At 42.1% G+C, this 66469-nt stretch overlaps 2 protein-coding genes across 4 annotated transcripts; both read right to left on the bottom strand.

The window, feature by feature from the left end:
- Positions 1 to 5875: 5875 nt before the first annotated feature.
- C1QTNF3 (C1q and TNF related 3) lies at positions 5876 to 35572 on the bottom strand. Of its 3 annotated transcripts, none has more exons than XM_082620325.1 (6): positions 35107 to 35572; positions 24639 to 24750; positions 22386 to 22540; positions 17839 to 17968; positions 10058 to 10157; positions 5876 to 8295 (listed from the first exon to the last, which is right to left on the bottom strand). In XM_082620325.1, exons 1-6 carry the CDS (start codon positions 35368 to 35370, stop codon positions 8136 to 8138), a joined length of 921 nt encoding a protein of 306 aa, XP_082476451.1. In that variant the 5' UTR covers positions 35371 to 35572; the 3' UTR covers positions 5876 to 8135. The 3 variants fall into 3 exon arrangements, with proteins under 3 accessions (XP_082476451.1, XP_082476450.1, XP_082476452.1); XM_082620324.1 differs by having other exon boundaries at positions 35068 to 35571; XM_082620326.1 differs by having other exon boundaries at positions 35287 to 35565.
- An 8071-nt stretch (positions 35573 to 43643) lies between these two features.
- LOC309804917 (large ribosomal subunit protein eL13-like) lies at positions 43644 to 44340 on the bottom strand. The gene has a single exon (XM_082622613.1). The coding sequence runs from the start codon at positions 44293 to 44295 to the stop codon at positions 43660 to 43662; it is 636 nt and encodes a 211-aa protein (XP_082478739.1). The 5' UTR covers positions 44296 to 44340; the 3' UTR covers positions 43644 to 43659.
- Between the last annotated feature and the right edge of the window lie 22129 nt (positions 44341 to 66469).

Genomic DNA, 66469 nt, shown 5'->3' with positions numbered 1-66469 from the left:
CACATTTTTAAAAAGTACAATAAAATAATTCCAAATAGGCCTACTCCTTTCAGTTAGGGGTGCTCCAGGAACTAAGGAGAGACTTTTATAGAGTAAAGGCACGGCAAGGAAATTATTCATTGGCTATACGTTAAAGCCTAGTTGGCTGTTTGGGTTTGGTTCTTACCTTTGATTTCCGAAATTTGAGGCATTTACAGGGTTAGAATTGGCCTGCTTACAGAGACTGCCCAGGGCATTAGAGCCACATCAGTCTAATGGCTTCCTTGTTTAATTAATTTAACACCTTTTTGTCCCCCTCTATCCCATGTTCCTACCTTTGCTCAAGCATAAATTTCCTTACCCCCATCCTCTTGTTTTATTTTTATTTTGAGAAACTTAAAGAAAGAGAAAATTACAAAAAATGCTATAGCAGACATCCAGATGCAGGCCCTAATATTTTTTCACAGTGGCTCCCAGTCTATTTTTCTAAAAAATAAACAGTACAGATACAGCTGGTGCTAACACCCAGGATCAGATTCACATGAATCAGATATCTTAGCAGCATCAAGCTTTACTCATAAGGTCAAAGATGCAGATCATGGAGATGATAAATGGAATATCTCCTGCCTTACCGGTAGACAAAGGATGTCACAGTCATCAATGATTACAGCCACTGCCAGAGCTGGTGGCCCTGAGGGAACTCAGGAAGAGAAGAATACCTGCCATCTAGCAGCCATCAGGCTGCAGCCACTCTCTATGGTGAGCCCCAAGGAAACTCAGGATGTAAAAACAGGATACTGGCCCCAGATAGCTGAGGTGCATTTCAAAGGCATGATTTCAGTGAGCCCAGACTCTTGCATCTTCCCATACATAGAAAGCGCTAAATTCCTTAACTCCAGATATCTGGTTTTCTTTAATTAACAGTAATCTTTTGATGTTCCGACTACCTGCCCCTTGTTGCAAAGCTCCTATATATCCTAGCTCTCCCCTCACCTCCTCAGAACTCCTGAGCAGTTCTCTCAGGGTTACTTGAGATACTGCCTCCCAGGCTTGAAGTCCTAAAAATTCCTGCCAAATGAAACATAACTCTCAACTTTGAGGTTGTGAATACTTTTTTAGTCAGCAGAGACATGATCAGACAAAGCAGAGGTCTGGAAAATCTCACTTGACACCACAGGACCTTCCTTCCTTCATTGGACACATACCCCCTGTTACAAGCTGAATTGCATCCCTTTAACATTCATATATTCAAGTCCTAATCCTAGTACTCAGAATGTGGCTGTATTTGTGTTGCAGCAAAAATAGAAATGAAGTTTTCCTTTTCCTGAGAGCAAGGAAAACAAAGGGAGCAGTGAACACGCTAGAGAAGAAATGTAACCTGGCCTGAAAGAGTTAATCACTCCTAGTTTTATTTTAACTGTCACTGGTCTGTAGTATCTGTAACTAGATTTGTACTTCACAAAATTAACCTCACTCCCTGACACTATGTAAATTACATTCTGCACCTATCACCCCTAACTGTGTGAGTTACATCCTGTGCCTATCACTCCCTAACCTTATTACATCCCAGGGCTTACATTCCCTATGCCCCCTTGTAACAAATCACCCCCTGTAGCTTTTGCATTTCAGAGAGAAGGTTGCTGGCTGATAAAGCAGAGACAAACGAAGCCAATTACTGGAATGCCGGACCCCAATTACTGGGCTGCCTGATGTCAGCTATGACTGTTTTGAAATAATGCAAAGGAAAAAAAGAATGCAAGACCTTCACTACTTCGATCCTTATCACATACCCCCTGGACTGCAAGCCCCATGTATAAAATCTTCTTCGATTCCCCAAAGAGGGGGGAACAGTTCTTGAGGCTCTAGCCTGCTGTGTCTTCCCTTCTGCCTGACAGAAAAATAAAGCTCTCTCTCTCATCCTTCAAAATCTCTGTCTCTGTATTTCTGTTTGGCATCGGTGCACAGAGAAGCCGAGATTTCGGCAACATTTGGAGATAGGGCCTGTAGAGGTAATATGGGTGGGTCCTAATCCGGCATGACTGGTGTCCTTATAAGAAAAGATTAGGACATGGAACACAGACCAAGGGACAATCTTGTGAGGAAAGAGCAGAAGGCAGCCATCTGCAAGCCAAAAAGAGAAACTTCAAAAGAAACCCCCTCCCCTCCCAAATAGCTGGAATACTTCTCCCACTCATTAGCCTATGAAATTACCCACCCTTATAAAAACTGATAACCCCATACACTGGTGCCTTTCTCACCTTCTGAGATGGCTCACACTCTGTGGAGTGTGTTTCTCTCTAAATAAATCCACTTCTTACCTATCATTTTGTCTCTCACTGAATTCTTTCTGCAATGAGACATCAAGAGCCCGAGCTTCATTAAGTCCTGAAACCAGGTGTGTGATCTCAGTCAGAAGACTGCAGGTTTTGGCAGGGTTCTAGTCCCAGCTGCACGGGTTCAGGTCCCAATCAGGGTTTTGGCTAGGCCATGCCATGCGAGATGTTATGCAAGATAAATGGCCTTTTTACTTTACATCCTCACCTCCTCCCCCTTTCTGTTCTATAAAAGAAACTGGCATCCACACCCTGATAAGATGGTTTTTCCGGGACCCTAGTCCATCATCTTCTTGGTTGGCTTTCCAAATAAAGTCTCTATTCCTTGCCTCAACACCTCATCTCTGATTTATTGGCCTGTCGTGTGGCGAGCAGAGAGAGCTTGGACTTGGTAATACTGCCATTTTGGTGCAACAGACACAGTTAGAGGTAAGAGGAGTGACATCCAGAACTTTAGTAGACAGAATAGATCTCATTTCCTTAGGAAATCAGAGAATATGTCTGAAGCCAGTTGTTTCCAAACCATTCCCTGTATGGGGAAAACCCTTCAAGGCAATCCCGAAGACCTGGAAATAGGAAGCTGACCACATACCTAGCAGTTAGAATTATCAAAAGGACCAGCATATGAATCTATAGGTAGAAGGTATGAGAAACGATAAGAAAACAGAATTTTCATTCAGTTTGTCAGAACAAATACTTAAAGTTTCCCAAAGGGTGAGATGTCAGGAGTCTGCTCACTGGCTCTAGGCAGGCTTGGCTGGTCAGTCTCTGGTAATCTCCTTGCTCTGGTGTGATGTACCCATGGTTTTGAACTAACTGTTTAATTTTTACCTCCTGTGTTAGAAATGTTTCTCTTTCTTTACTCTTAGAAGCTAAGAGTGAAACCGAGTGGGGCCCTATGGGGCTCCCAGGCATAGAAGCCTTTTTGTCCCCCATTTCTTGTAAGCAAGACTCCAGCCTCCATGACCTTCTTTGAGTTCCAAAGGGCAGATTCGAACAGTTGCTAATCAAGGGAGGCACAGCCAGGAAACCACCTGAGGTGAGATTAAAGGGAGCAGAAAAGCTCATCTAGTTTAGGAGACCCACCACCTGAGACCCTGTACACACCCTAATCTTGTCAGCAACCCCACCCTTTTGAAATTCTGCGGAAGAAAGAAGAATGTAAGACTGTTTCTGGGTTGATCCTTATCACATACCCCTGACTAGGAGCCCCAACTATAAGACCTCTCCCTATTCCCAAGGGAGTGCGGCACAGATCTTGAGGCATTAGCCTACTGTGTTCCCTCTTTGTCTGGCAAAGAAACAAAGCCACTCTTTCTTTTCCTCCATAACTCTGTCTCCATATTTCTGTTCGACATCGTTGCACAGAGAGCCAAGATTTTGGCATCAGGAGTAGTTCCCTATATATAATTCCATAAGGGCTCAATCCTAGCCCGCTTCTAGGGGTCACCAGCATACAGAGAGCAATTGGCAAGACCTTGTCCCATTTTAGATGTGTTTTCTGGCATAGCTTTTTTAGGGGAACCACTAACAAAGCTAACCACCTGACCTGGCCAGGCAAGATAGTAGCCACTTGCATGAGTTATCTTAAAAAAGGAGGTCCTGGTAAGGAATGTGGAACTAATAAGCTACCACCAACCAGAAGAATTTGGGAAAGTTCAAAAGGAGAGAGGAGTCGCCAGTCCATATGTCCTACCAACCTCCCAGAATCCTTCTTGCTGGAATCCATCTTGGCTGAGTGATGTATGCGCCACCAGAAAGGACCCTGAGTCAGAATGATTGGTCAGAGACAACCTGGAAACTAATCCCATTACCATAAAACCCGAGACTGAGAGCCTCTTGGCAGAGCAGTTCTCCTGGGTTCCCATACCCTGTTGCTCTCCACCCGGGCACCCCTTCCCAATAAAGTCTCTTGCTTTGTCAGCACGTGTCTCCTCGGACAATTCATTTCTGAGTGTTAGACAAGATCCCACTCCTGGGCCCTGGAAGGGGTCCCCCTTCCTGCAAAAAATGACCACTCTGGCAGGATCTCTTCTTCTCTATGACTGACATCCTGACCACTCGGAGTACTCAGGGAGCAGTTTGCCTGCTGACGGACCAGACTCAGAGGCCGCAACCAGGACCATTTTATCCTTGGTCTCCTCCTGACTCAGACGACTGGCCAGAGAGCCCTGACAAGGAACTCTGGGTAAGGAGCTTTATTGACCTCTTTCCCCTTCCCTCTCCCTTTCCTCTTTTCAACCCCTCCTATCCTACCCTTTTTTCTTCTGTCCTGGTCCTGGACGCAGGAGTCTGGTTGAAGGACCTCAGCCTGACCTGAGGGTTGGAGCCTGATCACCTCTGGTGGGCAGAGAACTCGAATTCTGGTCTGGTATCTGGTTTCTAGTTTCTGATAGAGCTGAGTTCCCATCTTCCCTTCCTAGAAGACTGGGGAAAAGTCCCGTAACACCTGGGCATCTTCAGGTGACAGGTGCCTTTGATGTGCACCTTAGCTATCTAGGGCCAGGATCCTGGTTTTCTCCATCCTGAGTCCCCTCACAGCTGCAGTAGCTGATGGCCTGATGGCTGCAATATCCTTTGTTTACTGATGTGGCAAATGATATTCTGATATTCTTCATCCACACATCCATGCACTTTCCCGTTTTTACTTATCTTCCTTCACTGAGTTGAAAACTCATGGAAGGTAAGACTTGTACTTTAAATGCTGAGTCACTCCTGGAATGCCACAGTACCTTTGCACAGAGTAGATGTTTATCAATTCCAGCCAGGCCCTTTGTAGTTTACATTTGATCATTCTATCCTCTGTTTAACTATTATTGACTTCAGCTTTTACTCAGAATGTGTTCAACAAAATTCCTTCAGTATAATTTATTCGTTGTCCAAGGTTCAAATGTAGCCTTTTCTACCCTGGAGAATCACCCAACCTAATCATTATATGAAGGTACTCTACCCTGTACTGCATTTCTGCAGCAAGCATACACCCATGTGTTTCATTTGTAGAGTTTGCCTTCATTTGGGGTTTGGAATTTTAAAGTTGGTTACTTAGATGAGATATTTAAATTTCCCATGACACCTACCTACTATCACCTTTTCAGAGCCTCAGTTTTAGGAAGACTCATAAAAGCAGTCTTCCAGGTATAACTCTGGTCATTGGTGAAATTATGAAACTATGATAATTACCTTGGCCTTCTCCCACCATCCATACTACCCACTCTTCTTCACACTTGGGACTTATTTGCCAGCCCAAAGTGCTTTCTACCTGCCTGCAACCAGATCTTGGGTGTCTCTACCAAGGTGAACACTGGAATTTAGGCATCAACATAGAAAGACTTCAAGTGTGTGATGAAGGTCCCTTCCCCTCAGGGATACTGATTTCATCACAGGACCCTCTAAACATCAGAGTCTTAAAGACCCAGAGGGTTGAAGTTAGAACAATAGAATAACTGAAAAGTAGCGTTTTTTGTAGACAGTGACCCTGTTCTGTGCCCACACCATCGATTGTATGGCTGTTTACATCATCTGCATGAAAATATTTTAACTTTGTGTTAACAAACCGTAGTGACTTATAATTGTATGACTATTCAACTTTATTAAAAACATTCTAAAAACGTTTAACAAAAGTGGGTTTATTTCCATATAATGCTTATTACAGTTTTCTTGCTTCAGTTTTATCTAAAGCCAGGCCAATATCTTACTCTAAGTCACTTTATTAGTAATGCATGCTCTTTAGATCTGAAGTCCTTTTGGGCAACATGCAATATTCAATTATCTATTGACAATGCACTTCTAGGAAAGTTATGACATTTGGTAAGAGTAAACTTCAACCCCATGACCTTATACCGAGGTGGGGTGGGGGAGGGAGAATATACACAAAACCACAAAAACATTACCAGTCAAGCACATTATATATAGCTAACATCCATTCACTTTAAAATAGCATTGTATATGGATTCAGGAAGAGTTTCAAAATACTTGTAGATCAAAAGGAAAGGGTCAAAGACTGGCATGCATGTGGAACACATGATTAGCTAAAAGGGCAGCTCTAATTCATTATCTCTGCTTCTAGCTATAGGGGGTAATCAATACAAGATACAAGTAAACTCATAGTTAAAAAGCCTTTGTGGAAATTCAAATTGTAACAGAAAATAAATTAAGGGCTCATTACTTCTAAGGGAATTCATTATGTAATATTTGTTAGATGGACATCTCTGTAGTGTATTTTAAATATGATTCAACATCAAGGTAAACGCATATTCCAATGATTCTTTGCTTAAAGTAAACCAATTTGGGGTACTGTCATCAGAACTTGTGGCACATTCTCATGAGTATCTTTTTGGTGGCAAATTTAATCCTTTGAGAATTGATTTTTGGGGAGGTATAGGCAAAAGTCAAGTGGCACAGCTGCTCTGTGAATATTGATTAAATATGGTAATCAAAGAAGTCACATAATTTTTTTTTAAATATACAGATTTTTTTTTTATTTTTTGGCTGCGCTATGCAGCTTGCAGGATCTTAGTTCCGTGACCAGGGATTGAATCCGGGCCATGGCAGTGAAAGCACCGAGTCCTAACCACTGGACCGCCAGGCAATTCCCATATAATTTTTTATTTTTAAAAACGATTAAACAATTTTATTATATGTCTCCTAAGTGAAATACCCTTATATTTTGTATACATTAGTTTGGCTGTATATGTTTGGGTTTACAGCTCCTTAAACATGCCATGTCAGTGTGTATATAGTATACTAGGGTAATTTCTAAGCTGATAGAAAAGTGGGTGATTATATCCGTACTGTATGGACCTACACTCACTGCAGGCCAAAGTCAACAAAGCTCTGCTGTAATGTAAGAGATGCAAAGGAAAAGAGTCAATCTGATAATCCAGATCTGGTAAGCCCAATTCTGGATCACAGGAAAATTCTATTTCCAAAAATATAAGCCATTAGAAGTCAAGATTTAATTATAGCACTATCCTTATAAAAAAAGGAGGAGTCAATTATTTTTGAGCATTGTGAATACTTCTGCTATCTTAAAGCTATCTGGAATTACTAAAAAATACCTATACTTTATCCATGAATATTGACCCACTGGATCAAAGTGTTACTTCCCAGTCTAGACTTTACAGATATTTCTGGTACCTTGATCCAGGCAAGTGCCCCCTATTCTTTCCTTGGCCCCATCATAATCACTGCATCCTGTTCTCTGAAACATTGTAAAGAATGAGGAACCCAGGGCATCCCTGGTGGTGCAGTGGTTGAGAGTCCACCTGCCGTTGCAGGGGACACAGGTTCGTGTCCCAGTCCGGGAAGATCCCACATGCCGTGGAGTGGCTGGGCCCGTGAGCCATGGCCACTGAGCCTGCACTTCCGGAGCCTGTGCTCCGCAACAGGAGAGGCCACAGCAGTGAGAGGCCCGTGTACCGCAAAAAAAAAAAAAAAAAAAAAAGAACGAGGAACCCAGACCTTCAGGGGTTCCTGAATGTTGCTATTAGAGCCTCCAATACTCTTTGCAAATGACTTCTCTGATGGGAACAATTATTTCCAACCTGTATCAAGAAGGGAACTCTCTTTTAGGTGCCTAGGAAAGAGTGATAAATGTTCCTGGGTATATTAGTCAAGGTCACATGAGAAGACTGTTTTGTGGTTTATTCTTCTGAGCTCCTGAGTCATCCCTCATTACTGATGTACCTGTAGTATGATTAGCAATGTAACCAATAAAATATTTTTTAATACAACATGTAGAACCATCAAATCTAAAGTCCCTCATCATGACAATACCAGCTCAGCTGTAAGTCTTCGCAAAAGTGGAGCTGGTCTATTCATATTTTACTTAGTTTCAAAGAGCAGGAAGCCCGCAAAGGTGGAGAAGCGCTGGTGGTCCCCGTGAAGAGCGCCATTGCCCATTCTCAGCCAAACCTCATCCCCTTTGGCCAGCTTCAGCACTGCATGGTTGCTGGATGTATCTGATTTCCCCTTTGTTTCATAACTAGAAAGAAAAAAAAAAAGGCACCAACTACTTAGTCTTTGCAGTGAACAGCCAGCTCTTTACCAAAATCTGTCCTCTCTTCTCTTCTGGAGTCTCACACAATTACGTATAGTCCTGGGATTAAATTCTCTAAATGACATGTGAACAGAAATGACATGTGCCACTTATATATAGGATTCACCAATACAGCTCTCACAAACAGCCCCCCTGCTCCTTCCTCATTATGACTGTGTGGAATGCTAATGACAATGACCAGCATGACCTTGGAAGCCATCTGTTGAAGCCCGAGTGTTTGAAGACTGTGCCATGAGAAGTAAAGGAATTTCTATCATGTTCAAGCCCTTGGACCAATGTTATAGCAGTTCAGTCCACCTTAACTAATTGAGAATTTGGTTCTAAAGAAAGGTGCTGCCATAACGCAAACTAAAACATGTTGCATTGGCTCATGATCAGGCAGAGAGCAGTGAGGAAACAGATATTGTGGGCTTGAAAGTTGGAGATCCCTGTCATGCTAGAGCAAAACATTTAGGAAAACGTGATGACTTGGAATAGAATGCCTGATGCATACAAATGTCCACAAGCTTGTTGTTCTTTCCTCCTTCTGACTGTGGCAATGACAATGATGTGAGAATTGGGGAGTCAGTTTTATAGATAGCAGAAATGCTTTCACCAGCCCACATCCCTCAAAAATCTGGTGGAGCAACTCTCCTTCCGAACTCCAGACAATTCCCTTCTCCACCCTTTCCACCCCATCCTTCCCCAACCTGAAACCGGCCAAGAAAAATTGAGTTCTAGTGTGTTCGAGCCACAATATTCTGGATCTTTTTGTTGCAGCATTTCACCTACCTAACTCATCTTTTTCTCTTTTGGCTTTTCAAAGCCTCTTATTAGAGGCCAGGGTCCAAAAGAAAAAAATAAGGCAATCCCCACAAGTCATCAAAAATAACCGAGAAAAGATAACAACCACGAAGTTTTTCACAGAGTTTCACGATACCCATTTATTTAATTATGGGAAAGGTGTTGGCCTCTCTTCCCTACATCTTAAGCTTATATCAGAGCAAATTGCAATATTTCTTTTTTAAATGAACTTTTTTCCAAGGTGCCTAAGGGCCAGGTTGCTAAGGTAAACATCAGAGCCACAACACTGCCTAAAGTAGGAAACCAACTCCCAACCCTTGAACTGCCAGCTCCAGGAATGGTAGAGAAGGCCATCAAAAGGGCTAAACTCGGGGGCTTCCCTGGTGGCGCAGTGGTTGAGAGTCTGCCTGCCGATGCAGGGGACGCAGGTTCGTGCCCCGGTCCGGGAGGATCCCACATGCCACGGAGCAGCTGGGCCCGTGAGCCATGGCCGCTGAGCCTGCACGTCTGGAGCCTGTGCTCCACAACGGGAGAGGCCACAACAGTGAGAGGCCCGAAAAGGGCTAAACTCTAGGCAAAGGGGGCGGACAGTAGGAAAGGAGAAGAAAAGACTTAGAGGGAAGGAAAGAAAGAATGAGTTGAGAAGAGAATACAAATGAGTAGTTATGGGGAGTGTTGCTAGTAATTAGTTCAAGGCCTCTTCTCAACCTGCTTATGCTCAAGTTTATCAGAGTCACTGCTTCCCAAACAGTAATGATAATCTGGCCGTATATTGTACATGGGAGGTCTCAACAACAACAAGGTTTATGCCAGTCTCTGTTGATTCCTATATCCCTCCTGGCATTGGCCATCCTTTGAGCGAACAATGGCAGCATGGTTACCTATGATAGAAAAGGCCACTCACCTGTACATGCTGAAGACCGTGTTGCCATTGTGCATGAGGTACACATACACTTCCTCAACGTCCTCGTGCTTCATCATGCTGAAGGTGAAGAAATACACACCTGAAAGAGGCCGATATTTATCCACATTTATATTAACTATTGTACATTGAGGACGGGGAGATAGCAGGGAGATAGGTCACATGACTTCACACTTCTTTTGTTGCTATTCTACATGGTATGTAGGTTCTTCTTGGCCTTTATTTCTATGAGTGTCCCTTTATCTGCTCTCACCTTCAAACTGCTTTACATATTATTGAGACATTCTCAGTGTGTAGACCATGTTGCCCTAACAAGAATACAAAGTCTTTAAAGGCAGGATTTGGTTGTATCTCATGGCCTCTCCTTGCCCCTAACAAAGTGCAAAGTATATAAACCCATCCCTAGGTTTAGATTAACCATCATTCACACCTTCCTCAGCACACATATGGACAAAGTAGAGAGCCCTGCATGGAGGCACCCATGGTCTTCTGTGTCCTAACAAAATGACCCAAGTGCAACATTGTCCTTAGCCAAAGATAAGAAAGTACTGTAGCACAGTGAAATGTTCATCAGTTCTAATAGCTCCAGCAGTTTCTCATGTTATTCATTGTAAGTAGGTGAAATTATGTACAATAAATAGAAAGATTCAACTTTGACTCAGCAGCATGACCTTGCTACTAAAAATATGAATCTTTTTCATTAAAATAACAGCAACATATTTTAAAACATGTTAGTTTTTTTGTAAGAGTCTAGGGCTCCTAATTGAAAGTAACTTAATATACCTGATACACTTTAAATACCAGTGTGGAAAATACCTTCACTGAAAGATTAAGAAGAATCCAACAGCAGAGAGATGAGTGAAAAGGAAAATCTTCCTAACTCTAAACGATCTTGGTTTTGAGAGTGCATTTTGGAAAGATGAATGAATATAAATCATCAAACTCTTATTGATTTCCATGCTACATTTTAAAACTAATGGCCTTGTCTTAATCCATTTGAGCTGCTATAACAAAATACAACAGACTACGTAGTTCATAAATAACAAAAAATTATTTCTCTCAGCTCTGGAGACTGAAATTCCAAGACCAGGTGAGGGCCCTCTTTCAGGTCACAGACTTCTGGTTGTGTCCTCATATGGTAGAATGGGCTAGGGAGCTCTGTGGGACCTCTTCTGTGAGGGCATTAATCCCATTCATGGGAGTTCATGTGATCTAATCACCTAATTCCATCACCTTGGGCATCAGGCTTTCAACATGTGAGTTTTAGGGGGACACAGTCAGACCATAGTAGACTTTGTAAAAGAAAAACCCAGAAACATCTAAAAAAAAAGCAAAAAAACAAAAACAAAAACAAAACACCGCATAGTTCTATGCTGTTTTCCAAAGGTGCAATCAAGTAAAATAGAAGCTCTAAGGCTACCATGTTGATCCATCTGCCTCTGAGTCAAGTTGAACCAAATAAAGATGTATGATTATGCTTAATTTAGTGCCAAGCTGGCATGTTCAATGTGCTGAGAATAAAAGATATGATATAAAAATAAGTCATGTTCATTCATATACCTAAAGATTGGTCCACAGATGAAAAGTAAAGGCAGATAGAAATTAGAGACTCAAAAAAGTAATTTATATGTGTGCAGTTTTTCACATTTTACAAAACTTCTTACTACATGCACACACAACAATTTTCAATGCCTCAAGAAGATAAAGTGGGAATCAAAACGACAGAAAAAGGGACTTCCCTGGTGGTGCAGTGGTGAAGAATCAGCCTGCTAATGCAGGGGACACAGGTTTGAGCCCTGGTCCAGGAAGATCCCACATGCCACAGAGCAACTAAGCCACAACTACTGAAGCCCGCCCGCCTAGAGCCCGTGGTCCGCAACAAGAGTAGCCACTGCAATGAGAAGCCCACATGCTGCAACTAGAGAAAGCCTGTGTACAGCAACGAAGACCCAATGCAGCCAAAAATAAAATATAATAATAATAATAATAAAATGACAGAAAAAGATAGTACTTTTCCTGGAAAAAATGATGTCTATTATAAAAAATAGATGCAGAAGCATTTTAGAAAGACTAAGAAACCAAATGGTGAATAAATGAAATGACTATAGAGTTGGAAATATAATATAAAAGTGAATCTATATTATATCCACAGGTGGGTTTGCTCTGCGAGGGAAGGTACTAAAACCAGAGATAATACATTTGAACTCTGTTTTTCAGGTCTTTGTGCTACATAACTGTAAAATTCAGCCTTCTCTGTCCCATCACTCCCAGAGTTAAGAAGTATGAAAAGGGGGCTTCCCAGGTGGCGCAGTGGTTGAGAGTCTGCCTGCCGATGCAGGGGACACGGGTTCGTGCCCTGGTCCAGGAAGATCCTACATGCCGCGGAGCGGCTGGGCCCGTGAGCCATGGCTGCGAAGGTTGAGCATCCAGAGCCTGTGCTCCGTGACGGGAGAGGCCATGGCAGTGAGAGGCCCGCATACCGCAAAAAAAAAAAAAAAAAAAAAAAAGTATGAAAAGTTCATTTTATAATCTATTGGATGAGGTTTAAACAGTAAAGTGGGAGTCAAATGATGGTTGTTATTGTCTGAATTATGTCCAGCCCAAGAGAATTCTAAAAAACAACTAAATCCTTGAGCTTCAATTATAAAGCCATTAAAAGCAATGGAAGCATTCATTGGGCATATCTACGCACCTATGTAATTTGTGGCACAGACAGTGTGTAACAAAATAGTTATAGGAAAATTATAACATAAGCCTTCAGAGCAGAAAGTCACATAAGAAGATTTAAAGCTGATTGAAGCATGATGAAAGATTGCTTCTATCACTTCATATGCCAGTTCATTTCTGACTTCAGCTGGGTAGAAAAATAAATCAAGGCACACATTAAAAGCATTTGTGACAGGACTTCCCTGGTGTCACTGTGGTTAAGAATCTGCCTGCCAATGCAGGGGACACGGATTTGAGCCCTGGTCTGGGAAGATCCCACATGACGTGGAGCAACTAAGCCCATGTGCCACAACTACTGAGCCTGCGCTCTAGAGCCTATGAGCCACAACTACTGAGCCCACGTGCCACAGTCACCGAAACCTGCACACCTAGAGCCCGTGATCTGCAGCAAAGAGAAGCCACCTCAATGAGAAGCCTGTGCACTGCAATGAAGAGTAGCCCCCGCTCGCTGCAACTAGAGAAAGCCCTCACGTAGCAACACAACTAATAAATTTGAAAAAAAAAAAAGCATTTGTGACAAATCTAACATGGCCACTGCACCCATCAGAATTTTCTTTTTTTTCCTTCTCAATACCATATACAGAGACAAGGAAAATTGACAGCAAACACCAAAAAAGTATCCATTCTCTGCAAAACTAGGAGACTGAAAAAAAAATCAATAAACTTAAAATATCAGTTAAGTGCTGTCACATGTCACTGACAGCAGGCAGAGTCACGGGGAGTCAACATAGAGGGCAGGGAGTTTTGAGGAAGCCAAATGGCAGCAGATCTCAAACAGTGCCCAGAAAAATGCACTCCCTGATGCAGAAGGGCCACTCTGAAATACAGATGCTGAAAAGAAGCTCCTGTGAGCAGGGCTGAGATAAAGCAAAAGTTATGTTTGGGGAGAAAGTGTGGAAAGCCATCCTGCAGTGGCGGATCTCAGAATCTGCCAGCAAATATAAGGCTCCTAAAGGCAAAGGAACTGGCGAGTGCAAGGCTGGTTTCAGAAGTTTTCCTAGACCCAGTGCAGTCTGGGGAGACAGAGAAGTGTGGCCACACAGAGAAAACACACAGAGCGGCTGTAGTTAAAAGAAGTAACAGGGCTTCCCTGGCGGTCCAGTGGTTAAGACTCTTGTGCTTCCACTGCAGGAGCGCAGGTTCGATCCCTGGTAGGGGAAGTAAGATCTGGCAAGCCCTGTGGGGCAATCAAAAAAGAAGTGTAGAGTACTTGCTTCGGCAACACATATACTAAAATTGTAATGATACAGAGATTAGCATGGCCCGTGTGCAAGGATGACATGCAAATTTGTGAAGATTCCATATTTTAAAAAAAAGAAAAGGAAGAAAGAAAACAAAGAAATGGGGAGTCCCCCAGCAGCAAAGTAGGAACCACCAAGCCACCAAGTCTGGAGGTGTGCTGGGGTCCCTCCCCTTCCCCAAGAAACTACTGCATAGAGCTGATCTAAGAAAATTCTTCAACCACCAGTTAATTTTAGAAAGTAGAAAAGAACAAAAATTACTCACCAAGAAGAAATGTTCTCATGTGGTAGATGAAAAATGTAAGCAAAGATTCCATCATGGGTTTGAAATATATTAATGAAGCAAATTCCTCTATGAAAGAACATTGTAAAACAGAATGCAGAAACCCATGGTAGAAATGACCAGACAAGAGGAGGAACTGAAAACCACTAATGTAAAACACAGAAAACATTAAAAAAAAAAAAAAAGTATCACAGAAACAAGACAGAAGAAATTGGAAGAAGCAAAAAGGATAATTAAGCCCTAGAAGATGCAATTTTAAGCATATGCAGGATAGAAATGGAAAAAGCAAACAACATGAAATGGAAGTAAAGAGCACCAAAAGATTAGAGAAAATAATACATACAGAAGACAGACTAAGAAAAGTTAAAAACAAAACAAATAAAGTGTACTTGGAGTTGTTAAAAAAATTAACCAGTGGTGTACTAAGGTGCAGGGGGAGGGGTCAGGGGGATGCTTGTGAGCGGTCCACCCCCCAGGGGAGGAGTATTTTATCTCTGACATGTTTAGAACTGCTGGTCTATGATGCTAATAAAAAAATCTAGCTAACTTTAATTGGCTTTATTACAGTTTTTAAATATTCTATGGACAATATATCCCGTTTGCCTAATTTCCTAACACAAGTCAGACGGCTCCCAATGCCACCTCACCTTAGTACAACGAGAAGAAAAAACTTAATTTATGTTTTAAAATATAATTCAAAGAAGCTTTCCCAGACAAAAAGAAGGCTTACACACACATATTGAAAGGACACAGGAGGAAAATTTGACCCAGAATGATTAACACTTCTTCTAGAAAACTCACTGGACTTTGAAGATAGAGAAAGAATTCTTTGGGAAGTCAAGCAGAAAGATTGTCACTTATAAGACGAAAAAACTCAGACTTATGTCGAGTTCTCCAGACCAAATGCCAGAAAACAGGACCAAAAAAAAAAAAAAAAAAGTAAGCCAAGGTTTTTATTTGCAGCCAAGTTTATAACAGTTTAGAGCATGTAAAGTCTCAGGGAATACTGATGGCATAAGTTTTCTTGAGAAAATTAAAGGATAAAGTTTAACTAATAAAGAGATGTCTGGGAGACTGGCAAAATGACTAGTGGTGAACATTGAATATATTTAACTGCAAGATAAGTCCAAATCATAGGAGGGGATAATGCTGACAAACTAAAATGTAATTGTTTTATACCTTGACAGTGTATAAATGATTCAACCACCAAAAGTTAAAAATTAAGAAAGAGAGAAGGTGGGAGACAGGATAAGCTCATTGATTGGCTTATTTGTAATATTTTATATATATATATATATATATATATATATATATATATATATAACATGTATATATATAAAACACTATCCAAAAGAAAGCTGGGGAAGCTATAATATATTAAACATAGGAGACTTCAGAAATATTATCAAGGATAAAGAGAAACATTATATAATGATAAAGGGTCAATTCACCAATAGTCTAAATGTCTTTTAACTCATGAGTGGATAAACAAACTGATACATCCATTCAACGGAATACTACATAGCAAGAAAAAGGAAAACACTATTGATTCATACATAGACATGTGTAAACGTTAAATGAATTTTGCTAAGAGACACTGTATATATTGTACAATTCCATTTATAAGACATTTTGGAATTCTAAGGTTGGAAAACCGATCAATCATTGTCAGGGGTTGGAGTACACAGGGGTTGACTACCAAGGGATAGCACAAGGGAATTTGGGGGTTGAAAGAACTGTTCCATTTGATACTATGGTGGTGGAGATACATCTCTATGCACTCGTCAAAACCCATAGAGCTGTACACCACAAAGAATAAATTTTGCTCCTTGCAGAGTTTTAAAAACTCAACTAGAATATGAGAAACTCAAGATGAGATTATGACAAATGAATCTAACTGTATTACAAATGAATGAAGTAACAGAACTGAAGGGCATGGGGGATAAAGATGATCTAAGGGCTTTTAAAGACAGTGTTTTGACTGGATGGTAAAAATTAAAAAATTGGACACAAACATTACACCCTAGTTGGTAACTTTGTTTCTCATGGCACACGGGTTTGCAATTTTTTAACTACTTTATTTGTATACTAAGGTTCAACAAATAAGTAAATATATTATAGATTAAGAGAGCCAGGGTTCACATTGTCAAAGAAACAAGTTACAAATAAATAAAGAGGATGCTAGGATGAACTCAGTGGTGCTGGATTTGAGTCAGATGTATCAGAATGAACTCATGTTTTTTCGTTTGTCTTTTAACACACAATATAGATAGATAGATTGTATCAGAATGAACTCGGTTTTTTGTTTGTTTTTTAACACACAACATAGATAGATCGATAGATAGATGATAGTAGGAAAATAAATACAGATATGTATGTATGCATGATTAGTATACATGTGTATTTCCTAACTCTGTCCATTGACAGGACCCAGGAGCAGTGACCTCCTAATAGGGATGAGTACATTTAGCACCCAAGTTTTGGTTTCTAAATACTACTCTCCAATGAAAGGAACCAGGATACTTGGGAAAATGGGTATTTCCAGAGCTAGGACAGGGGAAAATGCAATATGAGCTTGAAGCAGCTTGTGGCACTAGAAAGTAAGAAAGTTGTTGGGGACTGAATAATGGCCCCCATGTGTGCTCATGAGCAAAAATCCCCAAGATCCGTGACTGTTACCTTATATGGCAAAAGAGATTTTTCAGGTGTGATTCAATTCAAGGTTTTGAGATGGGGAGGTTATCCTGGATTATCCAGGTGGGCCCAGGGTAATCACTCTGTCTGTATAAAAGAGTCAAGGAGGTCAGAATCTGAGAAGACAAAGTGATGGGACAGTGGACGCAGAGATTGAGGTGATGTGGCCAATAGGCAGGTAATGGTGACAGCCTCTAAAAGTTGGAAGAGGCAAGGCCCTAGAGCTCTCCAGAGGAACCAGCACTGCCCATAACTGGACTTTAGCCCAGTTGGACTGATTTTGAAGTACTGACCTCCAGAACCGTTACAGAATAATTATGTGTTGTTTTAAGCCTAGCTTGTAGTAATTTGTTACAGCAGCGATAGGAAATGAATACAGAAGTACTCAAAAAAAAATTTTTTTTAATGTTTTTAAAATATGATAGATACGGCCTTCCTTGGGGTGGTGGCAAAGGAGAGGGGATGAACTCAGTTATGACACATTTAAACTGTGAGAATAAGGGCTTTTCAAGGCAGAGGTAACTATGCCCTTAAGGTTTATTTGGTTAGTTTGAATGAGTTAATAATCTAAGTAGCCCATGGTCGTCATCATTTTTAAAAAAAAAAAATATATATATATATATATATATATATATATATATATATATATATATATATATATATATGTTTTAACCAGAATCACAAAGAACTCTTAATTCCCTTAGGGTCTTTCTTTGTTCCCTCCCCCTTCCTTCCCTCCACCCTCCCTCCCCCACCTCCTTCCTCCTTTCTCTTGGTTGCTTAATTGATTAATCCAGTCATTTATTTTTATCTCTCACCTGATACTGGGGCCCCAAATCTACCGGTCATGACATCGAAGAAATTTCCGATGTTGGTTTCGACACTGCTGAAGATAATCCCACTGTTCTGATTGCTGAAGTGAGTTGCCAGAGAAGCCATGAATGCAATCTAAGCAAAGAGTTAGTGGTTAATTAAAAGGCAATTTATCTTAGAGAAATAAGGTTTCGATACAAGTAAGTTTATTTCACCAATATTTGTGACAGCAAGATTGGAAATAATTTAAACATTAATCTATAGAGAAAAATTAAATAAATCATGGTGATTTCTAACATTTTTATGTTATGCATCATTAAAAGTATATATCAACAGTTCTGAGCATGTGTTTCAATGAACATTAGACTTTAAAGTGCTTTCTGAGATATTAAAATTCTATTATCAAATAATACTGGAAAATTTGGATGAAATCTACATATAGCTATTAAATGCCCATTAGCATATACTAAAGGATCCGAAAAGTCCTGCAGCCAACTTTTTAACTTTGTTTGCCCTGTGTTATTTTCTCCATAAAAGACATCTGTGATATTATGATTTATAATAAATATATATTTAGTATTCGCCCCCAGTTCTGGCAGAGAACTCCTAAAATCCTCAGAATTTCCTAAGTGTTGAGGGCAATCAAGGTGTCTTTTATTATGTTAATGAGGTAACTTTGGAAAAGCCCCTCGGGAGGGTCTGGTTGTTTGTGGAGCCAACCACGTGATTAGAGAGCTTTGAACTGTCAGTCCTCCCCCATCCCCCCTCCCAGTCCCTGCCCCCAAACCTCCGCAGAGGAGAGATAGGGACTGGACAGAGAATCAGTCACCAATGGCTAGTGATTTAATTACTCTTGCCTAAGTAATGAAGCCTCCATAAAACCCCAAAGGACAAGTTTTGGAGAGTTTCCCAGTTGGTGAACGCATGGAGATTTGGGGAGAGTGGCGCTCTCAGATAGGGAGTGGAAGCTCAGTTCCCTTTCCCCATACCTTGCCGTATGCATCTCTTCCATCTGGTTGTCCTTCAGTTACATCCTTTTATAATAACTTGGTGAGCAAGTAAGTAAACTGTTTCTCTGAGTGCTTCTGTGAGCCGCTTTAGTAAATTAATCAAACCCAAGGAGGGGGTCATTGGAAGACAGAAGCACAGGTGATAACCTGAACTTGGATTGGCTCCTAAAGTGGGGGAAGGGTGGGGCAGTCTCGAAGGACTGAGCTCATAAGTGTCAGAAGTGAGCTGAATTGTAGGACACCCAGCTGGTATCCGAGAATTGCTTGGTGGTGTGGGAATAGCCCACACTCGGAAATGGTACCACCATTGAAGAGTCACATTTGAAAGTCAATGCCAGTCCCCTGTCCAAATGAGTCATTGAAACTGAGTGCGAATTAGATCAATAAATTCTTTAACTTGCTGGGATTATCCATCTTGAATGAACGGAAGATTTAAGGGAGAGGGGTGAGAGAGGAGAGAGCAAATAATTTGAAGTTCTGGAAGACTTGGGGTATGGACAGGGAGGCAGGCCTGGGAGAATCAACACAGAAAGGATTGGGGCAGTCAGAAGGACTGTGTGAGGGCACTGGACACAGAAGGATGAAGAAAGGGTGACACTGAAGGAAGAGATTTAGAAATGGGGACGAAGGGGCCGGAAGTCACCCTCCGTTACAAACTGCCCAGGACCAATCTTGTCTCCACTTTAATGCCTCCTTCAAGACATGGGAAAGTAATTCTCCCTAAAGACAGTAATGTGGTTTTAGGGTTAAAAAGCTGATGGAGCAAATGTAATAATTGCCCAGGTGTTCTCCATTAAACTGGCTACTACAAGGCCCCTTGACTAGGATATAACCATTCACAGATTTGGGTTCGTTTCTAGCTTTGAGAACCATCCATCTTATTAGGTACCTATAACCTGGGTGATGGCATCTGTCTCCTTTTCTTTGTAAATTTATACTGGCACACAGACCGCAGGTTGCTAAAATTATTAAACAGAGGTCATTAAAAAGTTACGAAAAAAAAAAGACGTTATGAAACCACAAAAGCAGGTTGAGTAACACACAGGATCTCTTAGTTTACCCTTAAAATAACTTGATTCCCCCCAAAATGATGGAATTTATCCAAGGTCAAATGACTACCACATGTGCCCAAACAAAGGGTAAAGGTTTCCCCCACTGATATTTCAGATAGAGTTGCTGTACCTTATAGTTCTTTAAAGTTTCTCGTGTTATAGTATTGTCCATGAAAATATTAATCAATAATCAAAGAAAGAAATTGGAAAATTTTATTAGAGCGAACCTGAGGATTATAACCCAGGGGAAAATCTTTCAGAAAGCTCTGAGGACCGTTCTGAAGAGGTGTGGGGATAGGGGGAGAAACCAGTATATATGTGATTTTGGTGAAGGGGTACATGCAGTCAAGCACACATCTTGGTAGAAGGTTACTGCTACTCACAAGGGACAGATATCTTAGTCAATGGTTTCAGTGCTTTTCTAAGTAATGGTAAGATGCCAGAAACTAGGTTCATAAATTTCTCTCCTGAAAAGATTTAACTGTCTGAGGGCCAGTGCTGTCAGTTTTCCCAGAGCACAAAATGCCTCATCCTGATCTTCTCCCTGAATTCCTTTCACAGTGTATTGTAGGTCAGCGACTGCAGTGGTAATGACTTGGTTCTTATAGAACTGGATGGTGGGCAACATTCTTTATTTTACAATCCCTTTTGTTCTTAATTTCAACCAAGGTTTGGGAGGCATTTTGTGACCAGTTTGTCCCACTGCACTAGGAATGCTCATTCCCAGGTCAGGTGAGGATTTCCTTGACAGGACACTCCATGTGCTATTCCTGGACCAGACCCAGTTAACAGTAGCCAAAAGCCTCTGGACCACCTGTGTTACCAGTCTGTTACAGTCCAGGAAATGGCTCCCTCTTGTTGCTTCTTCCCATATCCAGAGTTACACTATTACAATCATTGATCTTACAGAACTATATATTTGGTCAATTGTTTCAAGTCCCCTAGTCATCATTATTTTTATTGGAAGCTCAGTCACACACTGGTAATGAAAGAAAAAATAATCTTATAAAATAGGCAGAACACAAGTAATATAGCTAGTAACATTAACAAGGTTGTAAGTAAGTAATGTTATCTTCTAAGGAGTTACATGTCTGACGTCAAAAGAAGAGAAATTGATCTTTATGGTTGAGCAGTTATTTCTGCCATTGGTGAGGTCTGGTTAATGCATAATGCAGATGCACATTGCACACTAGAGGGGAGGGAGGAGGCCAAAATGGGCAGAGAAAAAATTACGTTTAAATTTTTCTTGTCTTGCCTTAAAATATGAATTTTATTCCATCAGTATGTTCTCTCAGTTACTTAATTTTAATCACTAGTTACTGTTTCAGGAACACATACCAGCCAGAAACAAGCAATAAAAAAATGCTAGTTTTCAATGTTGATAGGAGTCCCTTGGAAGAATCCATCTTAAAAATATTAGCCAAATAAATAAATAAGTAACCCAGACTTAGTAATTTTCTTGGTGTGACCTAATCTCACATCTCACATTTGCAACTTTTAGTTGTTACCGACAACAAGAATTTTGAAGATCACTTAAAAGAGAAATAAAGAACAGATAAATGGTGGACTTCCCTGGTGGCTCAGTGGTTAAGAATCTGCATGCCAGTGCAGGGGACATGGGTTCGGTCCCTGGTCTGGGAAGATCCCACATGCCACAGAGCAACTAAGCCCGTGCGCCACAACTACTGTGCCTGTGCTCTAGAGCTTGGGAGCCATGACTACTGAAGCTCGTGAGCCTAGAGCCTGTGCTCCACAACAAGAGAAGCCCCCGCAGCATAGCAAAGAGTAGCCCCCACTCTCTGTAACTAGAGAAAGCCCACGCACAGCAATGAAGACCCAACACAGCCAAAAATAAATAAATGAATTTATATATAAAAAAAGAACAGATAAATGGGTAGTGGGCTTGAGATAAAACGTCCAATGATAGCCTCATAAATGAATTAAAAAAACTTTAAGCTGAAATGAATATGGTCTCATGACACAAAATAAAATGCCTCCAGTAATAAAGAAGATACTGATAAGAAAAGCTTTAATAAAAATTCATGCCACGAAATCTGATTTGATAGAATTACTTATATATTAATATCCATATATGTAAGTTAAATATGCAAATGTAACAAAATTGATAAATAAATGGAATGGTCAACTATCTACTTAATAATATTTTATGCATCTAAAAGTTTACATATTCGAGTCTCCAAAAACCTTTTTATTGAACACAGATCCTCATTTGGAAAATGGAGATTAGCTGATGTTCAGGGTTGCTTTGTAATTTGGTCTAATGAGGGTGTTGAATTTCACCCTTCGTACATTTCTCCCTAAGAATGATTTCAAAGCACTTTGACAGCATAGGTCTTCTGCAAACACCCTGTGGTGGAGATGAACAAATTGAGACAGGTTTACACAACACTGAGGATGAGGAAGCACTCAAGCCTTCTGATTCCTGGACCCTGAGTGAGGGTCATCTGGAGACATGCCAAGACGATTTACCTGCAGTTCTGGTGGGATCCCCGGGAAGCCCTTCTCTCCTTTGGGGCCATGCTGCCCACGCTCCCCCCGTGGCCCCAGATCACCTTTGTCTCCTTTCTCTCCTTTGGCCCCTTCGTGGCCAGTGGCTCCGTTATTGCCATTGTTTCCATGGTTTCCTTAAACAACCAGACATCATCACATGAGAAAGCCCAGTCACTCATACTCACCATCTATTTTTATGCAAATGTAGCTCCTTTCTTCAAAAATGCACAAACTTAATTGTAAAAGGGGACCATTTGAAACAAGCTCTAACACAGCCATGGTGACATCATTGGATAGGCTCGCTTTTAAATGGGACACTGAAAACAGCCTTAGATACTCTTAAGGCTCCAGGCTCCAAAGCCTGTTTTTCCTATAAAGCAAGACTTGGATGAAAAATTGCATAGAGACATTATAAAGCATCCTTTATAGTAGCAAAGATTTGAAACCACCTAAATGTCCATCAATACTGAAAGGGCTAAATTAAAAAATGGTACATCCCAGTAAATGATGTTATATAGTCACAAAAAAAGAATGCTGAAGAAAAATATTTAATAGCATGATATTTTTAGATAAAAAAGGTTATGAATCAATCAATAGTGATAGCATGATACTATGTATATGTGTACATATATATATATAATATAATATAAAATATGTACATGTTTTACCCTAAGGGGAAAAAGACTAGAACAAATTACATAAAAATATTTTGCAGTGGTTTATCTTTTTCTAAGTGGATGAAGCACAAATGATTTTTGTGTCATTCTATACACTTTTCTGCATTTTTGAAATTTTCTACAAAGAACATGAACCACTTTCATAACTGGAGGAAAAGTAAAATCATTGATAAAAAATTATAACAGTAATCTTGAAAGCAAGACTTGGATAATGATTTCAACTCTTCACTTCACTTTGCTAAAAGATAATTTCTACACCTCTCCCTTTATTTTTATATTTGTTGAATTCCAGGCCCTTTTGTTGTTTATTCTGTGTGCTACCTTTGGTCAGGTTTCATACTGAAGCTTGCAATTCTTCCAGATTAATGAACTTTGACTGGGTTTACAAGTTAACGTGCTAATGACAAAATTGATCCTGATGGGAAGCACGTAGCCAAGGCCAGCCTGTTCTGTGACCTCAGAAGAGTTTAGACCTAAGAAGATTTTAGAGGGCTCTGAAAGTCCCCTACCCGTGATCACTGTACTGGCTGCCTGCTGTCCTTGATGTTCAGTGGCATAGATTCCAAGCTACTGATCATAAAGTCTAACAGAGCACTTTCTCATTCTAAATTTGGTTTCATTTGACAAGCCACTCAAAAGTATGAAGAAAAATTAAACCTTATTTATTAAATATTAACATCAATGGGAGTAAGTCAGAGAAGAGCAAGCAGACATTTGCCAAGCCCTGAGAAAATGTTCTATCCCCAGGAATTGACCTGGAGACAAGAAAGTCAGTTAAACCCCCAGATAGATTTGGAGGTCCTGGGACAGAGGGCACCTGGGCTGCCCTTTCCTTGGCTGACCCAGGAGACTAGCAAGTTCCCCAAATGATCCATGTCTGGGGTGCCACTCAATAGTAGAGATGGCTGAACAGTGGGTCTAGAGGGACCCAGTGGAGCTCTAGAGCATGCCCCGTGCCACCATATGGTGCTGGAGCCCAAAAATGTCCCCATGAGTCCAAGAGAGGCATGAAGGTCAACTGAGAGACAGCTGAGCGTGGAAGGACCTGGGGGTTAAGGGAAGAAAAACTCAGCTAGACCTAGAATCAGACAGAAAGATGTGTAGCTCAGTCAAAGAGACTGTGAAGTTGACTATAACCCAGACCAGCAAGCTCTCCTCCCCACTCTCACTTCCCAAATCCCCTGAAGACTAGATCTAGTGCGCTGTATGGAGCACACGGTGGCAGAAACACTGAAACAAGAGTATAAACTTGTTCAGCTCCAGTGGTTCCAGACTCCACACTGGGGAAGGGCCTCCTGGCCTATAAGCTGGGGCCCCAGCATGCCTAATGCCTGTGGGATTCTACAAGCAGTATGGATAATAAATACTATAGTTTATACAGTTCCACCTCATTAACTCAGTAAGCCCAGTTCCCCACCCAACTCTCTTTTGGGTTTTCCATGCATAAGCTTTGGATCACACACAAGTGATCCCAGCTTACTGAGCTTCACCCCTGGCTCCTGTTTCGGCACAGTCTGCAATTAGACTGGAAACAACGCATCTCTCTCATCCTTACCTGGAATGCCAGGGAGACCAGGAGGTCCAGGGGGGCCTTGGTAGCCTCGAAAGCTGTAGTCTCCATGACAACACTTGCTGCAGTCTGGGGGCAGTCCTCCAGTTTGTGGAGACTTTGAAAAAATACACAGAGAAGCTTCAGAGAAAGGTACATATGAGTAACTAGAACTTTTGAGCTTCCTCTGGCCACAGCCCCTAGGTAAGCTTAATTCCAAGCAGCCTATGACAACATCAGAAAAGAAAGTGTGGGGTGACTTATGTCATCTTATGTCAATGGCAAAGGAGTCAGGGAGTAGCTAAGGTGAGGTGATGATCAGAAGGCAAAGGAAACGGGAGAGTCACTAGAAGAACAGGCTCTTTGGAAAGTGTGAGTGGAAGTGGAGGATTGGGGCTGTGTTTCTGGGAAGTATGTTCCTGCGGCTACAGGAAAAGAGAAAGCTCCTTCAGAAAGAGAAAGCTCCCTTTCTTTTCCAACTGTCAGTAGTCTCAGATGTAGCTATATTGAGTAGATGACCCTCAAATGATAAAAATTACCAACCTCAAATATAGTTATTAAGTCTATCTATATTCATGATACTGGGTAAAGAGTTCTTAGAAATTCTGAATTGTATCACAACACATATAAATTACCTTAGAAAATTAAGGAAAGAAAGTAGTCATTAGTCCAATAAATTCTTATTAATTATCTACATCCTGAAACAACTTTAACTCCCTTTTTTTAAACTTCCACCTTTAACATGCTGTTCATTTCATATTCCACTTGAAAATTTAAAGTGATTAACGCATTATTTGAACTGAGATTTCATGAGTACTTAATGGATATTAAATGTATTCAAATATGACACTGATTTTAACGCTTCTTTCTTTTTTTTTTAAATGCTTCTTTATTCAATGATAAATTTCTAAATAACTTGTGCTTACTGTCAAGGAGCTAGAGATTTGGCAGAAGTTGAATGGCAGAAGAGTTAGAGTTGCCCATAAAATTTGGAGTCCTCTCTAAATTGGCAAATTTTTTAAAAAATTAATTTATTTATTTACTTTTGGCTGCGTTGGGGTCTTCGTTGCTGCGCACGGACTCTCTCTAGTTGCAGCGAGCGGGGTCTGCTCTTCATTGCGGTGCACGGGTTTCTCATTGCGGTGGCTTCTCTTGTTGTGGAGCACGGACTCTAGGCATGTGGGCTTCAGTAGTTGTGGCTCACCGGCTTAGTTGCTCCGTGGTATGTGGGATCTTCCCGGACCAGGGATCGAACCCGTGTCCCCTGCATTGGCAGGTGGATTCTTAACCACTGTGCCACCAGGGAAGTCCCTTAAACTGGCAACTTTTTTTTTTACATCTTTATTGGAGTATAATTGCTTAACAATGGTGTGTTAGTTTCTGCTTTATAACAAAATGAATCAGTTATACATATACATATGTTCCCATATCCCCTCCCTCTTGTGTCTCCCTCCCACCCTCCCTATCCCACCCCTCCAGGCGGTCACAAAGCACCCGAGCTGATCTCCCTGTGCTATGCGGCTGCTTCCCACTAGCTATCTACCTTACATTTGGTAGTGTACATATGTCCATGCCACTCTCTCGCTTTGTCACAGCTTACCCTTCCCCCTCCCCATATCCTCAAGTCCATTCTCTAGTAGATCTGTGTCTTTATTCCTGTCTTACCCCTAGGTTCTTCATGACATTTTTTTTTCTTCTTAAATTCCATATATATGTGTTAGCATACGGTATTTGTCTTTCTCTTTCTGACTTACTTCACTCTGTATGACAAACTCTAGGTCTATCCACCTCATTACAAATAGCTCAATTTCATTTCTTTTTATGGCTGAGTAATATTCCATTGTATATATGTGCCACATCTTCTTTATCCATTCATCCGATGATGGACACTTAGGTTGTTTCCATCTCTGGGCTATTGTAAATAGGGCTGCAATGAACATTTTGGTACATGACTCTTTTTGAATTATATTTTTCTCAGGGTATATGCCCAGTAGTGGGATTGCTGGGTCATATGGTAGTTCTATTTGTAGTTTTTTAAGGAACCTCCATACTGTTCTCCATAGTGGCTGTACCAATTCACATTCCCACCAGCAGTGCAAGAGGGTTCCCTTTTCTCCACACCCTCTCCAGCATTTATTGTTTCTAGATTTTTTGATGATGGCCATTCTGACTGGTGTGAGATGATATCTCATTGTAGTTTTGATTTGCATTTCTCTAATGATTAAGGATTTTGAGCATTCTTTCATGTGTTTGTTGGCAGTCTGCATATCTTCTGTGGAGAAATGTCTAGGTCTTCTGCCCATTTTTGGATTGGGTTGTTTGTTTTTTTGTTATTGAGCTGCATGAGCTGCTTGTAAATTTTGGAGATTAATCTTTTGTCAGTTGCTTCATTTGCAAATATTTTCTCCCATTCTGAGGGTTGTCTTTTCGTCTTGTTTATGGATTCCTTTGCTGTGCAAAAGCTTTTAAGTTTCATTAGGTCCCATGTGTTTATTTTTGTCTTTATTTCCATTTCTCTAGGAGGTGGATCAAAAAGGATCTTGCTGTGATTTATGTCATAGAGTGTTCTGCCTATGTTTTCCTCTAAGAGTTTGATAGTTTCTGGCCTTACATTTAGGTCTTTAATCCATTTTGAACTTATTTTTGTGTATGGTGTTAGGGAGTGATCTAATCTCATACTTTTACATGTCCCTGTCCAGTTTTCCCAGCACCACTTATTGAAGAGGCTGTCCTTTCTCCACTATACATTCCTGCCTCCTTTATCAAAGATAAGGTGACCATATATGCGTGGGTTTATCTCTGGGCTTTCTATCCTGTTCCATTGATCTATATTTCTGTTTTTGTGCAAGTACCACACTGTCTTGATTACTGTAGCTTTGTAGTATAGTCTGAAGTAAGGGAGGCTGATTCCTCCAGCTCCATTTTTCGTTCTCAAGATTGCTTTGGCTATTCGGGGTCTTTTGTGTTTCCATACAAATTGTGAAATTTTTTGTTCTAGTTCTGTGCAAAATGCCAGCGGTAGTTTGATAGGGATTGCATTGAATCTGTAGATTGCTTTGGGTAGTAGAGTCATTTTCACAATGTTGATTCTTCCAATCCAAGAACATGGTATATCTCTCCATCTACTTGTATCATCTTTAATCTCTTTCATCAGTGTCTTATAATTTTCTGCATACAGGTCTTTTTTCTCCTTAGGTAGGTTTATTCCTAGATATTTTATTCTTTTTGTTGCATTGGTAAATGGGAGTGTTTTCTTGATTTCACTTTCAGTTTTTTCATCATTAGTATATAGGAATGCCAGAGATTTCTGTGCATTAATTTTGTATCCTGCTACTTTACCAGATTCATTGATTAGCTCTAGTAGTTTTCTGGTAGCATCTTTAGGATTCTCTATGTATAGTATCATGTCATCTGCAAACTGTGACAGCTTTACTTCTTCTTTTCCGATTTGGATTCCTTTTATTTCCTTTTCTCCTCTGACTGCTGTGGCTAAAACTTCCAAAACTATGTTGAATAAGAGTGGTAAGAGTGGGCAACCTTGTCTTGTTCCTGATCTTAGTGGAAATGGTTTCAGTTTTTCACCATTGAGGCCGATTTTGGCTGTGGGTTTGTTATATATGGCCTTTATTATGTTGAGGAAAGTTCCCTCTATGCTTACTTTCTGCAGGGTTTTTATCATAACTGGGTGTTGAATTTTGTCAAAAGCTTTCTCTGCCTGTATTGAGATGATCATATGGTTTTTCTCCTTCAATTTGTTAATATGGTGTATCACGTTGATTGATTTGTGTATATTGAAGAATCCTTGCATTCCTGGAATAAACCCCACTTGATCACGGTGTATGATCCTTTTAATGTGCTGTTGGATTCTGTTTGCTAGTATTTTATTGAGGATTTTTGCATCTATGTTCATCAGTGATATTGGCCTGTAGTTTTCTTTCTTTGTGACATCCTTGTCTGGTTTTGGTATCAAGGTGATGGTGGCCTCGTAGAATGAGTTTGGGAGTGTTCCTCCCTCTGCTATATTTTGGAAGAGTTTGAGAAGGATAAGTGTTAGCTCTTCTCTAAATATTTGATAGAATTTGCCTGTGAAGCCATCTGGTCCTGGGCTTTTGTTTGTTGGAAGATTTTTAACCACAGTTTCAATTTCAGTGCTTGTGATTGGTCTGTTCATAGTTTCTATTTGGTCCTGGTTAGGTCTTCGCAGGTTGTGCATTTCTAAGAATTTGTCCATTTCTTCCAGGTTGTCCATTTTATTGGCATAGAGTTGCTTGTAGTAATCTCTCATGATCCTTTGTATTTCTGCACTGTCAGTTGTTACTTCTCCTTTTTCATTTCTAATTCTATTCATCTGAGTCTTCTCCCTTTTTTTATTGATGAGTCTGGCTAATGGTTTATCAATTTTGTTTATCTTCTCAAAGAACCAGCTTTTAGTTTTATTGATCTTTGCTATCATTTCCTTCATTTCTTTTTCATTTATTTCTGATCTGATTTTTATGATTTCTTTCCTTCTGCTAACTTTGGGGTGTTTTTGTTCTTCTTTCTCTAATTGCTTTAGGTGCAAGGTTAGATTGTTTATTCGAGATGTTTCCTGTTTCTTAAGGTGGGATTGTATTGCTATAAACTTCCCTCTTAGAACTGTTTTTGCTGCATCCCATAGGTTTTGGGTCGTCGTGTCTCCATTGTCTTTTGTTTCTAGGTAGTTTTTGATTTCCTCTTTGATTTCTTCAGTGATCACTTCGTTATTAAGTAGTGTATTGTTTAGCCTCCATGTGTTTGTATTTTTTACAGATCTTTTCCTATAATTGATATCTAGTCTCATAGTGTTGTGGTTGGAAAAGATACTTGATACAATTTCAATTTTCTTAAATTTACCAAGGCTTGATTTATGACCCAAGATATGATCTATCCTGGAGAATGTTCCATGAGCACTTGAGAAAAATGTGTTTTCTGTTGTTTTTGGATGGAATGTCCTATAAATATCAATTAAGTCCATCTTGTTTAATGTATAATTTAAAGCTTGTGTTTCCTTATTTATTTTCATTTTGGATGATCTGTCCATTGGTGAAAGTGGGGTGTTAAAGTCCCCTACTATGAATGTGTTACTGTTGATTTCCCCTTTTATGTCTGTTAGTATTTGCCTTATGTATTGAGGTGCTCCTATGTTGGGTGCATAAATATTTACAATTGTTATATCTTCTTCTTGGATCAATCCCTTGATCATTATGTAGTGTCCTTCTTTGACTCTTCTAGTAGTCTTTATTTTAAAGTCTATTTTGTCTGATTTGAGAATTGCTACTCCAGCTTTCTTTTGATTTCCATTTGCATGGAATATCTTTTTCCATCCCCTTACTTTCAATCTGTATGTGTCTCTAGGTCTGAAGTGGGTCTTTTGTAGACAGCATATATATGGGTCTTGTTTTTGTATCCATTCACCCAATCTGTGTCTTTTGGTGGGAGCATTTAGTCCATTTACATTTAAGGTAATTATTGAGATGTATGTTCCTCTTCCCATTTCCTTAATTGCTTTGGGTTCGTTATTGTAGGTCTTTTCCTTCTGTTGTGTTTCTTGCCTAGAGAAGTTCCTTTAGCATTTGTTGTAAAGCTGGTTTGGTGGTGCTGAACTCTCTCAGCTTTTGCTTGTCTGTAAAGGTTTTAATCTCTCCATCAAATCTGAATGAGATCCTTGCTGGGTAGAGTAATTCTGGTTGCAGGTTTTTCTCCTTCATCACTTTAAATATGTCCTGCTAGTCCCTTCTGGCTTGCAGAGTTTCTGCTGAAAGATCAGCTGTTAACCTTATGGGGATTCCCTTGTGTGTTATTTGTTGTTTTTCCCTTGCTGCTTTTAATATTAAACTGGCAACTTTTAATGATAGCTTACAAAAGACTCATAGAAACTTTCCTCAACACCAATTAAAATTCAAAAGTTTTTTGAAAATAGCATAGTGTTGCTAATGAATTCATTTTTTAAAAGGAAAGGATGGGGTGAGAGAGGAAGGATGAAAAGAGAGAGAAAGGGAGAAAGGGAGGGAGGAAGAAGTCATTCAAAATTGAAGTTTTCTCTATCATTAGAAATCCAAACAGAACAATGGATCAAGGCTTCACACTGCTGCACCTCTAGACTTTTATAGCACAGGAAACTCTACTCAATACTCTGTCATGACCATGGAAAGGAATCTAAAAAAGAGTGGGTATATGTATATGTACAACTGATTCACTTTGCTGTACAGCAGAAACTAACACAACATTGTAAATCAACTATACTCCAATAAAATTTATTTAAACAATTAAATTAAATTAAAACAAACAAACAAAAAATAAGCTTAGGCTTTTTTCCTTACTCTCATTCCTTTTTCCTACAGGTGCCTACCTAGCTATTAAGAAAAAAATGCAGAACAGCATCTGTAGTCCAAGCAATTGCCTGCAGTGGCTCAGGGCTCAATCTCAAGTTTTCAGTAGGTAGGATTTGGAGCAATCTCCTAGTCTAGTCTTCTGTACCCCAGACCCAACCTTGGACAGGTATGGGAGTCTATGAAAACTTTTTATAAAACTGGCAGAGGAAAAGAAAATCAGTGAAAGCAATTGGTCTGAGAAAGGGGATTTCAGACACTTGGAAAGTCAGACACCACAGCACCACCCCACCTTCTAATCCAAAAATGTAATCTGAGAAGTAGGTATTCTGTAATTTCCTGGTATGATTTTGCTAATATGAAATACAGCTGTTTAAGCTCCAAGGAATCCTAAGCTCTGCCAATAACAAATTTTGGGGAAGGAGAAGGGTGGGGAGGGAGGGAAAGTACTGAAGTGGAACCATTTGTTTAAAAATAGAATTGAAAAACTGAGATGCTAAGAATGTCAGAAAAAGAAGTGAACTGGAACCAGAACTCCCATCATAGGTCTGTGTGACTTTTATGAAGTCACTTTCCCCCGACATCATTTTTCTTGTCCACTAAATTAGAGGTTAGGGTAAAGATGGTCATGAATTTTCTTTCCAGCTCTATAATGCAAACAAGGATATTAAAGTCTTTTCCAAAGCCTCAAATGGTGACTTAGAAAGATGTTGTTTTGAAATCTAGTGTCTGGGTATGAGGCGTTAGCGCCTCATAGAGATGGAGTGCATACCCAACCACTTTGAGAGCATAGCGCTGCCGCCAAAACAGGGAGAGACTTCTGGTCATTAAGTGGGCCCCTTCCTGAGAACTGTCCTGTGACATTTCACAACATGGTCCTCCCTCTGGCTTGGTCTTTCAGGGTTCAGTCAAATGGAACCATGTTCATGAGCCTTAGAACAAGTTGGACAGGATGTGTTCATGGAGAAGTTTTCTCCCAGGTAAGGGAAAATGACTTTCTAGATAGTTCTCTATATCACTCTCTTAAGTTTATCAACTCCTTTCCCCAAATTAGGTCAAATTTGAACACCAAGTTCATACAAATGGACAGCATGGGAGGAAGAAAGTCCCTAAGACAAGTTCCATCCATTTTGTAGATGGAGGCCTAGGGGCAGCTACTGAGAATGAAGCTCTACTATTGGGAAATGACTCGAGGAAAGACAGTCCACAGCTCCTTCCTTAACTTAAGGAAGAGGGAAGAGAAAGAAGGTGAAGGGAAGTGGAAGCGGGAGAGATAGGTGTCCAGGAAGAGAGGGCAGCTGGATAAAGGTGAACAATAAAGAGCTACAGAGAAGAAAATGCCAGGAAAAGAGAATGCAGGTCTGCTCAGCCCACCTCTACACATCTCCGCACAAACACTATGGCCAGAGTCATCTTTCTAGAACACACACTTGATCACCTCACTGCCCTGCTATGCACAAACAAACAAACAAACAAAATTTTGCTGGCAAAATAAGGTCTAAGCTTCTTCACCGGCCAACGGAATCCATCAGGTGGCACTAAAATCACTGGTGTCTTCCTCCTATAGCCCAGCTCTCCAGCCACGCCCACTCCTCAAGCCTCTCTCAAGGCTCTTGCTGTGGCGCATATTTGTTTATTTTATTTTTTCCGGGGATGCCCACCCTTTCGTCTCATCTTTGGAGATCTGACTCAGCGGCCACCACCATTCTGACCCTTTTCCCCCAACAGTCTTTTGTGCCTTTACTTTGTTTATCACATGGTACTTAATTACCTGTTGATTTATCCCCACTAGAGCCCTTCAGCATTGTTCAGAGAGAGAAGCTTGAGTGCATTTATCCCCATCCTAAAGCATGACTCATAGTAGAAGCACACAAAATAATTGGGAGAGGGATGAATGAGGGAAAAGGGGGATTAAAAGAAAAGAAGCAGTGGGGGAAGTGAGGCAAGAGGGAAGAACACAGAACAATCCTAAATTCAATGTGGGTCTCCATACCCACTGGCAAAGAGTTGTACTGAAACCTCTAGAATATCAGTGGCTAAATCTCCTCACTATCTCCTGTTGGGGGCTGGTTTGCAAATACTTCAGGAACCCAAGGGAGTTGGAAAGCCTCCCCGGCTTAAAAAAAAGAAAACCCAGAAAGTGGCTTCTTTTCCCCCTCATCTGATTTCAACATGCTAGTTGCCTAGAGGCACTAGAAGGTGGGGTGGAATAGAAATGTAACTTGGATTTCAGTGGCCTGTCAAGAATTGGTGACCCACGACAGCCTACATCTGCCTTCTGCTGCCTCTGGGGGCTCACATGCCATGACCAGGAAGGATCCAGCAAAGAGCCCATTTTTTGAAGTGGAAAGTCCAGATCAAGGCTTGGACAAAAGCACAAATATCTTTATCACTGAGAAAAACACAAATGAGTATTATTCACTCTTCAGCCAAAAGATTGTCAGATGAAAGACCAATCTCTAAAAGCGGCTTTCAAAAAGCAGGATTGGATTTAGAGGTTATCATTTCTTCCACGGCTCTGCAAAGGAGCAATTTTTTCTTGACCAGGCCCCACAGAATAGTTTGGCAACTGCATTTGTGGTCAAGTTAGAAGTCCCAGGTTTGTCCCAGATCTACAGCTGCTTCTGCCTGTGATCTTGGTCTGATCACACTACCAGTCTCAACGCAAACTTTCAATCTGTGGTCAGAGGGGTTTAGATTTCAGCTGCATGGACTTTGTCAGGGCCTATTCAACGCATAGAAGCAGTCAATTCTTGTACTAAAACTTATTTGTTCAAAGATCGTATAAGGGGGCTTCCCTGGTGGTGCAGTGGTTAAGAATCCTCCTGCCAATGCAGGGGACATGGGTTTGAGCCCTGGTCCGGGAAGATCCCACATGTCGCAGAGCAACTAAGCTTGTGTGCCACAACTACTGAGCCTGCGCTCTAGAGCCCAAGAGCGACAACTACTGAGTCCACACGCCTAGAGCTGGTGCTCTGCAAGAAGAGAAGCCACTGCAATGAGAAGCCTGCGCACTGCAACAAAGAGTAGCCCCCGCTTGCCGTAACTAGAGAAAGCCCGCGTGCAGCAATGAAGACCCAATGCAGACAAAAATAAACAAATAAAATAAATGTTTAATAAATAAAAAACAAAGATAATATAATTCAGAATAACTCTCCTTGCCCCTCATCTGATTTCAACATGCTTGATACCTAGAAGGCAAATCAAAATCTGCTTCTTCCTTATGTTGTACACTTGAAGCTAACATAATGTTATAAGTCAATTATACCTCAATTAAAATTTTTTTAATTAAAAAAATAATAAAGACATATTTGAAAACCTGTTTCTTCCTCTTCTTCATGTTTTCAATTAAAATGAGTCTCATCAATTTTCCATTCACTACACTGAAACCTTAACCCACTCCCGTACTACCCTGAAAGAGTTAAAGGTGCTTCCTTAGATGCTGTGCTTATACTCAGCATCGTTCACAAGTCCTCTGTGATTATCAGGCATTTCATACAACAGAATCAAGTCTGCGTTTTAAACACAGTGTGTTTTTGTTTTAACTCTTTGGTCCTTTTTTAAACAGAGTGAACGTAGAGACTTAGCAACCTAGAGGGCTATAAATCAAATAACCAAGCATGGCATGAAATGTCACAGTAAACTCGCAAATCAAATGAAAAACTCAAAGGGCAGCTTCTCTCTGCTGGGAAGAATTAACAAAGTCCAGCTTAGGATCTGCAGATGATTATCTCTAATGATCTATCTGCAAAGGTCAGATCTGCAAAGGTCAGCTCTCTTCCTTTCCACATCAACAGAGCAAGAAAGAAACCAAATCACAGCAGAGCAGGGCTGGCTGTCCCTGTTCCCCTTTCTGATGGGGCAGCTGTGGTCTCTCTTTATCTCAGTCCATCAGTGCTACCTCTGCTGATTTTCTAACACAGACCAGCCTCGCCCCTAGTATCCCACAGCAACCCAGACAGAGACCCACAAGCAGCTCAGCCAACTTCTAGAAAGCATCGATCCTAAGAATCATAGCTGAAAAAAGAGCAAAAACAACACAACTCATTAAGCTTTGACAGTAACCCTTAAAAGAGAATTCCGAGTACCTGGCCCCAGAATGGGGTGATCTGGGCTAGGTCATCTACCTCGGGGTGCGGTAGCTCATCTGGTCTCAGGGGTTTTAGGTCTGTAGAAGTGTTATTATCCACAGTCCCAGTTTTAGGATGGCTCCGCTCTCTCACTTTCTCCCTCTTGGAGCCGCTACGGCCAGTCTGATGATGGCTTTGCACTATTCTCGCCACCACTTTATTAGCTCTTCCGCTCACCTCCATGTATTCATCTTGACACAGGCAAAAAGGGAGGAAAAGCAAAGCCAGCAGGTGCCAACAGACGAGCTGCCTTCCGAGCATGATTCTCAACAGAGCCACAGAGCCTCCCGGAGAAGACGGCTAGGGCTCCGGCTGCCGTGGTCTCTTCGGGCAAGTGCCAAGGCTGCAGATGAGACTTGCAGCCGGCCAGGCGGTTTTATACTTCGGTATGTAATAAATAAGGCTGCAGGCCAGAGGGAGAGCGGTGCTCCTCCGCGGGCAGAATGGCCCCCATTCATTACTTTCCCACATCACAGGCAAAACGATTTGGGTGACAGCTCCCAGTTGGTGGGGTTCATAAACGTCACACCTTGGCACGTTTTTTGTTAAAGTGTGAAGAAAACATGCACAACCAGCTGGAAACAGGCAGCATGTGTCCAGTGGTTTGCTTTTGCTATTAGACATGGAAAGGCTGTGCCTTTGCAGTCTAAGATGCCTTTTGGAAAAACCTCCTCCCGGGCTTGCCAGGAAATTCGGGCTTAACTGAATCAGTTCCGTCTGAAATGGCAGTGGGAATGTGTTCAGGGCCATCAAGAGAGCTCTGCACTCTTATTGTACAGTTAGTATTTCCCCACTATAGCCGCCACTTAAAGGAACTCATTTCTGCCTCTGGCACTGGCAACAGAAGGTAGCTGGGTGACTCCAGAGCGCTGAGCTGGATTCAGGTGCAGAGCCTCTGGGTTTAGCAAAAGCATTTCCCCATCCTAGGTTTCATTTCCTTTTCCCTGGAGTTCCCAAAAGCCAAAGTTAGATCAAAGTGGACCAAGTCGCTTTATTGCCAGATGAAGATATGACATCCTGCTTCATATTAAAAGAAGGTTGTCTGTCTCTGGCTCCTCTTCCTTCTGACATATTCTTGATTAAATTGAAGAAATCGAGGGACTTCCCTGGTGGCGCAGTGGTTAAGAATCCGCCTGTTAATGCAGGGGACACGGGTTCGAGCCCTGACCCGGGAAGATCCCACATGCTGCAGAGCAACTAAGCCCGTGCGCCATGACTACTGAGCCTGCGCTCTAGAGCTCACGAGCCACAACCACTGAAGCCCACATGCCACAACTACTGAAGCCCCTGCGCCTAGAGCCCCTGCTCTGCAACAAGAGAAGCCACCGAAGTGAGAAGACGGTGCACTGCAACAGAGTAGCCCCCGCTCCCCGCAGCTAGAGAAAGCCTGTTGCACAGCAACGAAGACCCAACACAGCCAAAAATAAATAAATAAATTTATATATAAAAAAAGATGAATCAGGTTTTTAAAAAAATAAATGAAAAATAAATAAAATTGAAGAATTGGAAAACATCAAACCAAACAATCTCCCTCAAGTAGATCAGGATAGAAAGAACTATCATTTCCTTTAGGATACTTGCTACATTTTTAAGAATTCAGCCAAAGAGAAAATGGACATTCCTAACCTCTTAGTGATAATAAAGAGAACTTATATAGCTTTGTCATTAAAAATCGCTTCTATTTCCATATCATTATATTTAATATAACTCATTCACTTACACAACAAAAAGTCACTGCCCTCCTCCATGAGGACTGAAGACATCCTGGGACTTAAAAGGCAGTGAGTGGCCAGTATGTGATGCTCAGAGGACAAGGGTGACACTGTAAGAAGCCGAAGCCGGGGAAGCCAGGCCTGACGATGGGGCGACAGAGCAGCTGGAGAGAGGAAAGTGGCGAGAGGGCTGCTCACAGCTGCCCTCCTCACTCAGCAAAGGGGCCTGGGAACCAAAAGCCAACTCTCGATGCAAGATTCATCACTCCAGCCACTGCCAGAACAGCTGCTTCTAGACGTCACATTTATAAGTAAAAGGATTTGGTGTGGAGGATGGAGTGAGAGTGATTCAGTGAAATAAATGCTCTTCCGTTCACAAATGCAGGGGCCTTGGGAGTCATGCTTCTTCTAAGCAGGCAGCTCCCACCTAGCAGGGTATAAGGAACTCTGCCATCCCCATTTCATAAGTCTACCCTTAGGTGTCCAGGATTTCCCCACTGGAGGATTTTTTGAGTTCTGTGATGAGCACACTTGGGCAGATATCCTTGAGGAAGGTAGCACATCAAGCGGTTATCTGGCATCAATTCTTACTGGGGATTTTTTAACAGACCTGGGGCAGGAGACTGGGGAAGGACAGCTCTTAGGTATCCTTGGACGAGCAAGTGGACGGGATATTGCTGTGGGAGAAAAGGCCCAGGGCTCCATCATCAGGGAAGCCTGGAAAAAATTTTACAGGGACACCACAAAACAAGAAACGTCTCTGAAATCTAGGTCACCTCATTCACGAGTTTTCTAAGAGCTGTTTCTGGCTGCTCCCACCACCTGGACTATATGGATAAGTAACTCCAAGTCAACCTCTTCTGACTTTCAACTGTATTGAGAATTTCCATTGGTGTTTTCCACCCTTTCATTTATTCTAGTGGTTCTCAATCCTGTCTGCATAATAAAATAAACCAGGGAGCTTCTAAATATATCAGTGCCTGGACCCCATCCGAGACCAGTTGATTCAGAATCGCTAGTGGGGCCTGGGCACTAAGAGTTTTTGAAAAGTCCCTGAGATGATTCTAATGTGCAGTCAGGGTTAGGAATCACTGACGCATCCTTTCCTTGACTCAGTAGGAATAAATAACAATAATATCTCTCATTGGTTGAGCACTTACCATACGTCAGCCAAGTACTTCTTTGCTTTAGCTCACTGACTTCTCTCAGTAAACCTATTGTTCTCGTCTTATAGATGAGGAAACGGAGGCTCAGAGAAGTAAGTAACTTGTCTGGTATTGCACGGTTGGAAAGGGGTTATTAGGATATGACTCCATCTGTCTTCCTCCCTTCTACAGCAAAGCAGAAGACCAACGTCAGGTTGACTGCAGAGAGAGGATCAGCTCCATAGTGGCCAGGACAAGAATCTGGAGTCAGAGTGTTGTGTTGAATTGTAGCACCCCAAAGGCATTGAGGTCCTAACCCCCAGTACCTATGAGTGTGACTTTATTTGGAAATAGTCTTTTCAGACAATCAAGTTAAGATGAGGTCATTAGGGGGCTTCCCTGGTGGCGCAGTGGTTGAGAGTCTGCCTGCCGATGCAGGGGACACGGGTTCGTGCCCCGGTCTGGGAAGATCCCACATGCCACAGAGTGGCTGGGCCCGTGAGCCATGGCCACTGAGCCTGCGCGTCCGGAGCCTGTGCTCTGCAACAGGAGAAGCCACAACAGTGAGAGGCCCACGTACCACACACACAAAAAAAAATGATGAGGTCATTAGGGTAGACCCTACCCAGATATGACTGTCCTTATAAAGGGGAAAAACCTGGACATAGAAACAGACACGGACACAGGGAGAACACCATGTACAGATGAAAGCAGAGATGGGGTGATGCATTTAAAAATCAAGGAACGCCAAAGATTGCCAGCCAACCACCAGAAGCTAGAAGAAGGGCATGGAAGAGATTCTCCCACACAACCCTCAGAAGGAACCAACCCAGCTGACACCTCCATCTCAGACTTCTAACCTCGAGAACTATGAGACAATAAATTCCTTTGTTTAAGCCACCCAATTTGTGGTAGTTTGTTGTGACAGCCCCAGCAAACTAATACAGAAAGCATGTAAGGAAGCCTTAAAAAACTCCAGACCTCATCATCTTACAGACAGGGAGATGGCAGTCTAAAAAGATTTAGCCAATTGCTCAAGTTCATGGACAGAGAATAGCAAACCTAGCCCAGAGAAGAGTCCCCAGCCCCTTAGTTTGTGTTCTCTGGCACCTTCCCATGAAATGCATTTTAAACCTTGGCTTATTATTAAATCTTACTTGGGGTTATCATTTCATAATGCTCTGGCAATGTCCCTTGCTCAAAGATGTGAATAAGCTCTGTGGAGACCTAAATGGGAAGGAAATCCAGAAAGGAGGGGATATATGAATAAGTATAGCTGATTCACTTTGCTGTATGGCAGAAATTAACACAACATTGTAAAGCAACTATACTCCAATAAAAATTAATTAAAAAAAGAAGATTCTCTCTTGAACTTTTGAAAAAAAAAAGAATATATGAATCAGAGTTGGGCATAATTTCTTTTCTTTTTTTTGGTGGGGGGGAAGGTGGGCATAATTTCTTAATTGTGGTCTGAGGGTTGAGAACATCTACACCCAGCAAACTCATGGAAGGTGCCAGAGCTCCAGTTCTGCACAGCTGTCTCTGGCTATGAAAGCCCACAGCAAATGCCTGGGGACATCTGGCTGCTATGACGTACCGGGACTGCCACTGAATCTTGCTTGCTTGCTTGACTCCTAGGCTACAGCCAGGACGTTGGCACAGATATCACCATGAACCACAGAGGTGCAGACACTGCGAATACGTGTGAAAAGTCAGCTCCATAGATCTGCTCTGCAAGCCAGAGGCAAATATTTGTTTAGCTTCACAGAGGAGGCTGTTATGTGATGTGTAGGTGCCCTGTGGCCTCCCCCAGGGCGCTCCACTGTGCCCTTGGTCAAAAGGAGATCAGCTCTGGTGTGGCAAGGGACAGTCAAGAACTGTATGCGATAGAACGTGTCTTTATATCAGTGCCAACTGAAAGGGTAGCTGAGGCATGTGTCTGCATCATTTCCAGAAAGGAGCAGCTGGAGTGTGACCCACCTCTCTCCTACCCCTTCCCACGGAAAAATTCTCCCGGCACTCAGCTCAGTGAATTCTGAGATTCTAAACTCAAGGCTTGATCCCTTTGATTGAAACCAATTAGAGGTGACTTAAAATGCAAATAACATTAAAATACTTCCTGAGATGAGATAGTTTAGCTATACTGGTCATTTATATCTTGATGTTGAAGACCTTTTCAGATTATTTTCAGAGAAGTTTCGTTTGAGAAAATTTACAAAAAGGAATATAGTGTGTTCAGAAAGGGCCCATTGTCTCTCAATATTAGCTGGTGCTGGGACTTCCCTGGTGGTCCAGTGGTTGAGAATCCACCTCCAATGCAGGGGACACAGGTTTGATCCCTGGTTGGGGAACTAGGATCCCACATGCCACAGGGCAACTAAGCCTGTGTGCTCTAGAGTCCACACACCACAACTAGAGAGCCCTCGAGCTGCAACTACTGAGCCCATGCTCTCTGGAGCCTGCGCACCACAGCTAGAAAGAGGCCCACAGGCCACAAAGAGGAGCCTGTGCACCACAATGAAAGATCCTGCATGCTGCAACTAAGACCAGATGCAGCCTAAATATATATATAGATACATAGATACATAGATAGATAGATAGATAGATAGATAGATAGATAGATATTTGCTGGTGCCATTAAGAAAAATAGGTTTGTGCTTGGCACTGACATGAGGCAAAGTCAGGGGAGGAATTGGTTGGCTAATCAGGGTGTCATCACCTTGGTGAAATTACACATTTTAAGGTCTGACCCTCATTAGGCAAGTGCAGGAGACCCATTGCCAGTGTCCCAGGAATGGATGTGTCTTGATGGCCAAAGGAAGGCTGTCAGAGACTGATGGTTTTTTTTGTTTTGTTTTGTTTTGTTTTTTGGCCACACTGCATGGCTTGCAGGATCTTAGCTCCCCAACCAGGACTGAACCCTGGTCTTCAGCAGTGAAAGCACTGAGTCCTAACCACTGGACCACCAGGGAATTCCCCAGAGACTAATGTTTAAAAACCAGCATTCAAACATTCTCACTTATAGTGAAGAATATAACTCTCAAGTGGACTATACATGTTGTACATGTTTGCTGGACAACAAATGTTCACTATAGGAAATCTACAAAAGAAGCCAAACTCTAATCTGAGAGGTGTGTGATAAGCATGAAATTGTGTGTGTGTGTGAAATGAAATTTGTTATTTAATATTAATGGCTGGTATCATCATGCATTTGTGTCAGTAGTTAGGGTCCAAACAGAAAATCAGAAACCATGCCGGATATTTAAACAGAGAGAGTTTAATACAAGGAATGGGTTAAACACAGAGATAGTAACGACAGGAAGCAACCATCTCTTAAGGCTGGGAGAACAAAGGGAAGAGGGTGACGGTACCAGAATTCAGAAGCTAGAGGAAAGGGCCCTGCAGAGCTGGAACTCAGATGTCTGAGGAGGGGTCACCGCCCAGCTAAAACTGGTACCTTTTCCAGGGTGCAATGAGGTTCATTCTGGGAATACAGAAAGATGCTGGACTGGAGCCAACTATAGCTACCAGGGTGAAAGGCCATTGCTCAGATGACACAAAAACAGCGAGCAAAAGGAAAGAGTAAATGTCTTCTGGGACACTCCTCCTTCCAGCACCTCCCACTGGTTGACAAAGGAGACGAGTAATCTGCAGAGTCACAGTCCCAGCATCACAGGACAGATTATTTGAAGCTGGGTTGGAGCCAAGAGACAGCTGCATGACTTGAACAGAGGAGCTGCACCAGCCCCGCCTCTAAGAATGGTCCTGCTACAGGAGCAGAAGTCAAGTTACTAATGCAGCACTTGAGACCCATCACTCAGGTGGATCTGATTCTCCTTTTGTGAATTTTATTCAGACCATCTCATTTTTCTAATAATTTCTTTCTGCAGGCAGAGACAATCGAAAGCTTTCTTATTTCCCCTGGAGGCTGCACCCAGAACACCTGGACTGGATTAGGGTATTCATAAATGACCTTTGGAGTCTTTCTCTTTCAGGGAATAGTGGACACTGATATAATGACCTCCCCCAGGACTGGTAAGCCCAAAGTCGTTTTCCTCATTCAGAAACTGGGGTTTCACTTCTGCCGATGGAGGCCAAGTGAGCTTGATCCAGATGCTGAAGAAGCCTGAGGCAGAAGCAGCTGATACTCAGGAACTCCATTGCCCAGCAAGGGCCAAGCCATGCCATCCTCCTGGTAATTTAAGGCAGAGAACAGTCATATAATCAAGGTGAGACAAGTGTTGTTTTCTCAGAGATTTTGCTGGCTAAAGCAAGACCCTAACAAGTGGAATATATATATATGTGTGTGTGTGTGTGTGTATACATACATACATACATATGGAGAGAGAGAGAGAGATTTGGATGCATATACACATAAAGAAAGATTTACTTTAAGGAATTGCCTCATGCAACTGTGGAGGCTGACAAGTCTGAGACCTACAAGACAAACCAGCAGTCTGGAAATTCTAGCAAGAGTCCATGCTGTAGTCGTGAGTCCAAAGGCAGTGTGGAGGCAGGATTCTTTCCTTCTTGCAGACCTCAGTCTTTTCTCTTAAGGCCTTCAGCTGATTGGATGAGGCCCACCTGCATTATGGAGGGCAATCTGCTTTACTCAAAGTCTACGGATATCAATGTTAATCACATCTTTAAAAACACCCTCACAGGGGCTTCCCTGGTGGCGCAGTGGTTGAGAGTCCGCCTGCCGATGCGGGGGACACGGGTTCGTGCCCCGATCCCGGAAGATCCCACATGCCGCGGAGCGGCTGGGCCCGCGAGCCATGGCCGCGGAGCCTGTGTGTCCGGAGCCTGTGCTCCGCAACGGGAGAGGCCACAGCAGTGAGAGGCCCGCGTACAGCAAAAAAAAAAAAAAAAAAAAAAAAAAAAAAAAAAAAAAAAAAAAAAAAAAAAAACACCCTCACAGCAACATCTAGACTGGTATTTGACCAAACAGCTGGGCACCAGAACCTAGCCAAGTTGACGTGTAAAGTTAAGCATCATAGGTGTCATTGTAGAAAGTGAATAGATATCTCAGGAGAGCTGAGTACATTTGGTAACCACAAAGAATCATCCAATAATACTCGAGAGTCTGGAAGAGAATTTTCTCATCCTGAAATATTCCAGGGAGGATTAGCACTAGGGGACGGGCCTGTGGAGATCCCTCACTCTCCCTACCTTCAGTGTCTCTGAGCTCAGCCTTCCTTAGGCTTCCATAGATGTCCCCACCCCCACCCAATCCTTCCTTCCATTGCCCATCAGTCCTTATATGTTCCTCTCTCCTGATCACTATCTCCTTGCCTGAAAAGCCTCTCTGACGCCAGAGTCCGTCTTCACAATGTTTTGCCAGGCTTATTCAGATGACACCGCAATGGGTTCTCTTGCTGTGATAATAAGTGTCTGAACACTCATTTCACACTTAACATCATCTCCATGGCAGACACTGTTTTGTTTAGGGACTGACAACTATTCTCTTTCTTTCTTGTAACAAAATCTTGATTTTGTTCTTCTTTCTGAGGAAGCAAGTCTCAGCCACAGGGAGTAAATCAGGATTGGTGTCATCTTTTTGCCAGTGATTATCTGGGGCATTGACTTTGACATAATCCAGTGGGAAAGGAATCTGCTAGGGTACTTAGGGGAAGGATTCAAGACTCCTCACTCTTTTTTTTTTTTTTAAATCACAAGTTGCCAACAGCACTTTATTTGTTCTTTTCAACATCCTGTTCTGCAGCTTCCTTGGCCCTTTTTGCCCAGATGCCAAAGACCCGGGCATTGGCACGGGCCATGTGGAGACTGGCGAACGCCTTGAAGTTCTTCTCTTCCTCTGTGATGACTCTGGCTTTCTCCTTCTTGTAAACGTTCCATATGGGCATGACTGGTCCGGTCAGCTGGGTGGCGAATTTGAGCTCTTCAGCAGAGCTGTCTCCCTTCTTGGGGGCCGAGGGCTTCCTGGGGAAGAGGATGAGCTTGGAGCGGTACTCCTTGAGCCGCTGCACGTTGGCCTGCAGGGGCTCCGTGCACTTGTTCCACCGCCTTGGGTCCACCGAGATCCCAATGGTCCGGGCCACTTTTTTGTGGATGCCGGCCACCCTCAGCTCCTCCATGCTGAAGGCCCTGCCGGCGCGCACCTTGGTGTGGTTCCTGACCGTGGGGCATCTCAACACCGGCCGGAGCGGGCCGGACGCGGGGCGCGGGGCGATGCAGCGCGCCTTGGCCTGCCGGGCCTTGCGTCTGCGGATCTTGCGAGCCGGCTGGTTGAACCACGTGGCCACGTGCCGCTGCCAGTCCTTGTGGAAGTGGGGCTTCAGGATCATGCCATTCCGGCTGGGTGCCATGGCTGAGGCCGACTGGCCTCCTCCATGGGTTCACGGACGCGGAAAGGCAAGACTCCTCACTCTTAAAAAGGGACGTGCAAGATGGAAATGTACATTATCTGTCTCTTATCATGTCTACAGATGAAGTGGAACACTACAGACAACCCCGAGGACGGCAGAAGGGAAAGATATAAAGAATCTGATCCTTGAGGGCATCCAGGAGCCATTGATTCTAATCTCCAAGCCACTCAACTGTCTTGCTCCGTGAGAGAATACCTTATGTATTGTTTATGCCTTTGATAAACGATACTGTCATTATTGTGTTGTTACTTAATAATCTCTGCACATTTGCCTTTTTTCAACTAGATTGAAGATCCTTGAGGGAAATAATAATACCATGTTTATTATTGTTCAGAATCTTATTCTGCAGCTTTCACATAGTAAACACTCCATAAATGCCTTTCATTGATAGAATAAATAAATGGAAAATATAACCCAAATTAATAGATTACGTATGGGTTGATTAGTTAAAGCTCCCCTGAGCTCAAAAAAGAAACCAAGGGATTTAGAGGCTGGAGAATTCTGCCCCTATTTGTGTGTCCCTCAGTACTTCCTGAAGAGACAGTGTACCCGCTCCTCATGTCAGTCCCTTCTTTCCTCACCAAAGCCTTTTATGACTTTTCACAGCAGAAACGGTGCCCTGTATTGCCATTTCATTGTTCTCTTCCTAGACATTTCCCAGCTTCCTTTGCAGTTCAACTGGGACCGGGTGACTGGATTCTGGTCAGTGGACATGGGTGAGGTGAACCACTTCTGAACTTGGCCTTGAAAACCTTCAGTGAGATTATCCTACTTTTCTTCTCCCACACTGACCTTGGAGGCCATGTGTTCCAGATGGGGGCTGTGATGGCAGAGCCTCTGTCAGCCTGGGTCCCTGAATGACTGGGTGGAGGAGAACCGTGCTGACCCTTATAAATCATATACTCCAAGTAAGTGATGCACTTCATTGTGTTAAACCTCTGTGCTTTGAAGATGAATTTGTTTTACAGGCAGTCTATATCCTACCTCACCTAATAGGCATCCTTAACTAGATCAGTTCCTTCTCTCTTATGTTCTTGGAGCACTAAAATCTCTTCTTTGTAGTACTTTCCCAGTTAATATTTGTGTTTGTTTGTTGTATTCTTTTTTTTTATTGACATATAGTTGATTTACAATGTTGTGTTAGTTTCAGGTATACAGCAAAGTGATATATACATATATACCATATCTTCTTTATCCATTCATCTGTCATTAGACATTTAGGTTGCTTTCATGGCTATTGTAAATAGTGCTGCCATGAAATGAATACTGGTATGCATGTATATTTTCGAATTAGAGTTTTTGTCTTCCAGATATATGCCCAGGAGTGGGATTGCTGGATCATATGGTGACTCTATTTTTAGTTTTTTAAGGAACCTCCATACTGTTCTCCATAGTGGCTGCACCAATTTACATTCCCACCAACAGTGTAAGAGCATTCCATTTTCTCTACACCCTCTCCAGCATTTATTATTTGTAGACTTTTTGATGATGTTGTATTCTTTTATTAATGTTGTTCTCTTCACTAGACTGTGTATTCCATGTGAGATCATTTGTTTTCTATTATATTTTTAGTATCTAACATTGTGCCAGGAATATAAGTGCCAATAAATATTTGCTAATGATGTACAGATGGATGAGTGAATGGATGGATGATCGATGGATGGATGGATGGGTGGGTGAGTGGATGGGTGGGCGAGTGAATGGGTGGATGACGGGTGGATGACAGATGGATAGATGGGTGGGTGGTGGTATGAATGAAAGGATGGACAGATGTATATTTATTTTGGCTTCAGAGTCAACTTGAGTTTGATTCCCAGCTCCCAACTTTCTAGCTATGTTTCCTTAGCCATTCTAAGTCTCAGGTTCCCAATTAGTAAAATGAGACTAATGATATTTGTCTCCCATGGTGGTGGTGAAGATGAAAAGAGATGGTTCTGTAGTGAGGCACTGTCTTCCCAGTACAGTGTCTGGCACCCACTAACTATCATTGTAGCTCAAAAATAGAAAAAAAAGGGTGGAGCTGGAGGAAATGATTAGAAAGAAAACATTTGGTCAATATAAACTTTTATTATACTTCCTGCTAGTGAGTAAGCAATTAAAAAGAGCATTTGAGTCATTAAACCTATTAAGAGGTTTCAGATCAATAAAAACAATTTGTTTCTTTTGTATCTTTTTTTAAGTGCTGGGAGAAATTTTTCCTCCATTGAATTCAGCTTGTAGGTGTCCAATAAATAGTTTGGGAGCCCCGTGTAATTTTAAAAGATATTTCATTAACTTCTTTTATTTCTCAAAGATGCATTTGAGAAAATAAGGATAGATTTCTTTTCTATGAAGAAACAGAGACAAACCTCCAGAAGGAATAAAGCTCTACAGATATATGAATAACTCACAGAAAACTTTTAAACCACCTTGAAAATTAATCATCTGGTTCAGCAAGTAATAGGGCTGCCCTGTCTTGCCTGCTTTCGTGGTTTGCCACAGTTTGTTCCAGGATCTTCTGGAGGTATTAAAGAATAAAGTGTTTCCACATGAGTCATGCTGATTCCAGACACTCCACCCCAACCACAGAGGGGAATAGATCTGGGGTTGGCGTCCCAAATACATTTCTTTATTCCAAGCCTTAAAGTAGGCCACACAGGAAAGGCATTCTTGGATTCTAAACCAAGAGTCTACCCAGCCGTGTCCGCTAATGAGTTTCCTCATCCCATTGGTCCCTGTCTGCTGGTGTGACGTGGTGCTCTCATCTTGCAGAGCCATTTGTCCCTCTAGGCTGCCGGACTTCCAATGAAGCCAGTTGAATGCTCACGCCCTATGACTGCATCCTTGACTGGCCCCACTGAGAATGAATTTGGGTGCAAAATCATCCAGTTTTTATGCACCTAGCTGGGATGTGCATCCATGGAGAGGTCACGTGTTTTATGAGCAACAAGAGCATCCTGGCCAAGAATCTTAAGAAGAGCAGAGCCAGCTACAGCTCATTTCATCTAATTCCCCCACCCTGTTATGTCCGAGCAGATAATGGCCTGGGAAAGGAGAAGCAACGTGCCCAAGGTAACGGAGCTAGTTAGTGGTACTGTTAGAACAAAAACATGGGTCTGCTGACTTCTAGACTGGTGGCTTTCGGGCTTCATCATGAATGGTGTGGTATGTTTCTAGCACGGTGAAATGCTGCTCTTCAGCATTTAGGTACTGAAGGAAGATTAAATAAGGTCTTTGCTTGACTGGATCTCACTCAGGCTTCTGAGGGAGACTCAACACCTGCCACTGCCTTTCAGGCCTCCCTGATGAGATAGAATGGCAGCAGAGAGAGCGCTCGGCCAGGTAGAGGAAGACTTGGCTTTGGGCCTGTTCTCCATTACTAACCAGCCTGTGGTCTTCAGCACTTGGCCTCCCCATGTTGCCTCCAGAAGCGGCCTTGGAGTCCCCAGAGCAGGGCCCCTGGGGAGGGAGGACTAGAGCTGCTTCCATCTTCTCTCCCTGTTTTGTTCCTGTCCTCTAACAACACAGATCCCAGGCCACTGAAATAGTGCAGGCCCATTGGGTTAACCTTCAACATGGCACAAGTGTAGCTGGGAAGGTTGGACATCTAGGGAAGGAGTGAAAAGTAAGAGGAAAACATATTTCTGTACTTCATTTCCCAGAGATTCAGATGTTCTGTTCTAGGGATCAGCAATCTTTTCTGTGAAGGGCCGTGTAGTAAATATTTGAGGGTTTGCTGGCTGTTAACAATCTCTTTCTCAACGACTCAGCTCTGCCATTGCAGCTTGAAAGCAGCCAGAGACAATACAGGAATGAATCAGCATGACTGTGTTCTGGTAAAGCTATTTCCAAAAACAGATGGAGGCCCTCAGGTCACAGATCCCTGGTCTATTCTAAGCCTGATCGCTCCAGGGTCTTCTTGACTGAATTAAGGAACAGATTGCTCCGTAACTTACAAGGAATATTATGAGTACATGGAAAGATACAGTAAAAAAAAAAAAAAAAAAGACAACAAATGATGCTTCTATAAAAGAGCTGTGGGAATCTGAAGTTTTTCACCTGCTTCATAACCTTCCAATTTGTCTTCTTTTTGTCTTCATCTATATCTTCATGATATTTTTTATCATCTCCTCTTCCTCCTCTCTCTCTTCCTCCTCCTTTTTGATCACCACTGTCACTGTTCTCCACCATTCAGAGACCAAAAAGCATGTGTATCAATCAGGGATGTGGATGGAAGCGATGGAAACCATCACAGGATGTCTTAGGCAGAAAAGGCTCACATTGGAAAGTTGTGAGATGCTCATACAACTGACTGACAGCTAGAGGACCAGACCTGGAAAACATGTTAGAAAGGCAGTATAGAGGGTCCTATACAGGAAGTTAATTGATTATCTTGCAGGAAGAAACATAAAGCTGTAGTGTCACTGTCCTGGGGTCCGATACTGTGTACTCTTAAATGCCCATGAAGCCACTGATTAAATATTAACTGACCCTTTGTTCTTTGTCACTTACTCCAAATCTAAGTCCTGTCTGATTCTAAACAACACACATACCCACTCCGTGGCTAGCAGAGGGTAGGTAGGAGAGGACATCTCTATACTTCAAGGGTTACAGTGGACAGTAGGGCATTCAGTCCCTCCAGCACTACACACAGTGAGGACTTCTTCTCATATGGACAGGGTACAGACATGGGATAGCCAATACAATGACAAAAGTCAGTTGGCACAAATGAGGAATTCAAAGCCAAAGTTGACCCCTGGGTGAAATACCCAATTCACATCTGTGGACTGACATACGAGGGGTGGATTCTAAACTGACCAGGGCATTGTTCCATGTGTTCTCCCTGTGGGCTCAGGCACGACGGGGAGGTATGGATTGTCAACATAATCAGACTCACATTCCCCTGCTGTAGAAGGATTTTCAGTTCATGGCAGGAAGCTTAAGGCTGAAGATTAATCACTGACATGGATTTATACCCCTGTTGTTGCTGGGTGGTCTGCATCTGTTTTCTAAGTCCACAGGGCCTTTACCAATAAATCGAAGCTCCAGAGACAGACACAATGCTCCAGCAGTTATGCCCATGAAAATCTCATATTTTCCAATGTGCAGTGGGAAATCTGCATACTTGCATCTGTCTTTAACGCTGAAACACAGAGCAGCTGGGAGACAGCTGCTCAGCCTTGGGGTAATAGAGTTCATTACTCCCTGACAGCCGCTCCACCATTATGTCAAATGGTCCTGGTTCTAGGTAATAAGCTACTCTGGGGATGTATCACCTAACCTGGTCATTGTCACTAGAATTTCCAGGACTGCTCTTCTCCAATATAGAGGCAGCATTCATCAATTTTACCCTGAAATGCATGATTTAACACTTGTTCCAAAAATCTTTCATTAGTTTACCAGAAAAGATTCTCTGCTTTGATTGAAAATTACACAAGGCTTTGATGAGTTCCAATCCATTACTCTGGTTTCACAATAGACAACACACTGGAAAGGGAGAGAAAATGGGGACTGAATGAATACAGAATCAACAAAGTACAATTTGTAGGTATTCATCATGTTACAGCCTCTTTGCCCTTCTCTTAGAGCTGCTTGTGCATATTTATCACACTCATGGTTTTACCTGTCCTGGAACACACACATGTATATCCAATATTTACACAGAAGTCCTAGTTCACCTTTTTACAACTTTTGACTGTATTCTGGGTTGTAGAATTTTGCTTATTAATTTTTATCATGACTTTTATATCCTAGTGAACCAGTCCAGGTAATTGATGCATTTTTATGAATTGGGATATAATATAGATAAAAAAGAAACAATGAAAAAAATGCAAATTTGGGACTTCCCTGGTGGTCCAGTGGTAAAGAATCTGTCTTACAATGCAGGGGATGCGGGTTTGATACCTGGTCATGGAATTAAGATCCCACATGCCCCGGGGCAACTAAGCCCTAGTGCCACAACTACTAAGCTCATGAGCCTCAACTAGGAGCCTGTATGCTGCAAACTACAGAGACCACGTGCTCTGGACCTCGTGCCCCACAACTAGAGAGAAGCCTGCGCGCCGCAACGAAGAACTCACATGTCACAGCTAAGACCCAACACAGCCAAAAGTTAATAAAATAAATAAATAATAAATCTTTTTAAAATGCAAGTTTAACAAGCACTAGCAACAACCTACTAATGCCATTAGCAGACTCCAGCCTCGTCTTTAACTGAAACTGAACAGACCAAGATCAACCTTGGGTTCCCTTACAAAGTATATCACTTATTAACAATGTTGTGGTATTTCTGGGCTAATACTCCATCTTACATTTCAAAATTTGTGAAATTTTTGTACACCAACTTGTTTTCTGAAACTGTCACACCACCTGGTAACCATGTGATGGAGATGTGACAAGCGGTGGTCCAAAGACCACACTTTGGAAAGTACTTGGCCTTCTTGTTGATGAAATAAAATTTATATTTGAAGGCAGGAGAAGAAAAATAAACATAAAATTCTCTCTGAGTTTGTTTGGGCCTCTTCCCTTCATCCCCTAATGTGCAGTGTGCATCTGCATTATATTAACCAGAGCTCCTCATAGATGGTAGTGCCTGCTTGACCATAAAGATCAATTTTTATTTTCTTCTGATGTTAGCAATGTGACTTCTTAAAAGAATAGTTCTTTCCCAGCTCTGTATGGGGGTCATTGTGATTTGCTGCTAGCTTGTTCCGTGCTTACCTGGACTATGCATCCTTGGTGAACTTTATGTAAAACATCAGTATGTCATTTTAATTACGATCATTTATCTCAAAAATGTATATGCCTGGGCCTTTGACTTCTAACAGGTGGAACAGTTCTCAGAGCTTTCTGAGAGTGTTTCCCAGGTCATAATCCTCAATTTGGCTTGAATAAAATTCCCTCTCTTTCTTCTTAATTTGATAGTTAATTGAACTTTCATCAACAATGTCATGTGGTAAGTAGAACAGGTGGCACAGAAATATTTAGAGCTTAAAATCACTGACTTTTGGGTTGAAAGGAAATATAGGAATCATCCACAACACTGTTGAAGGTCATGGGCCATATGAATGGCTAATTTTATGTATCAAATTGCCTGCACCATGGTTCCCAGATACTTGGCCAAACATTATTCTGGAGTATGCTTTTAAATCAGATTAACATTTAAATCAGTGGACTTGAGTAAAGCATGTGGTTCTCTATAATGTGAGTGGGCCTCGTGCAATCAGTTGAAGGTCTTGAAAGAACAAAGAATGACCCCTCAATCCCCCCAAGCAAGAAGGAATTCTGGCAACAGATGGCCCCTGGACTTGAACCCCATTGACTCTTCCCTAGGTCTCTAGCCTTACAACCTACTGTACAGATTTTGGACATGTCAATTTTCATAATTGCATAGCCAATTCCTTAAAATAAATCTCTGTTTCACTCTCCATATATTGGTCCTGTTTCTCTGGACAACCCTAACACAACCACTAAGGATGAATGTGTGAAACTGAATCAAGCAGAGGAGAAAGGTGACAATGAACTTGTAATAATAAGAGTTTTAGGTGTGGCTGGACTTCTTCAGGAAATAGTTTGCAGGGGGACAGATGATGTACAGAACATTTATCTTCATGCTCCATGTCATGAAGACAAAAATGTGCAGCCATCTCCTAAGCCATTTATTCCCAGCTTACTTTTGCCAGTTGACAGATCTTCCCTATAATCCTCTTTCTCATAATCCATTCTTCGGGAAGACGAGCCCTTCAACAATGCTAGAATACTTACAAATGTGCTTTCTAAATGTTTTAGCAGCAATCCTTTGCTAAATGCCTTTTTTTTTGATGACTAGGGAAAGTTTCTCTGGATCCAGGAAACTTGTCTTTATAGCAATGCGGAAGGCTAGGAGCCTGAGCCATAAGCTTCATGCTGACCAGTTTTTTTTTTTGTTTTTTTGTTTGTTTTAACAAAGTAACATTTTTTTTTTTTTGGCTTTTTTTTTTTTAATTTATTTATTTATTTATTTATTTTGCTGTGTTGGGTCTTCGTTTCTGTGCGAGGGCTTTCTCTAGTTGTGGCAAGCGGGGGCCACTCTTCATCTTGGTGTGCGGGCCTCTCACTATCGTGGCCTCTCTTGTTGCAGAACACAGGCTCCAGACGCTCAGACTCAGTAGTTGTGGCTCACGGGCCTAGTTGCGCCGCGGCATGTGGGATCTTCCCAGACCAGGGCTCGAACCCGTGTCCCCTGCATTAGCAGGCAGACTCTCAACCACTGCACCACCAGGGAAGCCCTTGCTGACCAGTTTTATTCAAGGATAATGAGGCATCCCTGTCTGTGAAGTAAGCTGGGAGATATCTTGAGTTCCTAGAATCCACAGTTCCTCCAACAGAGCCAGGTAAGCACTTTTCTTCCCATTGTAAACATGCCAGTGGATATTTTCAGTAAATGGCCTTTGGATGAAGCCCTAAGCTGTTTTTCTGGGCAGGAGGCAGGCCTCCCCTCGCTCCTCAGATGCCTGAACTCCAACCTGGACCATCCTTGATGAGAAGGAAGCAGATTGCCTCTGGCTTATCTGCTAAGACGGCTCAGTCTACTGAGCAGACAGAGCATGTCTGCGAGCTTCCAGACACTCTTACAGAACAAAGAACAGTGTCAGTGACAGGGGACTTCCTCTGGAAAGTTTCAACCTGATTTATTTTCCCATCATATTTACTTCCCCTCTGTGGATGTCCTAAGAGGCTTCTCTTCACTTCAGACCTAATTCCCCCACCCCTTTACCCTTGCCCATCTTCTCTGAAGTTGCCGTAAACACCGTGAGCTCTTCTTGAATTCTGATTCTGTTGTCATCAATTGAAAGTTGCTGATGCGGGGTGGAGGGTGGGAGTTAGAGCAAAATGGTGACGAGGCTGGAGAGAGAGAGAAGCAAGGAGTAAGGCGGAGACCAGCTTAACTACTTTCCTACTAGAGTTCCTGCCAAAGTCTATATACTTACCCATACTTTGTTTCCATGGCTCATTGAGCAGCTACTCTGTACACATCCAGACACCCCATGGGCCTCAGCAAAATGTCGTTCTCATCAAAAATATGATACCTTCAACCCAGGCAAAAGCCTAAGTCAGACAAATGATGGGCTAGCAAGGGAGGTTTGACCGGCTCTCCGTGCATACCAGATCACAGAGAAGATGGAAATGTCACCAGCAAGCTAGCTTTGCATTTCCCCCTTTCTCTAGCAGTTGGTCTAGTTCAAAGCCTTAGACAATGTGTTAAGTTGCAGAAAGTAGACTTTCAAAGCCCACTGTTGGAATCACAAATGTCCTAACGTGCTGTCTGCCATGAGACACAGTCAACTGCCTTGTCTATTTCAACCAGTAAATCTAAAAGAAGACGCTTAAGGCACACATAGGAGCCCCCTCTTGCTCTCTTAGGGGTGGAAGATGGGCACAATTTACTCTCCTTCCTTACTGCTCCCAGCAGTTTTTTCTGTACATAACAGCATTGTCACATTGCCTTGCAAAATATCTATTTACTATTCTGAACTCCTAAGTTCATTTAGGTAGGGAAATCCACACTACCTATTTTGTTTCCCTAGAATCTACACTATCACTCTAATTTAGGTTACAATAGTGACTGTGCATTACTCTTTAAATGAACAAATAATTATTGGCACAAAGTAGGCTTTCCATAAATATACTTTGAATAACTGAAAAATTAGTAAATGATCACATCTTCAGCACTGACAGCCACAAAGCTCCCCAGTGATACTTCCCCCAAATCTTCACAATGGAATCAAAGTGCTCGGTGTTGACCAAAACATAGTCCCTCCTCTCCAGGGACTCACAGTCAGAGGAGAAGGCCATCAGGAGACCAAAGAATTACAGCCACATAAAAAGTTACGGTGAAGGTTTGAACCGGGTGCAGGAAATCAGAGGGGACGCTGGAGATGCCAGGTAGTTCCCCGCCTCTTAACAGCCCTATTGGTCTGCTTGAGCCATCACAACAAGGTACCACAGGCTGGGCGGCTTAAACAACAGAAATTTATTTTCTCACAATTCTGGAGGCTGGAAGTCTGAGATCCAGGAGCCAGCAGGTTTGGTTATCCCTGAGGCCTCTCTCCTTGGCTTGCAATGGCCGCCTTCTTGATGTGTCTTTACATGGCCATCTGTGTGCATCCAAATGTCCTCTTCTTATAAGGACACCAGTCAGACTGGATTAGGACCCACAGTAAAGGCCTCGTTTTAATTCCGTTACCTCTTCAAAGGCCCTTTCTCCATATATAGTCACATTCTGAGTTACTGGGGGCTAGAGCTTCAACATGTGAACTTTGGGGGAACACAGCTCAGCTCATAATAAGAATGATGACCCACAAGGAGCCTGGACCACACCTCAGGCACCATCATTCCTGCCTCCAAAATGTGACAAGTCCGCCACAACCACCACAGGCCCTGGGCTCTGTCCTCTGTCTCCCCCAGGGCCTCTGAGGGTATTATTGCATGATGGGGAGTAGCCACCTTCTTCAGTGCCTGATGGAAGGGTTAGTCATGTCCTTAAGTGATACCCTTCTAGAGATGCAATCAGCCTATAAAATGTGACTATTTATACCAGCTTGGCCACAGAGGCCTTTCATGCAAATATTTCCTCATTTATTTATTTATTTATTTTTAACACCTTTATTGGAGTATAACTGCTTTACAAAGTTGTGTTAGTTTCGGCTGTATAACATAGTGAATCAGCTATATGTATACATATATCCCCATATCGCCTCCCTCCTGCGTCTCCCTCCCACCCTCCTTATCCACCCCTCTAGGTGGACAAAAAGCACCGAGCTGATTTCCCTACCCACTAGCTATCTATTTTACGTTTGGTAGTGTATACATGTCCATACTACTCTCTCACTTTGTCCCAGCTTATCCTTTCCACTCCCCTTGTCCTCAAGTCCATTCTCTATGTCTGCATCTTTATTCCTGTCCTGCCCCCTAGGTTCTTCAGAACCATTTTTCCTTTGTTTTTGTTTTTGTTTTTTTGATTCCATATATATGTGTTAGCATAAGGTATTTGTCTTTCTCTTTCTGACTTACTTCACTCTATATGACAGACTCTAGGTCCATCCACCTCACTACAAATAACTCAATTTCATTATTTTTATGGCTGAGTAATATTCCATTGTATATATGTGCCACATCTTTTTTAGCCATTCATCTGTCGATGGACACTTAGGTTGCTTCCATGTCCTGGCTATTGTGAATAGAGCTGCAATGGACATTGTGGTACAGGACTCTTTTTGAATTATGGTTTTCTCAGGGTATATGCCTAGTAGTGGGAATGCTGGGTCGTATGGTAGTTCTATTTTTAGTTTTTTAAGGAACCTCCATACTGTTCTCCATAGTGGCTGTACCAATTCACATTCCCACCAACAGTGCAAGAGGGTTCCCTTTTCACCACACCCTCTTCAGCATTCATTGTTTGTAGATTTTTTGATGATAGCCATTCTGACCAGTGTGAGGTGATACCTCATTGTAGTTTTAAATTGCATTTCTCTAATGATTAATGATGTTGAGCATCCTTTCATGTGTTTGTTGGCAATCTGTATATCTTCTTTGGAGAAATATCTATTTAGGTCTTCCACCAATGTTTTGATTAGGTTGTTTGTTTTTCTGATATTGAGCTGCATGAGCTGCTTGTATATTTCGGAGATTAATCCTTTGTCAGTTGCTTTGTTTGCAAATATTTTCTCCCATTCTGAGGGTTGTCTTTTTGTCTTGTTTATGGTTTCCATTGCTGTGCAAAAGCTTTTTAAGTTTCATTAGGTCCCATTTGTTTATTTTTGTTTTTATTTCCATTTCTATAGGAGGTGGGTCAAAAATGATCTTGCTGTGATTTATGTCGAAGAGTGTTCTGCCTATGTTTTCCTCTAAGAGTTTGATAGTGTCTGGCCTTACATTTAGGTCTTTAATCCATTTTGAGTTTATTTTTGTGTATGGTGTTAGGGAGTGTTCTAATTTCATTCTTTTACATGTACCTGTCCAGTTTTCCCAGCACCACTTATTGAAGAGGCTATCTTTTCTCCTATGTATATTCTTGCCTCCTTTATCAAAGATAAGGTGAACATCTGTGCATGGGTTTACCTCTGGGCTTTCTATCCTGTTCCATTGATCTATATTTCTGTTTTTGTGCCAGTACCATATTGTCTTGATTACTGTAGCTTTGTAGTATAGTCTGAAGTCAAGGGCCTGATTCCTCCAGCTAAATTTTTCTTTCTCAAGATTGCTTTAGCTATTCAGGGTCTTTTGTGTTTCCATACAAATTGTGAAATTTTTTGTTCTAGTTCTGTGGAAAATGCCATTGGTAGTTTGAGAGGGATTGCACTGACTCTGTAGATTGCTTTGGGTAGTAGAGTCATTTTCACAATGTTGATTCTTCCAATTCAAGAACATGTTATATCTCTCCATCTGTTTGTATTGTCTTAAATTTCTTTCTTCAGTGTCTTATAGTTTTTTGCATACAGGTCTTTTGTTTCCTTAGGAAGGTTTATTCCTAGGTATTTTATTCTTTTTGTTGCACTGGTAAATGTGAGTGTTTCCTTAATTTCTCTTTCAGATTTTTCATCATTAATGTATAGGAATGCAAGAGGTTTCTGTGCATTAATTTTGCAACCTGTTACTTTACCAAATTCATTGATTAGCTCTAGTAGTTTTCTGGTAGCATTTTTGGGATTCTCTATGTATAGTATCATGTCATCTGCAAACGGTGACAGCTTTGCTTCTTCTTTTCCGATTTGGATTCCTTTTATTTCTTTCTCTTCTCTGATTGCTATGGCTAAAACTTCCAAAACTATGTTGAATAATAGTGGTGAGAGTGGACATCCTTGTCTTTTTCCTGATTTTAGAGGAAATGGTTTCAGTTTTTCCCCACTGAGAACAATGTTAGCTGTGGGTTTGTCATATATGGCCTTTATTATGTTGAGGTAAGTTCCCTCTATGCCTACTTTCTGGAGAGTTTTTATCATAAATCGGTGTTGAATTTTGTCAAAAGCTTTTTCTGCATCTATTGAGATTATCATATGGTTTTTACCTTTCAGTTTTTTAATATGGTGTATCACATTGATTGATTTGCATATATTAAAGAATCCTTGCATTACTGGGATAAACCCCATTTGATAACAGTGTATGTTCCTTTTAATGTGCTGTTGGATTCTGTTTGCTAGTATTTTGTTGAGGATTTTTGCATCTATGTTCATCAGTGATATTGGTCTGTAGTTTTTTTTGTGTGTGTGACATCTTTGTCTGGTTTTGGTATCAGGGTGATGGTGGCCTCATAGATTGAATTTGGGAGTGTTCTTCCCTCTGCTATATTTTGGAAGAGTTTGAGAAGGATAGGTATTAGTTCTTCTCTAAACGTTTGATAGAATTCACCTGTAAAGCCATCTGGTCCTGGGCTTCTGTTTTTGAAGATGGAGGGGTCAACCTACCAAGGAATGTAGGTGGCCTTAAGGAGCTGAGAGAGGTTCCTGGCTGACCACCAGCAAGGAAAGGGAGTGAGTGAGTAAATGATGATGTGGCCATGACTACTAAAAATGAAGAGCTTTTTATTGACATGGAAGATTCTCACAATATATTAAGCGTCAAGAAAAGTCCAGTGAAAAAACTGCTTATACAATAAGCATATGTGTGTCTACAATGCAAAATTTTTCAAAGTCTCAAAACTCATCTGCAAAACCTATTTTTATATTTGTTCCAAACCTAAGCTCAATTTGTATCTTGAGCTGCCATTTCCTTTGGAAGTAATATTTCCAGTACAAGACATTTGATTAAGACATTTGACATTTGATTTAAGTAATAATTCAATCACTTCATGTATGAAAAATTTCAGTATTAGGAAGCTTCCTGAAATTTCCCCATTTTTCCCCCAGGGTGACAACTAAGTTCTTGGGAGAAAGGTTATACCTGAAAGCTATAGCTAAAGTACACCCTTAGGGACACAGGAAACACTTGGGTTTTCTGTGCCCCTCTGGGGCCAGGGCAGCCACTCAGTGGATTCTCTTCGGCTCAGATGCCAGTACGTACCCAGCAGCCATTTCTATTTTCATCACAGATTCTTCTCTTTTGGTGTGTGCTTCCATGTGGTTTACCCTGAACGTCGGACAGAGTGTTTCTCTATTTTCAGAAGGAGTGAAGGAAGGAAGGAAGGTTGAGTGGAAGAGTTTGGGGCTGCAGTATTTCCAGGGAAATTGGCAAGGCCAATGCAGAGTCCTCAAACCACTGTCACCCCTCCCAGAAACGGGCCTTCCTGCTGTCCCTGCCACACTGGGTCATCGCTGGGAGCAACCCATGAAAAGGCTGGTCTCCATGGGAATCCGATAATGTATTTCAAGCATGGCAGCTTGATGTTGGTCCTTTATGAGATAAATAATGAGATCCAAATGTTCATTGCAGCTCTATTTACAATAGCCAGGAGATGGAAGCAACCTAAGTGTCCATCATCAGATGAATGGATAAAGAAGATGTGGCACATATATACAATGGAATATTACTCAGCCATAAAAAGAAATGAAATTGAGTTATTTGTAGTGAGGTGGGTGGACCTAGAGTCTGTCATACAGAGTGAAGTAAGTCAGAAAGAGAAAGACAAATACCGTATGCTAACACATATATATTGAACCTAAGGGGGAAAAAATGTCATGAAGAACCTAGGGGTAAAAGAGGAATAAAGACACAGACCTACTAGAGAATGGACTTGAGGATATGGGGAGGGGGAAGGGTAAGCTGGGACAAAGTGAGAGAGTGGCATGGACATATATACACTACCAAACGTAAAATAGATAGCTAGTGGGAAGCAGCCGCATAGCACAGGGAGATCAGCTCGGTGCTTTGTGACCACCTAGAGGGGTGGGATAGGGAGGGTGGGAGGGAGGGAGGCACAAGAAGGAAGAGATATGGGAACATGTGTATATGTATAACTGATTCACTTTGTTATACAGCAGAAAGTAACACACCATTGTAAAGCAGTTATACTCTCATAAAGATGTTAAAAAAATAATAATAATGAGATCCAAAATAGTTCCAAAGCCTTGTATCATCCAGATTGAAAGGTCAGAATTTTTCTTAATTAATTTATTTATTTATTTATTTTTGACTGTGTTGGGTCTTCTTGCTGGGCGCAGGCTTTCTCTAGTTGTGAAGAGCAGGGGTTACTCTTCTTGGGGTGCTCCGGCTTCTCATTGTGGCAGCTTCTCTTGTGGAGCATGGGCTCTAGGCATGCGGGCTTCATTAGTTGTGGCACGTGGGCTCAGTAGTTGTGGCTTGTTGGTTCTAGAGCGCAGACTCCATAGTTGTGGCACATGGGCTTAGTTGCTCTGCAGCATGTGGGATCTTCCCGGGCCAGGGCTCGAACCCGTGTCCCCTGCATTGGGGGGCAAATTCTTAACCACTGCGCCACAAGGGAAGTTCCTGAAAGGTCAGAATTTTTTGGAAAAGCCATTTAGAGCTAAAGAATCGTAAGGAGCTGAAAATATATTTGATTACTGGAAATTCTTCATTTGTTCCTTTGGTCAGAAAGTCATTCTCCTTTTCCAGGCTCCAGTTGACATTATCCCTGCACTCAAGGAGTATACACTTAGGTGGAGAGACAGATATTAATCATCAGCACAAGTACAATTGCAAATATATTTATACAGTCAAGTGCATATGCATACACATTTTTTAGATAATTGGGGCCATGTTTTAGTCATTTTCTATACATTCCTTTATTGAATTCTTTAAATTCTTTAAAATTCTTTAAATTCTTTAAATTGTCCAGATGTCTGATGACTCTGGCTTGCCTTCAGCAAGAATTGCACCCCCCATGTTTCCTCTTAGTAATTTTCCTTCCACTGACCCCCACCCTGCTCCTTGGCTCTAAATCTCTTCTTGCCCCTGCTATATTTGAAACTGAGCCCAGTTCTATATTGAGGTCTCTTTTTCCCTATTGCAATAATCCTGAGAAAAACCTGTTTTTATCACTTTACCATCCAGTTCTGATATTTCTTTAATGAGACACAGAAACACTCTCTATTTGCCTAAAAGCAGGGCATAAATTTCCCCTTGTGGAGGGATCCCCCCCCATCCCCTCTCTCATACCAGGAAGGGCAGAACCGCTCTGAATCACCATTAATCCCCAGAGAATATTCTAGACTCTTATTAGTCCAGAGACACAGGAGAGGAATCCGCATAACAAATCTTACTAATCAACCCTTATCTTCCATTACTTTCCTCCATGTATTTACTTTTCCACAATTTACTGCCTCTAAAAGTTCAAACTCCTTTTCCTGTCTGTCACGTGTCCACAATTTTGTCTCTTTTTGGTAAAAATGGTCTATAAGCTCTCAGCCCTAACCTCCTCTGAGGGTCTTTATTTCTTCTATAGGAAGGCTTCCACGCACACATAAAACAATTAATGTCAAATACAATGTGTATGCCTTTTCTCCTGTTAATCTGCCTTTTGTCAGTTTAATTTCTAGGGCTCCAGAGGCAGAGCCTAACAGGGCAGGAAAGTTTTCTTTTTCCTCCTCCACAGCTTCACAAGGGTGAAAATCGCATGGAATGAGGAAGAGAAAAGGCTCTGAAAGGGAGCGTCATTCCTGGCATCAGTATCATCTGTGAGAAGAGACAGTTTTGCTGTGTTGCGCCCTAATGGTTATTTGCAAACTGGACTCTTTTTTTTTTTTTTTTTTTTTTTTTTTTTTGCGGTATGCGGGCCTCTCACTGTTGTGGCCTCTCCCCTTGCGGAGCACAGGCTCCGGACGCACAGGCTCAGCGGCCATGGCTCACGGGCCCAGCCGCTCCGCGGCATGTGGGATCTTCCCGGACCGGGGCACGAACCCATGTCCCTGCATCGGCAGGCGGACTCTCAACCACTGCGTCACCAGGGAAGCCCTGGACTCTTTCTTAAATAGCCTCTGACATTTGAACGTGAGAATTGTCCTTAAATGTATACTATTGATGTCGGTTGAACTTTGGGTTGATCTGCCCATAAGACCCTGGAAACAGGTGGCTGCTGCTTGGTTGGTTTGAAAGTTTCTTTGACCGCCGTTTAGTAAGATGGGTCTGCCACAAAACACACAGCCCCAGTATCCATTTGTCTCTACTTATTAAGGTGATGGCTATTCCCAGAGTCATCATGGACCAACTTTGTAGAATGTTTTATTGATCTGGATCCCCCCCAGTTGAGTCCCTATGGGTTAAGGGTCCTGCCTCCTGCATCCTCCACAGATTCCCACTGCCTGCTCACCACCACCAGGATTAGAGAAAGCCAAGCCCCACCACTTCACTGGGCCAAGGAGGTGCTCTTATCTGCCCCCTTTTTCGCTTGCAGGCTTTGTTATTGGAGGGAAGCACACTCATTGCAGTTTGTGAGGGAAGGCTCTATGCAAACAGGCTTTCTGGCTCTCTGACCACAGCCATGAAGTTAGCTTTCAAATGAAATTCCCAGCTGCTCCCTCTGACTTGACCCCAGGCCACATGGCAACTGGCTAACCCAGTATCAGAGCCAAGCCGCTCTCGTCAGCTCATCTGTGAATCTTATTCTCCTGGGATTATAGGAACATCTGCAAGGTTCATTTTACTCTGCAGAGTAAGGAAAAGAAAAATGCCACATACTGGCTTGTTGGTTAGAAAGGAAAGATTTTCCTTGGAGCTGGGCCGTTTGCTTCTGAGTAGCAATGTAAATGAAGTCATTCTGCAGCTGGAACATCTGAAGCCACTGGGCCCAGGCTCAGTGGCAAGGATGTCCGGCCAGGTCCTATGCTGGCAGATGGGAAGATTTAAGGGCAAGCATGTCGAGTCATTGGTGTCTGTTCTGAGACCCCTATACTCAAAAAAGTGGGATTGGGACTTCCCTGGCGGTCCAGTGGTTAAGATTCTCCACTTCCATTGCAGGGGGCACGGGTTTGATCCCTGGTCGGGGAACTAAGATCCCACGTGCTGCACAGCATGGCCAAAGTAAATAATTAATTAATTTAAAAAAATTTTTTAACACAGCTACATTATTTTAAAAAAAAAAAAAAAGTGGGATTAAAGTAGGAGACATGTGAAGGTCCAAAGGACTCCCAGACAGTCAGCACTGTAAAACCCTGAAACAGACAGCGAGTTAGGAAGAGCATTAAGATCTCGTGACCCCTTATATCCTCAAGAATTAAGGACCCACTCTGTTCTCCATCCAGAGGCAACACACTCTCCTAAGACATTCATCTCTACATCACAGCCTTCTTCTTGGTTCTTCTCTGGGGGCCTTTCATTTGGGGTTTCTGAATTTTATGATATGTGCCCATTCCTCCAGAAAATTATGGCAAACATAATAAACAGGTTTGAACTGTCTAGAGATGGAAGCTAGCCTGTGGAAGGTGGTTGCAGGCATCAGGCAGATAAAACTGCCTGTGGAGGATTTGCTTCTCCTTGATGCAGAGTCTGAAATGAAGGCTCTCTCCTGGTATATACTGAAGAATGCGTCCTGTACAATTATAAATACACCTGAATTGTGTCTCACAAAAAGATAGGTTGAAGTCTTACCTCCCCGTACCTGTGAATGTGATGTAATTTGGAAATAGGGTCTTTGCAGATGTCGAGGAAAATTTAATTAATCAATCAAAAAAATAAATGGAGAATGTTATTCCAGCCAACCTGAGGATCATAACCCAGGAGACAGTCTTTCAGAAAGCTCTGAGGACCGTTCCAAAGAGGTAAGGCGGGGGAGGCCAAGTATATATGTGATTTTGGTGAAGGGGTACATGCAGTCAAGCACACAGCTTGGTAGAAGGCTACTGCTATTCACAAGGAACAAATATCTTAGTTAATGGTTTCAGGGCTTTACTAAGTATGGGAAAATGCAGGAAACTAGGTTCATAAAACTTTCTCCTGAAAAAATCTAACTATCTGAGGACCAGTGCTGTCAGTTTTCCCAGAGCAGGAAGTGCCTCATCCTGATCTTCGCCTTAAATTCCTTTCAGGGTGTATTGTAGGTCAGTGACTTCAGTGGCTAATTCTTTTAGAACTGGATGGTGGGCAACATCCTTTATTTTACAATCCCCTCCCTTTCGGTCATAATTTCGACCAAGGTTTGGGAGGCAGTTTGTGACCAGTTTGTCCCACTGCACTAGGAATGCTCATTCCCAGGTCAGGTGAGGATTTCCTTGACAGGACACTCCATGTGCTATTCCTGGACCAGACCCAGTTAACAGTAGCCAAAAGCCTCTGGACCACCGGTGTTCCTAGTCTGTTACGGTCCAGGAAATGACTCCCTCTTGCTGCTTCTTCCCATATCCAGAGTTACACTATTACATTCATTGATCTTATAGGACTATATATTTGGTCAATTGTTTCAAGTCCCCTAGTCATCTTTTTCTTTTTTTTTTTTTTTTTTTTTTTTTGCAGTACGCGGGCCTCTCACTGTTGCGGCCTCTCCCGTTGCAGAGCATAGGCTCCGGATACGCAGGCTCAGCGGCCATGGCTCACGGGCCCAGCCGCTCCGCGGCATGTGGGATCCTCCCGGACCGGGACACGAACCCGCGTCTCCTGCATCGGCAGGTGGACTCCCAACCACTGTGCCACCAGGGAAGCCCATCATCATTATTTTTATCGGAGGCTTAGTCACCCATCTGGTAATTCAAGAAACAATACTCTTGTAAAATAGGCAGAATACTACTGGCATAAATATTTAAGCTAAGAACTTCCGTTAGGTGTGGCCCAATATCTCCCCAGGTCATCTGACCCAGTCCATCCGTTCCTTATCAATCACTATTTTTAAGGGAAATTACATATTGGACATTGCACATAAAGTTCACCAGAGATTTCTGCACCTACATGGAGAGTAGTGGGTCGTCATGACTCCTTACAAGACCAAGAAAGGAATGCTATCTTCTAAGGAGTTATATGGCCAAAAGAAGAAAAATTGAGCTTTATGGTTGAGCAGATTGTTCTACGGTTGCGGAGGTCTAGTTAATGCATAATGTAGATGCACAATGCATACTAGAGGGAAGGGAGGAGGCCCAAACTGGCAGAGAAAAATTTTATGTTTAAATTGTTCTTTTCTTGCCTTAAAATATAAATTTTATTTCATGACAGATATAATTAAAGTGTCAGTTAAAATGAAGTCATACACTTCCTCCTATTGAAGTAGGGAAGGCCCTAACCCAGTGATTGATGGCCTTATAAAAAGAGGAAAATTTGGACACACTGGAAAATGCCAGGTGATGACAGAGGATGAGAATGGAATGATGCAGCTGCAAACCAGGCAAAGCCAAGGAATGCCAAGTATTGACAGCAACACTGGAAGCCAGAGAAAGGTGAAGAGTGCTCTGTTCAGAGACTCAGATGGAGCAAGACCCCACCCACACCTTGATTTTGGACTTCCAGCCTCCAGACATATGAAAGAATACATTTCTGTTGTTTTAAGCCACCCAGTCTGTAGTACTTTGTTACATCAGCCCTAGGAAACAAATACAGCACCGTACTTTTTCTTTTCCTCTTTTGATAGGAATCACGTGAAATAGAACTTATCAGAATTCCTGTGTTTGTGGACACGAACCTATAGCAGTCCTGGAAGCAGTAAATGTATGGAATCACATATTCTATGCATCCTATCAATCATAATACGCACATTTAAATAAATCATGATGGAGTGAACATGGATCTTCTTTCTATTGTCTCTACAGAAAATGAAATTATAAAATTATTCTCACATGGAGAGGCAGTCAAATGATATACAGCCAAAAATTTTCAGAAAAAGTATTCAGAAGTGTGAAGTATTCAGAAAAGTATTCAGATAGTTATTTAATAAAAATGTAATGTTATCTTCCTGACATTTGTGATGTTTATGGTATATGTCAGTGTAGTGGGTTGAATAGTGGCCTCCAAAAAGAGGTCCACATCCTAATCCCTGGAACCCATGAAATTTACTGTATATGGAAAAAGGGTCTTCGCAGATATAATTACATAGGGTCTTGAGATGAGATCATGCTGGATCATCCAGATGAGCCCTAAATCCAATGACAAGTGCCCTCATAAGAGACACACAGAGGAGCCAAACAGAAGAGAAGGAGGCAATGTGACCACAGAGGCAGAGACTGCAGTGATGCGGCCATAGGCCAAGAAAGCCCGGGCCTGCTGGGGAAGTTCCCAGAAGCTAGAATAGGCAGGAAAGGACTCTCTCCTAGAGCCCCTGAAGGGAGGGAGTGTGGCCTGACTGAGAGCTTGATTTCCAACTTCTGACCTCCGGAGCTGTGAGAGAATAAATTTCCCCTATTTTAAGTCACTAAGTGTGTGGTAATTTGCTATGGCAGCCACAGGAATCTAATACAGCCCATTGTTGACATTTTGTAATTTGTTGTGATTTCTGTTGTTCTGAATAAATGATCACTTCCATGCCTACTTGTGTATTCATAGCCTGGTATTCTTTTTCTTAAAGAGCGCTCTCCAAGTTTTCCAAGCTTCAGACTCCAAAAACCTGGACTTGTGTGTTGTTGTATTTATTTAAAGGCGGTGGAAAATGCAACCCCAGGCATATTTGGGGGAATCCTTCCCCCTTTCTAGGGTCAGACAAGGATCCAAAGAGCTAACATTTGGAAACAGGAACTCTGTGGTTCCTTCCTGGTCATGCTGAGGGGTGGCCCATTTGAAGTCAGGAGAGTTGGGTGGCTTCATGTCCTCCGAACTAAGCAAAGAAGCAGGAATGTTTTGCCTCAATCTCTAAGACCATCATCGCTCTTAGCTTTCTTCTGTACTCGATCCCTTCAGAAATCCCACACTTGTCTTAGCCAGCTGTGTGGTAACAGGGCACAGGCCTCCACCATTCTCAGAAACTCCCCAAAAGCCAAGTGACCACGGCCATCACTGGGAGGCTGTCCTCTCTCCACTGGGCCACTTGCTTCTCCACTCCCAGCACGCACCTCTTCTCAAACAGAAGGCTGGCTGGCAGTTTTTCCTCACCACATTATTATTAATTTTTCAGCTGGTGACGTTGACGTTTTCAAGGTAAAGCAGCCAGGTTGAGATGAGATTTAAGTGGCCTGGCCCTGCTCTGGTGGTGAGCACAGTGCTATGGCGGAGAGGAGGGGACCTGGCCAGCCTTCCAGGAGCCCCTCCTCCCTCCCAGGACCCCACCTCTGCCCTCACAGGAAATTCAAACTGGAAG

The sequence above is a fragment of the Mesoplodon mirus genome (genome assembly GCF_964341445.2).
Source record: "Mesoplodon mirus genome assembly, chromosome: 5".
NCBI lineage: Eukaryota > Metazoa > Chordata > Mammalia > Artiodactyla > Ziphiidae > Mesoplodon > Mesoplodon mirus.
This window is presented reverse-complemented; position numbering and strand designations above follow the sequence as displayed.

Excerpts from the sequence above, each read along its gene's own strand:
- C1QTNF3 (XM_082620324.1), bottom strand. The coding sequence starts at position 35,370 with ATGCTCGGAAGGCAGCTCGTCTGTTGGCACCTGCTGGCTTTGCTTTTC. Across the intron at positions 24,751-35,067 it reads TCACCCCATTCTGGGGCCAG|TCTCCACAAACTGGAGGACT; the intron begins GTACTCGGAATT and ends ATTTTTTCAAAG. Across the intron at positions 22,541-24,638 it reads TGGTCTCCCTGGCATTCCAG|GAAACCATGGAAACAATGGC; the intron begins GTAAGGATGAGA and ends TGGTTGTTTAAG.
- LOC309804917 (XM_082622613.1), bottom strand. The coding sequence starts at position 44,295 with ATGGCACCCAGCCGGAATGGCATGATCCTGAAGCCCCACTTCCACAAG.